General features: G+C 48.5%; 1 protein-coding gene across 5 annotated transcripts; it reads left to right on the forward strand.

The window, feature by feature from the left end:
* Positions 1–14,214: 14,214 nt before the first annotated feature.
* Positions 14,215–60,602, forward strand: LUZP1 (leucine zipper protein 1). Of its 5 annotated transcripts, none has more exons than XM_076357089.1 (4): positions 14,215–14,303; positions 45,729–49,003; positions 53,788–53,952; positions 55,554–60,602. In XM_076357089.1, exons 2-4 carry the CDS (start codon positions 45,845–45,847, stop codon positions 55,590–55,592), a joined length of 3,363 nt encoding a protein of 1,120 aa, XP_076213204.1. In that variant the 5' UTR covers positions 14,215–14,303; positions 45,729–45,844; the 3' UTR covers positions 55,593–60,602. The 5 variants fall into 5 exon arrangements, with proteins under 5 accessions (XP_076213204.1, XP_076213205.1, XP_076213208.1 ...); XM_076357090.1 differs by lacking the exon at positions 14,215–14,303 and adding an exon at positions 15,512–15,577; XM_076357093.1 differs by lacking the exon at positions 14,215–14,303 and adding an exon at positions 19,987–20,009.
* The last annotated feature ends 346 nt before the right edge of the window (positions 60,603–60,948 follow it).

Here is a 60,948-nt window from a genome sequence, read left to right on the forward strand (position 1 = left end):
CCACCACAGCTCTTCAGCCTCTCCTTTGCATTTGCTGCACAGTCTTGCAGCTTCTTCCTGTTGCTGGTGCTTCTGCTGAGGACTGGAGCATAAAGTAATGCCCCAGGACCACCCACATGCTGCAGAATCAGGCAGAGCAGTTGTGTAGGTCACAGAATTGTAGTCCTCCTTCTCACAGTACATACAGAGGGCAATTAAGGCTGCCCTGTTTAGGACACAGCTCCTCTCCCCTCCCAAGAGTGAGCTGATCTAGCTCAGTGCAGCTCAAGAGATTTTGATGGTGGCACTACCTGGCCATGTCCACACAGTCCATTTCCAGAGTGTGTCCAGAGTGCCCACTGGCAGTGGTGGTTTTCTCACCTGTGCTCACTCCTGAACTGTGCTTGTGCATTGTCTGGCGACATGCGAGCTGACACGGGCCACAGCCATATTGGGGAAGGCATGAACCATTAACTAGTGTAGACAACTGAGTTCTCACACCTGAGGCCAGGCCCTGGTACTATTTAATTTGCTGTTACAGACATAACCTGTGTGAAGAGGTAGTGTACAACTTGGAGCTCCAGGCTCCCTTCTGGGCTGCCATCCCTGTGTCCAGGCCACTCCCAGCTTCTACCATTGTGGGACAGATAGTATGGCACCGCCAGTCCAGTGTTGCTCTGGTAGTAGCTGAGGTATGTAGGCATCATAAAAGGTTGGTGTAACCACCTCTGCTAGAATAATGGGATATACAGTCTCATATTGGGCCTGCAGCAGGGGACCTATGTGACTACATGAATTCAAAAAGATACAACTCCAGGATCCTGCAGGGTCTTGTCACTCAAAGAACCATTTGTGGAGACTGGGGGAAGGTCTCCTAGCTTAACATAGGACACTGCATATTCCAGAACATTGGCATCTTCTAAAGGAGACAGACAACCAACCAATTCCTCCCCAGAGGACACAGTCTATGTGATTTTAGAATAATCTTTTTCATCATGGGTCTGGGTGATACAGGTCTTCCTGGACAGTAGTGTCCCACATCAGGGTTTCAGTCAGCCGTTGAGCTCATGTTTAAAGAGCTGATGTTTAAAGATAGGCTTTATGCCCCTGGGTCCACATCACTGGAGCTCTTTGCATCCTCTACCAGCTGTACAAGGATTTGGAGGAGCCCTTCTATTTGACATTGACACAGCAAGGCAAGACTGCTTTTAAAATGAGCCAGCAGCGCTGCCAGCAGTGGCTGACCCCCAGAACAAAGAGCACCCTGGGAAGTTTCCTCTAGCTGTATAGCATAAGCACTAGTATGAGAGTGTCCATGATATGACATCCCCGCGTTCCCTCAGGAATCCTTTCAATTTGACCTGGGACACAGCCACAGCCTGAAGAGTGTGTACTTCCAGAAGCCATGGGATTTCTGCAGACTTTTTTTTCGCACTACAGGCAAAGGTTTGGGTATCTCTGAAGGTTCCCCTCCTTTTCCCCAGATGCCCTTTTGATGCTGTTCATCCTGCCTGCACCCTGTGCTTTCTGGACCCCTTTGTCTACTGTGCTCATCTGGCACAGCCCTGTGACCTGAGGGTCACCCTGAGCCCAGGGTACAGGGAAAGTGTCACACAGCTTTAACTGCACAAACATACCTGTTTTACAGCTTGAAAACAAAAAAAGACCCAATTAGGGCAAGTGGATAAAGGACAAACCAAGTAAACAACAGTCAAGGTCACAGTCGAAACCCAGAATGAAGGTCTGGGTTCCTCAGGGACTTGAATAAAAGAATCAAAGATGGTTTCTCTGCCTCCCCTCCAGCAGCCTGTCCAGCATAGTGCTGGTGCCTCCTGCTTTGTACCAGCCTCTGCTGAGAGCTATAGGCTGGCCTTCCCACCATATGGCTTCATGCTGCCTAAGGCAGGATTTGCCTTCAGCCAGGTCCCTTATGAACTACTGACTCTCTTCCTACCTCATGTTTCAGGACATCATGCTAGCAGTGAGCCCTCGGGTCACAGTGTTCCTGCAAAAACTTGGCAGCAAGGCTATTACTTGGTTGTCCAAATGATGCTGAATTTTGGCCTGCACAGTGTCCTTCAGGTGGCCTCATGCCTGGTTCTAACCTTGAAATCAGAGCCTTGGAGCAGCTGATGCCAACATCTCATTAGAAATATTGATAGAGGCAATGATAGCAAGTGTGTCAGTCCTTGCTCAGATCTGGGGACATGCAATACATAGAATCGGAGTAATTCAAGTTGGAAGGGACCTCTGGAGGTCGCTAGTCCAAAATCCTGCTTAAAGCAGGGCCAGCTGTGACATCAGGGTTTTCTTCAGCCTTCAGCCTTCCAAGGATGAGGATGCACAGCTTCTCTGGGTAACCTGTTCCAGTGCTTGACTGTCCTCATGGTGAAAAAGAGTTTCCTTATATCCAGTTCGAACTTCTCTTTTTCCAACTTATGCCTATTGTCTCTCAGTCTCCCACCAGTCACTTCCTCATAGGTCCTGGGAGAGCTGCTGTCAGGTTCCCTCACAGCATTCTCTTCTCCAGACTGAACAAGCTGGGTTCATTCAGCTTCTCCCTCTGTGTTCCTGGGGCAAGTTCTCCAGTCTCCTGACCATTCTGGCATCCATCCGTCGACCTCACTCTCGTTTAGGTATGTCTTTCTTGTACTAAGAGGCCCAAAACCAGACACAACATTCTAGATGTGGTCTAACAAGGGCTGAGCAGAGCAGGATAATCACTTCCTTTGATTTATTAGCTATGCTTCTGCTAATATGGCCTTCTTTGCTGCCAGGGCATGCTGCTGGCTCCTGTTCAGCTTGCTGTCTACCAAGACCCCCAGGTCCTTTCCAGCAGAGCTGCTACCCAGCCAGTCAGTCCTCAGCCTGTATCATTGCAAGGGGTTCTTCCTTCCCTGGTGCAGGATTTTGCATTTGTCCTTGTTGAATTTCATAAGGTTCCTGTTAGCCCCTTCCTCCAGACTGTCTAGGTCACTCTGAATAGTGGCTCTGCCCCTGAGTATATGCACTGAACTCCCCCAGCTCAGTGTCATCTGCAGACTTGAGTGCACTCTGTCACCTCCTCCAGGCCATCGATAAAGATGTTAAACAGGACAGGTCCTGGGATAGCACCCTCCAGTACTCTGCTTGTTATCAGGCTGTGCACCCATCCAGACCACAACATCCCAAATTGGATACAAGGATATTGTGGGAGTTAGTGTTGAAAGCCTTGCTAAAGTCAAGGTAAATTACACTCCTCTCTGCTCATGCATGAATCCAGTAAATGTATCATACAAGGCAATCAGACTGGTCAGGCATGATTTACCCTTGCAAATCCATGCTCACTGTTCACCTTCTTCACTACGCTCTTGCTCAGATCCAGCCTCCCAAGGCAGTACAACCGAAGGCCGCAACTTTGTCATTCTTTTTCAGACTGTGTTGCAGGATTGCTAAGAGAAAATCTCTGGGCAGGATGGCACAGAAGCAGGAGCCTGAAAGAGGTCAGTCTGAGTGACCTCTGCAGCACCTTGTAGCTTAGACCACAGAGAAAAGTGTCTCAGAGAACAAGAGAAGGAGGGCAACACATGGTTTATGTCTGCTGTCTGAGGAGTTCTAATAAATAATGTTTCCCTGTTGTATCTTTATAGCTGGTTCTAAGTGGTCAGTGGATTGAGATTCCTTCACTATTGCAAACAGTCCTAGAGAAGATGGCTCAAACGGATTAAAGACCAGCGGGCAAATGGAGGCAGGGTATGAGGAGACCCAAGTCTTAGGGAAGTCCTTAAAGAAAAAGGCCTTCTCTTCATCTCATCCCTTTGGATTGAGGGATATTATCTCTGCTTCTATGCCAATGTTCTGAGCCTGCTCTTTGTGAAGGACCTGGCATCCTCTGTTTCTTCCCACTATTCAGATGAGTGTCTGGAACTCACCATCCTTCCCATAACTCCTGGATCATGAGCTGCTTAACTTTCCCCAGCCCTATGATAGTTCCTAGCTAAATAATTTTGCCCTCTCTGTACATATACAAATGAAGCTGGGAAGAGGGAAAGGAGAGCAAGACCTTGACAGTACAGTCTACTAGTTATAACACACATAGGAAGCAGAAGACACAGGGTCAAGTCTGTTCTCTAATAAGTAGTAGATGGTTTATGCACAATAGCAGGTGAAACTGTGAACTTTGTCCTCCAGTATCTGGGGACTGACGTAGTTTAAAAACAGGCTTCCCAGCAGAGTATTTTGGTCATTGACTTAGGAGGTTGGCATTTCCAGGAAAGAGCTGAGTTGGCATCAGTACCCAAAGCCAAGGAAAGTTCCCAGCTGAGAATCCTGGGATAGTAAGTACCTGTGCACAGGGATCTGGAGGCCAAATGTCTCCACAGAACTTCTCCTGATGGTTCACCTGTCCAATGTGAATCATAAAAGCACAGATTATGGTCCTGGAAGGGCCTTTGAGAGGCTGGCTAGTCCATTCCCATTGCTCTATCTGGATCAACTATGCTTTTGTCCTTTTCCTGTCTTGCCTACCTTTGAAGATTTCCAATGATGAACAGAATGGCAAAATACAGCATAGGAAGATGATCCACTACTATTCTTTGGGCTTCTATAAGACACTGTTTAATTCAAGAGCAGACGAACTAGGCCCTTTCTTTGATTAGATTATGGGCTAATTAAAAAAGGCACATGGTCTAATATTACACCATTCTTAATGCTGGTAAATATTTGATATAGTGCTTCAGGAACTCATATTGGAAAAAACAGTGATATGGAACTGGCACAGGAAAACACTAGCTAAGGATCATAAATGAAAGATAAATAACACCCCATAGCCTCTGAGTTGAAAGGAGGAGGCTATCATGTCACAGAGGTCAATGTCCATATTTACCATGTCATTAATGCTCTGTGGATCACAGTCAAGAGTACACAAATGCATTTCACAGAAGGTACATGAGGGCTGCATGATTTCTAAATGCCTCTCCGGCGAAGCTCTTGCAATATTGAGCACCCAGGTAAGTTAAACCACATTTTTTTATTTGTATAGAAGTACATATTGTGGTTGTCCCAGCAGATAGCTATTTCGATGATAATGTGGAATTTATTGAAAACAGAAGAAATAGCTAATTAAAAGCCAAAGCATGTATGTTCACTGCAGCACCCTGCAATTAAATTTCAGTGCAGATTATTCCTACAACTGGGGAAGAGGATGAGTGTCAGCGATGAGGAGTCGCCGTGACTGAAGGCTGGCAAGACAACAAAAGTGGAAGCTGATCAGTCCTCCCAGGACAAGCCTGAATCTTGCAATGTGAAGGGAAGATAGTCATGGAAAGTGTGTGGTTGAAGCAATACTGCCATGCTTACCAATCCAAAGATGGTTCCTTGTGAGTGGGGTGCAGAGGAACAAATGTTGTATGTGTAAGACTCTGCAGTAAACCTTGAGAGCCCTTGAAGGAATGTCAGGAGGGATGGCTGTAGTTATGGTTCCCATGCAATTTCCATTATGACAATCCAGCTACAGGTGCTCAGTAGCTTTTGTCACTCGGAGGTGAGGAATTCCCAACAGCTTCAGCAAAATTCATTTAACTTTTCTGAATTCTGTTTCAATACAGCCAAGATGCTTCTGTTGAAAATGCCAATGACCAGACACATATTCCATACGCTTGTTGTCAATACAGATTTTGCATTTAGATTTCATCACCGGTGAAACAGAAGGAGGAAATGCAGGTTAGTAGGTACTGAAGTTAAGAGCCCTCTCAGCCAGATTTCCTCTAAGCCGCCTTGTTCACACACACACCACCTCCAGCTTCTGGTGGCAACAGTCACATTTTCACAGCAGTTGGGTTGTCAGCATCTGTTACTGAGAGGGAGGCCCTTTTCCCTAGCCTGCCAAGGACCATCTGAGTAGCACCCCTGCCCTACAGCATAGCAACAGTTCTCCCCAATTTGGTATTGTCTGCAAACTTGATGAGAGTGCAAGACAGCTCACTGTCCAGGCCATTAATAAAGACATTAAACACTATCGACCTATCAGTGTGCATCCCTGAAGGATGCCCCTAGTAACTAGTTGCCAGCTGGACTTCATACTGTTGATATGACCCCTTCAGCCCAACTGTCCAGCCAGTTTTTCATTCACTTCACACTCCACTTATCCAGTCCAAATCTCACCAACTTGCCTACAAGTAGACTGTGGGAGACCATGTCAAAGGCCTTGATAAAGTCAATGCTACAATCAATCAATACAACATTCAGTGCCCTCCTGTTGTCCACACAGGCTGTGTCTCATTCTAGAAGGTAATCAGGTTGGTCAGGCACAACTGGTCCTTGGTAAATTGCTGCTGACTGCTTCCAGTCACTTTCTTGACCTTCATGTGCTTGGAAATAGCTTCCAGGAGGATCTGCTGTCCAGTCTTCCCAGGGACTGAGTTGAGGCTGACCAGCTGATAGTTACCAGGATCCTCCTTCTTGCCATTCTTGATGACAGGTATGACATTTGTCTTTTTTCAATCATCAGGAACTTTTCCCAATCACTAGGACCTTTCAAAGTAGATAGAAAACAATCTTGAAATTACATTGGCAAGCATCTTTGGCACCCTCGGATCCATCCCTTCTGGTCCCATGTGTAGGCCTAATTCAGCTGACGTTTTTAAGATGTCTGCTCCAGGAAGGGGTGAAACACCCCCTAAACTCAACTGACTTTAATGACAATATTTCCACTATCTAGAAAGGAAGACTGAAATGAGATTTGTATGGAAGAATCTGTAGTGGAGATGTCTAATGTATTCAGACAAACCCTGCTCTCAGTGTGTGCAAATCTTGTTTATTATTCCCAGAAACTGCCACTCCCCATCCTGGTGTTCTCCAGATATGTCAGGTTCTGGCTCCTTATGAAGCTGGTGACGACAGATATGAAGATCCTTGGTCTGAGCAGGACATGACGTTCTCACTGTAATGCCATAGCATATGCTTTTTGACCAAGAGGAAGATGGCAGCAGTATGAACTGAATAAGACATCGACCTGCTTCTGATGTTGCTGCTTGCTTCTCAGTGCCTTAATTACTGTACCTTGATATGGCTGCAGGCTCCTAGAGGAGGTAATGGTGGTATCTTGCTGATCCTAGGAACAAGAAAGAGTTACACACACACACAAAAACCCAAACCCAACAAAACTTACACTGGTTGCCATACAGAGTGCTGATAATGATGTAAGACTAGCAAGCTATGCAGCACTGCTGCACACACAAGCATGCATCTGTTTCTTTTTTCTTGCTTACTGTGTTTAATAATATTCCTAAACTCTGTGTGGAAGAGCACAGCCAAGGCTCCAGCTCTGTCAGGAGCTTTTAGAAACTAATTCAGTAAATATCAGGATCTTATCATGACTCTGATATTATAAATACTTAAAGCCTGAATACCTGGAATCAGGTAATAACAGGAGAATCTCCACTTCCATTTAAAAAAATTCTAATCTTACTTTGCAGAGAGAAGCAAGAAATTTTTATTTGATGGATACCACTGGCTCAGAAAACAGTGGGCTGATTCAACTCACTAAACTGGCAGAAAAGTATTCATTCTGCGTTAATTTTCTGCCAGTTTAATGAACTGAACAAATGCCAGAACTGGTGCAACAGAAGCAGCACAGATGCACAAGTAGTTTCAGGAGGAGGGAAGCAGAACTGCATGTATCATCAGCAGCAAGTTGTTAGATCAACTTAGACACCTCATTTAAATTCACCATAGAAACAGAGCAAGTACAGAATAGCAAGAATATCTGAAGAGTCAGTTCAGGGACTTCATGAACTGGAAGATGACTCAGATAGACATTTTTAATAGCCACTGAGAAACCTGTTCTCTGTGAGTTTGTCTAATCCCTTTTCAACCTCATGCCTCTGGTGTTCGTGGCATCCTGTGGCCATCCACTTCTCACGTTATCAAGCTGTGCATAAACTGCATGAGCTACTTTTGTTTGTTTAAACTTGCTACACCCATATGGGCCCTCTGTTGTCAGACATGCTGACAGCTTCTGTTGCTTCCCCGTATTATTCATGATTTTATGGGTGTTTGTCATCTCCCCTCCCCGCATCATCTCTGGTGACATCTGCCCATATTACTTACACCCTTGCACCCTTGGAACAAAACAAGCATTCTGCCAAGTACCACAAGAAGAGGAGGCTGCCACTCTGCAGTGATAGTCTTCCAGGTAGGAAAGAGATTGGTGCTTCCCTCCCAGCTTTAATCCACCCTGCTATTCATATCTGCCCACAAGCAGAGCGGTCTTCTCCAGCCCGCCCCAAGCAAGTGCACAACACCAGCAGTGTAACCTCTGGCATACCTCCTTCTCCACTCCCCTGTGCCTCTGCCCCCTCTTCCCATTCCAGCCCCTGTGTAGTTCCCCCCCCCCCCGCCTCCTGGTCCCCTTTGCGCTTCAGGGTGAGTTGGGCTCCCCTACTTTGCTCCTGTCTTCCCTGCCAATTGTATACCTTTTGTTCAGCACGTCCCCAGCCCAGTCAAGAGCTGGGTCTGCCTCCTCACCTTGTCACGTCTCCCATTCCACTTGTCCCTTTCTGTCATTTTGTCTGGTGCTTCCATTGACTGCACTAAGTCCCCGTGAATAAAAAACAAAAAATTTGCTCCTTCCCCTCAGAGCAGCCAGAACTTCCTTACTTCTCCACTTTTCCTCTAGGTCATGTATCACATTTCCTTTCCCAGGACAGAACTTTCTAATTCTCTAACCCCACAACACTAAGCTTTTCTCTGCAAGGTATCTGCCTAGGCAGCTGCAGCCCTGTTGCCACAGCCACTGTGGCTGCAGCCATGCCACTTCCACACCACCCACAGCCGGCGGGGTGTCCCCCACGTGGATCCAGAGGTCTGACATTTGTCATTCCCTGGTTTTCCTCTCACTGTCTCTTCCTCGCACTGGAGTCTCCACCTGGAAGTTGATTCAGATGCCGCCTTGGTGAAGGGCTTCTTTCTCCCCTTTTATTTCCCTTCAGCTCAGTTTGTTCCCCCACACCTCCCTCATCTGCCTCCCATCACTCGTGCTGGGTGGTAAGGACTTTACCCTCTGCCCTGTGCTTTCCTTCCAGCAGCAGTTCATTGTCCAAATGCTGCTGGCATCTTGTGGCACAGGAGGCTGAGGAGCATTTTTCACAGTCCATAGTGAGCATTCCACCCTTGACTGCATTACTGCATGATTAGGACTCGCCAAGGCCTGGGGCATGGTTGCAATGGCTGTCTCTTGGCTTGGAAGGACAGGTGCTGGGTTTCCAAAATCCAAAGCAGGGTGCCAGCACCACTGGTAGAAACCTGTCTTCCCCAGATGTCCCCTCAATGGCTGCTAAGTAGCCCACCTGGGTGCCAGGAAAGATCCTGCACAGACTACTGCAGCCAGCAGACACTGCTAATGACAATGACCAGGTGGGATCCACACAGATAGTATGAAGGATACACCGAGGGCCTGCTTTGGGGAGACACAGTCCCTCTTCTGTCCCTTCTCATCTCATCGTCTCCTGAATGTTGTCCCCTGGAGCCTGAGTCCATCTCAGCGCCCAAACTTCCATCTTCATCATGATGGGGGCTGAACTATGAACAAGGATGGTGAATGCACACTGTGACACCCGTGACTCCCTTCTGCCCTGGGACGAGGCTTCCTCCACAGCATATCAGAGGAGTGAAGCTGTGAGGAGGTCACTGTCCTCGTCCTGCTGGAGGCCATGGTACAGAAGGTCTCAAAATCTTTGGTCAGTGCTGGAACAGGGTTCACCCCTGGGCTCCAAGGAGGACTCCTCTTCAAGAGTTGTGACTTAGCTGCCATTTCCGAAGACCTCTGCCAACCAGGGGAACTTTCAATAGTGCAACCAGGGCCCAAGAGCAGAGCTCTGGGCCTTTAGGGTGTACCTAAATGGTGAAGCCTTTTAGTGAGCATCCAGCACGTATCAGCTGAGTCTGCCAATGGTTAAGGGTGCCAACCAAGCCCTGCTGCTGGTCCCGCTCATTACATACAGCCTTCTATACCTGGAACACATGATGGTGGTGCTGAGCCTGGTGGCAGAGACAGGCCCTTTGCCTAGCCCCTGTCCTAGCCTGGATCCCCCAGGCACCACACCACCAGCAAAGAGCCAACACATGGCACGCTGTCAGGTAGCAGCAGGCACACAGCCTTCACAATGCCTTCCTTGCCCTTGGGAGCAGTTCAGATGGCTGAATGGTTTTCCTGGTCACAAGGGTGCACCATGAAACGTCAAAAACCAGCATCACTAAACACCTCAGGGTCTCAGGCGATTCTTTGTACTAACAAGATACGTCCCATAACTATCATGTTCTCAGCATTGCATTCCTGCAGGACACTAATGTCAGTGCAGCTCCTGAGCCTACGAGCGGGAGGCTAGAGGGTGAGAGAAGCCACTTCCACCAAAATCTCTGTGAGAAAGTGGAGAACGTGTTTTCCTCATACCTAGGGACAAAGGTGTGCTGTTATTTACACACCTACACCTCAATGCTAGGCCCAGGGTACATGCACTTCAGCAGGTGCCCATCTTCCACAGATGTTGGGATCCACATGGAACTTGCACAGGGTTTTATCACGGTGAGTCGACAGGACTGCACTGGGGGAGAAATGCTCAGCCACTGCACACTCAGGATCTCTCATGGGTGACTGCTCTTTGGGGCACGTTGGCCTAACCAGTCTTGAACACCCGTGTTTGGATGGAGAGAAACACATCAATTTTCTACCAACTGAAGTACATTTATATTTTAAGTCTAAACGTCTTGCAAGATGTTTAAACCTCTCTAGTGCAAGGGTGGCTTGTCTCATGGGCCCCACCTGGTGCCCATGAAGGCTGCTGTAAGTTTGGGCCAGGCAGATGCCATCTCTTGGCATTTAAAGCCATTGAAAATCATGGGCTTTGTACGGTGCTCTTTCTATCCAGAAAGAAAATGCTGGATTTTTTCTGACCAGGGCTCACTAAGGCTGTGTTTGCAGTCACCATCAGGTCTACACTTTCAGACACTGCCATAAACATCTATCTATTGCAGACAGCCTGTATGGACCATGCTGGTATATGCCTTTCTTTAACCACATGCCAGAGCCTGGCAGCCGTTTTGCATCCACCTGAAAGACCTGTCCCAAGAATGCATCCTTTCGGACCTCCTCAGAACACTGAAGTACTCTTCAGATCCAGTTTTGCTACAGCCACAAAACGGGATGGAGAGATTTTCCTGAAGAATCCCCATCATAAAATCCTACCTTCATACACAAGTGGTGGTTGTCCCTGGAAGACTGACGCTGGACCTGGCCAGTGTCATCAACATCAGACACTTCCCGAACTACAGTCAGCAAGATCAAGTAGATCCCACTATGCTGACTTTGTATATGGGGTGGTCTACCCACAGCATCTCTCAACTAATTGATCCAGAAGATGAGTGTGTCCCACATCCCCTATTTTGTTCCTACTGTAAGCAGGTTCTGCAGGAGCAATGCCACCCAAGCCACCTTCACCTCTGGCCTCATAACCAGAGGTTTTGGCCTCCAAACATCTCAGTGCTCTAAACTCCTTCATGTTCTCCATATTGAGAACTTGATAGGGAGTTGGATCTTCTCTATTTGGCTGTACCCATCCATATGCAGGCTTTTGATACACTTTCAGCTGTTTTCACTGTGGACACCCATGAGGACAATGGCAAGTAGATTATGCCTGAAGAAGGGTATAAAAATATGCCAAACATATAACAGCACTTTCCCAACATCTCTTCAGGTTCTTCTTTAGTCAGAGGAGGCATCATTGTGATCCCTTGGCAGCCCCTGACAGAATTTTCTTCCCCTCATTTGTTTCATGCTTTTTTGAAAACTTATGAACCTTTGGTGCCAATACCATGCTGCAGCAATGAGTTTCACCATAAACTCTCTACAAAAAAGTACCCAAGCACAGCCCCATTCCTCTCCCAACACAGCAAATCCAAGAAGCGCATAGAAGGCACCCTAGGTTCTAATGTACACAACTCCCAGCAAGCTTGCAGCACATGCAAGAAGGCCAATGGCACCCTGGCCTGTATCAGAAATAGTGTGGCCAGCAGGAGTAGGGAAGTGATCGCCCCCCTGTACTCGGCACTGGTGAGGCCGCACCTTGAATACTGTGTTCAGTTTTGGGCCCCTCACTACAAGAAGGACATCGAGGTGCTGGAGTGTGTCCAGAGAAGGGCAATGAGGCTGGTGAGGGGTCTGGAGAACAAGTCTGATGAGGAGCGGCTGAGGGAACTGGGGTTGTTGAGCCTGGAGAAAAGGAGGCTGAGGGGAGACCTCATCGCTCTCTACAACCACCTGAAAGGGGGTTGTAGCGAGGTGGGGGTCGGTCTCTTCTCCCAAGGAACAAGCGATAGGACAAGAGGAAACGGCCTCAAGTTGCGCCAGGGGAGGTTTAGATTGGACATGAGGAAAGATTTCTTTACTGAAAGAGTGGTTAAACATTGGAACAGGCTGCCCAGGGAAGTGGTTGAGTCCCCATCCCTGGAGGTATTTAAAAGACGCGTAGATGAGGCGCTTAGGGACGTGGTTTAGTGGGCATGGTGGTGTTGGGTTGATGGTTGGACTCGATGATCTTAGAGGTCTTTTCCAACCTTAATGATTCTATGATTCTATTTACCACATGCTGAAATAAAAAAATACCTTTTTTTTCTATTTCATCTCCCAGTTATACCCAGCTATGCTATTGCTAGATGGATTTCAAGATGCATTATATTAGCAAACCTCCTTCATACCAGTTTGGAAATTAGAAGTAGCATCTGTAAAGCAGAGAACCAAAAAACTGCTGAATGTGGTTGCACCGCAGAGCGCATGTTAAATGTGCCTCCGCTGCTGAGTGCTGGTGCGCAGGTGGAGTCTCAGAAATCCAAAGACTTTCCCCAGTTAGAATGACTGTACACAAGACCTCCTCAGTTTGCCTACAAGTAAGGTCTTGTTCATTCTGTATCTTTGTGTGAGCTTGGATTTTAGCTGTAAACCTAGAAAATTCACTTTAAAGTGTTGATACTTCATTCAAAACAAGTGTATTTCAGACTGTGATACGGAAACAGGAACAAGGAGTAATATTTTAACTCAGTATGACAGCATGGACAATACTCTATCAGAGCGTTACAAGCCAAATCACCCAGTGCTCAAAGCATCTTCCTTTGGCATTGTCTGAAATAAAACAGCGTTGGAAATATAATTTTAGCTAATGTACCTACTGGCAAAAGTGCACAATGCATTGTAAGACTGCCACATCCAGCTGCATGGCCGGGAGGCTGGAAGCATTCACCAGCTGCTGACTGGATCCTCTGTTGACTCAGCTGGGCAACTGCAGCCCAGTGCTGTACAAAAGCATTGAGCCATCACTCCTCCCTGTCCGTCCCTGTAACACCCTCCAGGTCAGCGTCACATGAGTCCTGGGGCTTTGCTTACAGCCGAGTAACACTTTGAGCAGCTTTTCCTGGTTAGTGCTGGAAGGTCTCTTGTCTCTGAGCCCATCTAAACATCTTTGGGTTGCACATACCAGAGGTGGAAACAACCGCAGCTGGGTCCCCACTTGATTCAATGCCAAGTCCCAAACTTTCCAAGAGATGACACAGAAGGGGAGATGCAACGAAGGCCCTGGAGGACAAACCTCTCTGTGCCGTCTGGCATACGGCGCTCTGCCCTGTTCTTAGCGAGATGGGTCTCTTGTCAATGCCTCGTGTACCCGGCAGGGAGGGAGCGCCTGCGCAGGCACCGGCAGTGCCCACCCTGCCACCGGCCCCTCCAGAGCCCTGAGGCAGTGGCGGAGGCCGAGCTGGCGGCAGCCCCGGGAGGCACCACGGGAGGGACCGGGTCTGGAGGGCTCTCGTGCACAAACCCACCGTGCAACCCGTCATCAGAGGGCCTCACCTGCACCCTGCGCTCCGTCCTGCCGCCGTCCCACGACACCCACCCCCGGCGAGCTGCTCGCCCCCTCCCCGGCCTCCCCGTTTCCCTCCTGGGGCCCTTCAGCAGGCATCAGCCCCTCGGCGCTAACACAAGGTTAGCCTCCCGCGCCCGCCGAGCGCGGCCCGGCCCGGTCCCCCCCAAAATGGCCGACGCTCCCTCACCGCCCTCTCCCAAAGCCGGGGGAGGGCGCCGCGGAGCTGCACCGCGTCCGGGCCGGGCCCGGCAGCCCCCGCCCCGCTCCCGTTGACGTCAAGCACCGCCCGGTACCGCGTCCCTCCCCTCATTGTCAGCGCCCGCACCCGCCGTCCGAGCCCGGAGCCCCCCGCGGGCTGCGGCTGCCCAAGCCCGGGCTGTCCCGCCGGCCAGAGCGCGCCGCGGGCGGGAGGGAGGCCCGGCCGCTCCCGCTTCCCAGGTAGGCGGAGGTGGGCGACGAGGGTTCGGGCGGGGGGTGCCGCAGTCCCGCCAGACCGGCGGGGCGGGGAGGAATTTGAGGCATCCGCTTTGTTTCCGCGGACGGCAGACCGCCTTCCCTGCCCGGGCGGGCGCCGCAGGGCCGGGTCGCCCGCGGTGTGGCGGCGGCGGGGACCCCGCCGCCGCCACACCGCGGGCGACCCGGCCCTGCGGCGCCCGCCGGGGCCTCGGCTCCCGCTCGGAAATGGAGCCGCCGTCGGGCTCCTTCCGACGTGACCGGAACAGCCGCTTTCCTGACCGGAGAGCGGCCCCGCCAGCGCCCGGTCCCCGCCCGGGAAGGGCACGGTCCCTCAGGGGCTGCTGCGAGCTGCCTTCAGGGAAGGTCTTGAACCCGTCGGTGTGCATCGTTGGGTTTTGGCGTAGTTGAGACTTTGGAGGTGTCCGGGCGCTCAAAGCATAGGATTTCTGTGAATAACCATTTTTTTTTTCCTTGCTGCAGCTACATACTCCCTTTCCTGTTGCTTATTTTTTCTGAATTCCCCCTTCTTTCCTCAGCCCACCACACATTTGTTGTATAATTAATAAAGTTCTCCTTTTTATAGGTGAGCTTCTCCAATGCTCTGCCTTTGTTAATCACTTTACCCTTCTTTGCTCCCCCGTCATGAGGGAATTCATTGATAGAGTGTCGCAAAACCTTTCTTTTTCTCTTCATAAAATTTCTTAAAAGTACCATATTCGGCTTTGCCAGGTGTCCCACGTGCTGGTATGCAAAGCAAGTGGAATAGCAGACGTTTGGTGGTTGTCCTTGATGACCGCGCTTTCATTGCAAATCTGCATTTTTTTTCTTCTAATGCTACATCTGAAACCTTTAAACTAACTAAACACAAGTTAAAATGACCATCCCAACTAATCAGCACATTTGAGTTAGGCGCAGTGGGATTAGATTTTAATTGGTGCATAAATTCTGTTAAAATCTTCCACAAAAGTCATGGGAAAGAGTGCTAGTCATTGCAGCGTGCGTTGGGGTTGTTTCTTATCAAGTCTCTAGCTGAGAGCCGCCTGGGTGGGCGAGCGCCTCTCCGAGCAGTACCACACAGTGATGACAGTGAAAGGGGGAAGTATTTTTACAACTCTGGAGTAGTCGCAGGCATTTAGAGTTTAGGGAAAAAATGCAGTTACTTACCACATGCCTACAGTCTCTTGGCAGAGATACGTGTCTCCTGGCCTGCTGGATAGTGAGGAGGGACAGTGTTCCTCAGTGCTTCTGCTCTCTGTGTGAGTACAAAACCAACAGCTATGTGCTCTGGTCAGTTAATGCAGCCCATGGCCAGCCGTTGCGTTTCGGCAGGGGCAGCGTGCACCGTGGCCGTTTCGAGTCCGTGGCACTCGCAGAAGCATAATTCCCCCATTGTGTCGGCTCTGTGGCAGTTAGGACGGCAGAAAACGGTTGGTGCTGCCTGCCAGACTGACCCCCCCACCCTGGGGCTCTGAGAAGCCTGAGGGAGTGATGGTCGTGCGGGGAGCTGGGGTGCAGGACCCCTCCTGGGCTTGGGGACCTCTCGCCGGGATTGCGCCCTGGCAGTCGGGGCAGCCATCCCTCTGTACCAGGCCAGGCACTGCGGGGAGGAGAAGGACGTGGAGAGCTGGTTGCTGTGTTTCTTTTGGACGTGTGGCTGAAAGTTCCTACGGGCAGGAGTGAATCTGGGGTAAGGGTGTGTGGGAGAACGGAGCAATTCAAGAGCAGGCAGGTCCCCGTTAACTAACCCCTATGCCTCTATTCTGGTCTGAGCAGCCCTTCAGCCTCAGCTTCCCCGTAATCCTATAAATGGTAAAGTTCCTTCACTCCAGTGTAGGGCAATCTGACCAATTTCTACTTTCTAGGAAGTCAAAATAAGTTACGGCAAAGTGGGCTCTTTGCTAGCCCTTTGGCTTTCTCTGTGCTCTGAAAATTTGGCCCAACTGAGAATAAGTTACTGGATTTATTTACTTAACGTGCATTAGGAAGTGTAGACAAAAATAGCTCTTGTTAAAAAAGAGTACTCTCAAATGTGGCTATTACCAGAAATGGTAATGTTTAAAAGCCTGGTATGCCTTACAATTTAGACCACGTTATTTTGTTTGTTAAAATGGGTTGGTGATTACATCTTTGAGCATGACCTTACCATAGTATTGTACACACTCTGAGGTTGTGCTCATCCTCTGCGAAACCTTTCCTTCCCACCGAGGGCTGCGGTCAGTGAGGAACAAGATCATATGTGCCTCCTTCCTCATGGAACCTTTTCAGGAAGTGTGGCTGGTGTGACTGAGCCAAATGACAAAATAGGACAATTTTGATACAATTGTTACACTAAAATGAAGCAAATAATCTTTTTAGGAGGCCATTTGGATTGGAAGATTCACATGATGGTGATGATTAGTAGCAGTAATGTGTTTTGCAATGCAACTAGTGCAATGCAGGCCATAGGAACTCTCAAAACGTATTGGAAGGGAGAGCACTAGTTGTGGTGGTTATGGCTTTGTTAGTTACGTCTTCATAAGTCTAAGGGCTGTTGTACAGCCAACATTAGCCTTGGCTAATGTTTGGATCTGCACATGTGAAGTAGAAAGAGTGTTTTCAAATACTTGGTGACAGCCAATGGGCAAGTGTTGCTTGTCAGCACTTCTGCATCCCTGGTGCTGGTGGTCTGCTTCATCCTTCCATACTGTTAATCCCTCTGCTTTAGGGCAGCTGCATCTTTGGAGGGCTTTGAGTCCTTTAATTTGATCTCCTCTTTCCGTAGTCACCAAAGGTGGGATTCACCTCCCTGTCCAAGCTCAGCTGTTTGCCAGGGTAACAGGGGAAGGCAGACTTCCCCTGGTGGTGACTGCGGCCACCCACTGCAGACACTGTGGACAGTCACATCTCTCTGGATTTGAGGGTTTAGAGCTGGTGACAGAATCAGTTTGGTGGAAAACTCACAAACCATTTGCATTTAATTGTCCAGATTTAGGAGCCTTCATAACCACCCTGACTCTGAGAAGGCACTGCGGGCATGTCGTTCCCACGGAGTCAGTGGGGTTTGAGTTGATTGGGCAGCCTGAAAATCAGAGTGCTTTTTGAGACGATCAAATGTGAAGTGTGGCATTGGATGTCAGCCACCAAAATGTGGCAGTTTAGGCCTTAATCTTTTTGTGTCTCTGGCTTTGTCTTTGTAGGTTTTGGCAGTGATGTTCCCCTTTGGAGACCCTGATCTCTGCAGATAAGGGGCTGTAAGGCACAGTTCAGCCCTGTGTTCTTTAACCCTCGCCAGGGTGGAGTAAGATATGCAGGTGCAACAAGCAGCCTTACCTAAGTGCACCGGCAGTATGCATAGGAGCATAAACACCATGCACAGGCAGTTTCTGTTTCCTTCTCTGTAAAACAGAGCTGAGACTATTTCGGTGCTTTCTTGCAGTGGTTGTGCAGCAAATTTAATGTTTGCATTTCTGAACGTTAGAGATTCTCATAGAAACATAATCCAGAAAGGTGAATGCACTGTTACAGTGAAGGGCTGAAAGGAGAGATGGTGTTTAGAAAATATGAATTTTAATGTTATATTTAGCAATCAGTCTGCTATGCAGCCTTTTGCCATGAGAGCTGGATAAGCTCTGCTGATGGTGGAACCCGTTAGGATCCACACCAATAGCCCCAGGAACGAAATGGATGATTTATTCGCTTAGGAACAAAGTTGCCAAAATACACAGCTATAAAGTGTAAGGAAACATCAGCTGATAAGTTTTTTTCTGTGTGACAGTGGGCAGATGAGAGCTGCTGCTTGCTGCTGCAACTCTGTCAACTTGGAGGAGAGACGGGGATTTTCACATCCTTTCCAGTCACGGTTTTGGGAAAGCACTATGTCAGTACAGGTGGGCACTGTAACTGGGTTTGCCTTTTCCCTCATCCCGGCTGCTTTCTCCTCCAGGTGCCCTTTCTAGCCCTACCCCAGCCGATGCAAACTCTGTGCAGCCATGTGGAGGGAGCTGATCTGGGTGAAAATTAACCATCAGCCTCCCCCCGACCCCCTTTAACCCTGCCTTGATCCCCAGCCTGGCTGCAGGGTTGCTTTTTTCTGGCCACGAGAGGGGAGCACGGGGCTACAAGTGGGCAGGCAGGTGCAGTGCAGGGCCACCTAAAAATGACTGTAAAACTTCAGTCTGAGGATCTGGTCCAAAGTCTGTGAGGTCACTTGTGCAGTGATAGCATCCCCTGAACATATTAAGCATCACCGCCTGTGTTTTGTATCTCTGCCACCACCTTGCTTTTGTGGTGACTTTGGACATGCTGCCTTTGCAAAGTTCCTGCTTGCACAAAGCGCTGCCCAGGTTTGGGCAGGAGGAGTACAGACGCCATGTTTAGAGGACTTCAGTGGAAAAGTTCCTGTATTTATTAAGTCCCAACAATTTTGGCCCTGTTTGTCAGAGCTTCACTGGATTGGGCAAACCTCAAATATCTTCTTCTCAAAGTAACTTCTGAGCCATATCATCTGGGGTCTGATCAGCTGTATTGAACTTGGGCCACCAAAATGCACTGGTCTTGCGTGTGTAAATACTTTGTGTGAGCTGGAAACTTCTGTATTGCTGCTCCTTGGCCTGCTGCAGCGTAACACCAGCCATCCTGAACTGCCTCATCCCCTGTGCTGCCCTGGCTCTTGGGGAACTGGTTGTTCACAACCCAGCCATGCTCGGTGCCAGCTATCATCCTCCCTTGGCGGCAGGCGCAGGTGGGCTGGCCCAGCTCCGTAGGCAGATCCCACTTCTCACAGGTGGGCTTCTGGGTGCTCCAGGATGAAGCAGGGGGGGACTTGCACTGCCAAGTGCGGGTGCTTCCTCATCACCCCCTCGCCATCTTCCCTGGTTTGGGAGGAATGTGTGGTGGTTTTGCCCCTTCCAGTCACGAAGGGGAAAGTGTAGGCTTTAACTATTTTAATCAGTACTGCGCGGACTAGCCCCTGCATGTAAACATTTATAGTTCTGAAATTACTTAGCTAATTGGTTTTTAAGTCATAGATTAAGTCATAGTTTGACCTACTGTACAGCCCAGGCCATAGTATCAAACCTCACTTAGTATCAAATTAACTCATTAACTTAGCCATTTTTGAGGTTTGCGATTTCAAATTGCAAACTTTATGGTTGGGGGGGCATTGGTGAATATAAATAAGATTTTTTGCCATGAAAACCCATGTTCCTTGTTTGGATTTGTGATCGTTTGGCTCAGAAGTAGCAGGACAGATTTCATTCAGACACCCTGCAAACAACGTTGTGGCCAAGACCAGACATGCATCCTTGAGTGTGCACTGCATGCCTCTGAAAAAGCAGAACAGCAGGAGGAGATGAGAACTGTGGCTTTCTTAGCCCTGGTAGGAATCGGCTTTCGTGGTTAATATTACAAAACCCCTGAAGCTTGGGGCTCATGTGTCAGGCTGCACAGTAGGAGAGAAAAGCATCTGCTTCTGTAGGCAGGTGATGTGAGAGGGCTGCCTGACTGCATCACGGCATAGCAGCCCTGCTGGGCAGCTGAGGAATGTGCTTTCTGGTGGCACGCTACCTTTGCTGCAGGACAGCACCTCTCCCACTCTGGGAGCCAGCGGGCAACATGTAGCAGGGTCATCCCATCAGCTGCTCGCACCTACTCCAAAGGTGCAGAAGCTGGCGACAGCAAGAACAGTGCATCGGAATTGCAAGTGCCACGGTAGGAAAAGATGGAGTAGGGGCAAAAGAGCGAGCACGTTGTTGTGTGACGTGGTCAGACCTGTGTCCGTACTTCTCATATATGTGTTGCAGTGTTCTAATTGACCTCTAAAGTGGTAGCTTCATCCTAAGCTGAAAATGTGCCTTTCTACATGACTGATTATGATGAACATAAGCTCAGGCAACTCTTTAATTAGCTCAAGCATGTTTCTCTTTACCTTGAATGTTTACTTTTCACATTTTCCTCTGTTGTCGCATGCAATCCAGACGCTTGCAGAAAGGTAAAACAGCTCAAGGCTGTGCAGTGTGGGCTCCTGACAGCGTAGCTCTCTGCTTCCTGGTGTCGTCAGCTTTGCCACACCGTGCTGCATGCAGCACGGCGTCGTACAGCTGGGAGTGACAGATTTTGCTGCAGTGCTGCACCCTCGTTACGTGTTGCAGCAGAATCTGTCAGACTTTGTTTTCACGTTCATTCTCAAAATTGCTTTTATATAAGTTGCTTTTATGTGCATTATTAGGGTTTTAAGCTACAGCACTGGCTTGTGGCTTCCCCATTGGGTTGGTTTGAAAATCGCAGGATGTGTTTCCAAAGCTGAAAGGAGGCTGCAGAGGCTCCAAGCTTGCGCTGATCATCTGATTCCACTGCAGCACTTTCAGCTGCTTGTGCCTTTGAGGTGCCTGTGCCTCACGTGGGAGTGCAGTGGGTTACCTTAAAGGGAAAATCTGATGAAACTGCTTCAAGAACTTGTTGTTACATGTGATATCTTAGTGGAATTTACCAGAATAGAAAGGAGATTCCTGACCTAGGATCTGGAACAGAGCTGAAAAAACATTAATTCCTCAGGTAGTGTGAATCATTTGGAAATATGTCTGTTTTTACTGGAGAACAATAATTCCTGTGTGATAATAAATAACTGTTAGTACTGCATTGTGGTGAGAATTTGAACTTGGAGCAGTCGAGAAATCCTAATGAAGCTTCTCACTCCATTGTTTGTATACCATTCTGTATAGCTACTGTTTAGGATTGTTTTTAGTGTTGTTGAGTGTGATTAATGTCTTAGCATAAAGGTATCCTCTGTGACATGTGGGTGTTGATGTTTCTGTGTGAGATTTGGCTGTAGTATATTATAAACTGCCTGCATATGCTCTTAAATTCTTTGGATGTTCCCTTCAGGTAACTTTTTGCATTGGGCAGAGTGTAGCAACAAGAAGCACAGTTTGGAATAGGGCATTTCTTTTTGTCTGAAACAAACTGTCACAGAGGTACTGTGAAGGGGAGAGCGAGTATCATCAGTGTTTTAGGAAAGCTATGAAACTGTGTGTTTGAAGGTGAATGTGGGAGCAATGCTATAACCTGCTGTGGAGGCAGGGGGACCGTTTTCCTGTGGTGATTGGAAGATGGGGGGTGCCTTTTGGGTGCTTAGTCTCTGCAGAGCGTAGACAGCAAATGAGCTCCTGATAGCAGAGTGTTAAATAGTTACAGATATGAGGCTGGCTTTAGGCACAGGCAGAGTAAACCAGCAAATGCTGAGTGCAGAAAAACAGTTGTGCTCTGTTGACTGCCTTGATTGCTGTGTGCCACCTTGATTGCCATGCAACACTCCTTGAGCCTGGGTCACCTTCCCTGCATCTCCCCCAAGCAGCAGTAGTGGCAAGACCCATTCTCTAGCTTTCTTTCCCTTACTGTCTTATAACAGAAACGTGCTCCCAAGCCCTTACCCACAGATCATCTCCATTCACTTTTTCCTCTGCTGCCTACATTTTGAGCTGATTTGCAGATCAGGGCTCTTTCCCCTCCCCCACCCTCTTTTTTTCTTCCTTTCTTCTTTTTTTAGAGATCTCTGCCCTGTGTGCCTCCAGTGACTGCTGTGACTGCCGGAGCATATGTCTGGGAGTATCAGCAGAGTCCTTGCCTTGGAGCCCAGCTGTGCTGTGTGTGAGCTGGTGGGGTACACAGAGCACCTCTCCTCTCCAAAAGCAGGTCTGACAGCAACAAGCTGGACAGGGTCAGCAAAGCATCGGCAGCATGACGGTGACTGCATGTGGGGCTGCAGGTCAAGGGAGAAGGTTGTTCTCTTTTGCTTAGTACTGAAGTGTCATGAGAGTCGGGTGGATCTTTCATCACTAGATCAGGTTGCTCAAAGCCCTGTCCAGCCTGACCTTGAACACTTCCAATGATGGGGCATCCACAACTTCTCTGGGCAACCTGTTCCAGTGTCTCACCACCCTCATCGTAAAAAAAATTCTTCCTTATGTCTAACCTAAACCTACCCTCTTTCGGTTTGAAACCATTGCCCCTTGTCCTGTCACTACAGGCCATGGTAAAAAGTGTCTCTCTGTCTTTCTTATAAACCCCCTTTATATATTGAAAGGCTATGACAAGGTCTCCCCAGAGTCTTCTCTTCTCCAGGCTGAACAACCCCAACTCTCACAGCCTTTCTTCACAAGAGAGGTGTTCCAGCCCTCGGATCATTTTTGTGACCTCCTATGGACCTGCTCTAGTCGTTCTGGGGACTCCAGAGCTGGATGCAGTGCTCCAGGTGGGGTCTCACCAGAGCGGAGTAGAGGGGCAGAATCACCTCCCTCCACCTGCTGGCCACGCTTCTTGTGATGCAGCCCAGGATACGGTTGGCTTTCTGGGCTGCAAGCGCACGTTGCTGGCTCATGTCCAATTTTTTGTCCACCAGTACCCCCAAGTCCTTCTCTGCAGGGCTGCTTTCAATCTATTCATCCTCCTGTCTGTACTGATGCTGGGGATTGCCCTGACCCAGGTGCAGGAAGTTGCAACATGGTAAATTCTGACTGGACGTAAAGGAAAATAATTTTCACCACGAGATTGGTCTGACACGGCAACAGGGACCCAGGGGTTGTGGCATCTCTGATCTTGGAGTTTTTCACAACTTGATGCAGTCCTGAGCAACCTGCTCCAGCTTTTGACACTAACCCTGTTTGGAGTAGGAGCTGGACTACGTTCTGTGACACTTGGGGTTAACTTCATCCCCTTACTGGCAACCAAGATGAGACAGAGAATGTGGATTTCCCACTTGTTCCCTCTTCTGTAGAAAGGAACAGCCTGATGGGGGAAGCGGTGTGGTCCCGTCTTGGTACAGCCAAGCCAGTCCTTCCTTCCTGTGAAACATCCTTCCTTCCTTCAGTCCAAGGAGTACAAGGGGAAAAAGGACACATAAATAACAATGCAAGGGAGCGAGGTTAGTCAGCCATGCCCTTGAAAAGTGCTGGAAGGAGACCCTCTGCTGCCATTTGTGACTTACGCCCAATTTTTCACTCTGCACTTCTTAAATGTGCTGTAAGAAAAGCATATGCCCTCTTGGCTCTGATCTTCATTTAGGATGGGATTCAGATAAATTAATGCTTGGCATTAAGCCTGCAGATTTCCTCATTAGCATCTTGTGTAATGCTTGCAGGAATAAGTGTGCTTCAAGAGCAATAGAATTTGTCTGTCTTCTGTCCAGAGTACCTATTGTCCATTAGATACCAGCGGACTTAAAAGCAAATGCAGGCTGCCCAGTAAACTGCCTCTTTCTTGTTAATACAGGGTATTTCAAGGTTGTTGGTTTTCTAGCAGCATGAAACTGAGAATTTGGAACAAAGTTTTCCCATGATAGTCATGAGTTAGTTGGCATCTTTAACCCTTTAGTGCCCTATGGACAAGAGGCTGGTAGGAGCTGGATGAACTTTGAAGTTGGTGATGAATTCAGCCCTGTCTGTAGGAGAAGTACTGCTCAGCACCTTTCTACTGGAAATCCTGTCCCACACCTCTGACCCCAAGCAGCTTCTCAGCTGTATACTGAAGGAGGCAGCTGGATACTCTGGATGATCTTCTCCCTGGGAAGTTATGGCTATTCTTCTGCTGTGTCAGTGCTCACCCTAGTCAAAGGAGTCACTTTATGCAGGTGAATGGGGAATAACTCCGGCCCGTTTCTGGGAAGAGGGAGCAGAGGCCAGGTATCCCTCTGCCATCTCTTTCTGCATTAAGGAGAATCCCAACAGTGGCTGCTGAATCTCCCGGCCAGTCACCAGACCTTGGACCTCCGACTTGTGGAGAGCATCAAGTCTTCCCTTGCAGCTCTTAGCCCAGAGCAGGGTCTGTGGCGCAGTGCACATGGCTGGTCTCTACCTGCCAGTGCAGTGAGACACGCTCACCTTTTTGGGCCATTTGCCCAGCTTCTGGTGCAATGCTGTATGTCCCGTGTGTGAAACGCCCATTGTCCTTTTGAGACACTCAGCCTGCAGGTGAAAATATTCTGTCCATAAATTCATCAAGGGTTTTGGGTGGGCTGTTTTCAATAGCACGACTGCACGGTGTTGTAACACCATCCTGGCAGCTTGCCTCAGAGCCTCCCCATTGTCCATGGAGCATTAATTTTGAGGTTAATGTGTTTAAGTCCCCACAGCTGCAAGTGTGCTCTCACAAAGGCAATGTATTCTTTAAAAGATCCAGGCTGTGGTCTATTTGTAAAAGTTATTTTATTTACTTTTTTGTTACCTGAGGGTATTTTCAGCAATAAATTGAACACAAAAGACTCCTGTTAGAGTCTTCCAATCCACCCAGCTGTCTTCATTGAATAAAACACATTTAAGAGAGTGACATAAGCTCCTGAATACCTCCTTTCATTTGACTTTGCACTTGCCAGTGAACAAAAAAAGATATATTCTGAAGCTGCAGAGTAGGAGCTTGCAGGGGAAAAAAAATGCCTGTCATTATAAGGGAGTCCAAGATCACAATTAATATTTGTGGTACAGCCAAGGGACAGAGTTCCTGAGAGTTTGTGTTGGGAGGCTGTGAAGGATTTAGAGATTACTCGCAGTTCGTTAGCCAGCCAGCCAGCCTTCATTTACCTGCGCAAGTCACTGTGAAATGCTGTACCTGAGGTCCCCCTCGTTCAAATGACTTCGGGGAGAAATCACATAGGCTTTGGCTGCGTTGCTGCCTGTCTGTGAGTCAGTGCGTGCGGTGGGTGGGGTATCCGCCGTGGCAGGGCTTCCTGCTGGTGCATCGTGCCTTGTCTTGCCTGCCCACTGTCCTGCTGGATCCAGCCCGTGAGGGGCTTGTTCGGCTCAGCTGGCTGCTCCCCACAGAGCACCCTGAGCACCTCTGGAAGAGACCCTGAGTTGGCGATGGAGCCTCTGTTTAGTAACAGCACCCAAGGTCTTGCTTTAAAGCAGAGTGTGGATTTCATGGATTGCAAAAGGAGCAGGTAGGAGACAGTCTCCTCCCTCTGCTGAAAAGTTCACTTGAGCCGGCAACGATACTGCGGTGCAGGGGAGTCCTACAGGTGGGCTGCATGGTGTAACCCAAGCCGGCCAGCCTTCATGCCAGAGGCATTTCAAATGGCTGACCGCTTCCTCCTGGGCTCCACGCCAGTGGTGTTAACCCGTGCTGTTCCCCAGCCAGCTGAGCTGAGGAATGCTGCTAGTCTCTCCCCTCTCTTAACACATGCTTGTCCAAAAGCTGCAGTCTCACACAGCATTTCTGGTGCTGCTGGGCTCCAGCACGCATGTGAGCTGCTGCAGTCCTGCCACTGCCAGCATGCATGCACGCAGTGCACTGCAGGCTCCCGTAAAGACACAGCCCTGCCACTAGAAGCTTACAGTTCAAATCTAAACCCTGGTTTGCTCCGGGAGCAACGGCAGTGGCACCTGATTAATCTTCCCTGGCTTCCTCGGGGGCTCTTCCACAAGTCTGAATTGCTACTAATTGCAGCCTTCGTTCAGCCCCGTGTGTTTTGGCTGTAAGCGCAGGGCAGGGCAGGCTGCTGATCATGCCTGCAGAAGCACTGCTGTCCATACATCCCAGTGTAGTGTCCTAAAATGGTGCAGCAATTTCATCTTCTGCATCTGCACTAAGCAGGGCAAGTGTTGAATTTGCGTCAGGGAAGCTGTGTCAGATGTCAGCTAGGCCAGGGCAAGCTTCTCGCAGACGAGCCAAGGGAAACAGCAGTGTACCCTGAAGAGGGATCCCCCCCAGCAAGAGCAACTTTCTGGAGACTTGGGGTAACACTTTTACTGATTTTGGGGATTTTGATGATCATGTTTTTTTCTAGCGGAGGGGCTGTTCTGTTCAGTGGGTAGATGGCAGTGCTGATGGTTTATAAAGTGGACCTGCAAGAGCGCAGTTAAAACTGGATTTATGCTTGAATATTGAATTTTATCAGAGTAATTAGTCCTAGATGTCTGCTGAGGGTTATTGAGTTAAAGGACTATTAGTAAAGATTAATGAAAAATTAAAATTTAGACATTTATTTAAATCTGAATGATCATTTTTAATTCAGGTCACGTTTTACTTCCTTATTCTGCCATGCCGTCAGTCTGAGGGTCTGTGTGGTGCCTGACGGGCCTGCTCAGAATGAGTTCCTCTGTGTGTGGAGTGGAAGAAAGTGCAGGGCAAGGTGTGCAGAGAGGACAGGGTGCCTCTCCCGAAATGTAACTAAAAGTTGGCCATTTGTCCAAGCTGTTCCCAAAAGGTTTTCCCTACTAGTCTTAAGGGGTGCTAGAGGACAATCCTGAGCCATGGATCACCGTCATCAGTGCTGCTTTATGTTTGTACCGTTCTTGGCATGGCTTGGCCTGGACCTTCCCAGACAGCTCCTGGGGATGGCTCAGGAGTTAGCACAGGCAAGGGCTCTCCCATTTGGAGACAAAGCGGGTTTAATAGGGCAGGGGGGCTCATTCCATACTAGTTGGCCTTTGGGCAGAGGACAGACCTAAGCAAGGTTCACATACTGATATAGGTGTGCCCGTAAGTGCTCTCTTTGGTCAGCAGGATTACAGTGCAGGCTCCCAAGGGGCCATTCATCCACCCAGCCTTAAGCAGCAAACTGGGATCAGGTGAACAATTATCTGACAGTGCTGCCCACTTTCTTTTTTTTATCTGTGGAGGGTGTCTGGACTCTTTTAAATCGAATGCACAGCTTTAGAAGGCTAAATTTTGGGACACGGGTACTGTCCAAGGAGGTGGACCGTTTAAGCAGAGAGATAAGCCAGGTTCTTTCCTCAAACTGTACAAAGATAGGGCTGGGCAGGACCTTGAGGTCAGGCAGTTGGATTTCCCAGAGCTGGGAGGGATGCCAAAGGGCTGCCCTGCTCACCTTTGATTTTCAGCGGCCACTTGACTACCCGTGATGGTGTGGCACTGCAGCCGAGCCGGGCACTCGATGCTGAGGTTGTGCTCCCTGCCGTGCATGGCTGAGCCCTGCATACAGGTGGGCTGTGAGAGGGACATGGGAGTGAGCTAACGAGGAGCAGCACAGGTGGCTTGTGAGGAGAGCTGTGCCTCTGAGCCCCGTGCGGCACTGCAGTTGCATCTTCAGTGCAGCATGGAGCTGCCTGCTGTCATCAGGTGACATGGTGATGCCTTGGTGATGCCTTCATGTGGCCTTGTGCTCCAGAGTGTGGCCCTGTATCTGAGTCCTGAAGACAGTATTGTGTCTCAAGCCGCAAAGTCCTCAGAAAAGCAGAAAAGTTACTTCACCTGCTGTGTGTACAGCTCTTCTCTTAATGTGTCTGGAGCATGACTTGCCTTTTTCACAAAAGGTGACCTTGTAGGTAGGTGGAAGGTTTGTGGAAGCTCGCTCTTACCTCTGTATTTGCTTTCTGCTGTGAGTCCACCCATTCTCTGTTTAGGTGGTTCACTTGCCTGCGGTGCAGGACTTGGCCTGGGGTGAGTTTCGGTTTGGGTTCTGTACTATTTTTCCTGTGTGTCGGAATTATTCTCTGTTCTGGGCTCACCGTTGCTCTCAGCTTGGTGGCATCTCTACGTTGTCTCAGTCTCCTTTCCACTCCATTACCCACGCTGCTAATGAGACTGCTCAACAGACCCAATGGAGGGGTTGTGCTAGGAAAACATAAGAGAGGAAAGATCACTGTTTGTCATATTTATTATATTCTTCCCCCAACAACCATTGCTGGCTATGTTCAGAGACAGATTGTGGGCTACACAGACCCTTGTCTGACCTCCCATAGGAGTTCTTACCATCTCTATTTTTTATTATTGAAAAGGCTTCTCATTTTCACACTGAATCAGGGGACAGTTTCAGAGAGTCCTGGGCTTTCTGGCTCCTTGTGGTTTCATCTAGACGTGTGTTTCCCTACTCTGCTTATGGGAATCCACGTGGGAGACAGTGTCAAAAGCCTTAGTAAAGTCAGGATACCTTACATCTACTGCTTCTTCAGCTATTCAGTGTGACTCTTACCCAGTTTAACAGGGGTTAAAGTAATTACCAGCACAGCTCTGAATTTGAATGTCCCAGTTCTTTCTCCATTTTCACAAACTTATGTTCTTCATACTTCAGTCTCTGCCTTCAGCTTGGTTTTAGAAATGAGAACCTCCCTAACCTAGGATTGGTCTCCTTTATCAGGGATCTGATTGGTAGAGTACCATGAGATAAAGCCCTGGAGGGAAGAGGGGCCCAAGAAAGCTGGGTAATATTCACCTCCTTCAAGCTCAGGAGTGATGTGTCCCAACAAAGAGAAAATCGGGCAAAAACGCCAGGAGGCCTGCGGATCAGAGGATTTACCAGCAGACCTGGATGCTGGGTTTGCTTTGGCTTCACCTTGTAGCTCTGCCAGCTTCCAGGAGTGTGCTGAAGGCCGATGTGTGGATGAGATGAACTCATTCTTCACCCTTACTGTTAAGCCACACTGTTTTGCAATGTGGGATCCAAGGTTTTTATATCTGGTCAAAGTCATAAAGCAAAGCATAACTGCTGCTTTGCCTAGCCTGCCAGAGAGGGCAGAGACCTGTCAATGAAGAGCCACTATCCATGGTTTCCATCTCTGCCATAATCCTTGTTTCACCCAGCTCCTGATGCAAATCTAGCAGGACAGACCTTTTCCTTCTTTTGTGATTATAAGCTGGGCTCGACTTTCCTACCCAAGGCCATTACATTTGTCCTGGATCAGACCACAAGTATATCTAGCCCAGTATTTTTGCAGTGGCTAAGAACAGGGCCCTAGGGAAGAGAGTAGAAACGGGGAAAACCTGCGGTAAGTAGTTCCTGCGTGCTCTCCCAGCCTCTGGCCCCTTGTGGCACAGGCACTTACAGACCTGGATGTGGCTTCTGTGGATTTACTAACCCTCAGAAGACATCTGTGGTGTTACTTTATCTGTTTGCCCCAAACCCATGGAAACTTTTAGCATCCACAGCATCCTATGGCAGAGTCCAACAGCTTATCTGCATGTCATGAAGAGCAGCATCTCTCCTTGTTTGTTTTGACTGCAGAGACAGAGAACATTTGATCATATCCCTCTTCTCCAAATTATTCATAATTTTATAGATCTGTCATATTCCTCCTGAGTCATTTCATTTTCCAGGTTAAATAGTCCTCGTTTGTCAGTGATTTCCTCTGCAGAAATCATACTTTGGACCATCTTTGTTGCATATCTTTTCTAGTTGGCAGCAGAGGCTGAGATGGAACCAGAATTGCAAACAGCTTTGGAGATGCTGGTACACCGTGGGTTGACACAGTGGCGAATTGTTTTCTTTTGTTTGTGCTGTACTTATTTCCTAGTAACTCATAGTATTAGACTTGATTTTTGACCACTGTGGAACAATGAGCTGGTATTAAATATATAAACTAGAGATGCCGGGGGAGGGGAACCTCAATCTATCCCACTCCTACCAGTTTGATGCCAGGGCCAGCAATAGATGCCCAGAGCCTGGAGAAGGAACACAGGTCAGCAGGAGAGCGCCTGAAGAGCAGCACAAAGGAACTCCAGCCAGTAAGACAGCTTCATCGGGGGCCCAACCTAAATGCCTCTCTGCAAACGCACGTAGCATGGGGAATAAACAAGAGGAGTTAGAGACGTGCACACGCCTGCAGGGCTACGACCTTATTGGCATCACGGAGACGTGGTGGGATGGCTCCTATGACTGGAGTGTTGGGATGGAGGGATACAGGCTCTTTAGGAAGGACAGGCAGGGGAGATGAGGAGGGGGCATCGCCCTCTATGTCAGTGACCAGCTGGAGTGCCTGGAGCTCTGCCTGGGGATGGATGAGGAGCCGACCGAGAGCTTGTGGGTCAGGATTAAAGGGAGGGCAGGGACAGGTGCCATTACGGTGGGTGTCTGCTACAGGCCACTCGACCAGGAAGACAGAGCAGATGAGACCCTCTATAGACAGATAGGAGCAGCCTCACACTCACAAGCCCTGGTCCTCATGGGGGACTTCAGGCACCCCGACATCTGTTGGAGGGACAACACGGCAGGGCATAAGCAATCCAGGAGGTTCCTGGAATGCATCGATGATAACTTCCTTCTCCAAGTGGTAGAGGAGCCAACGAGGAGAGGTGCTCCGCTGGACCTTGTTCTCACCAACAAGGAGGGGCTGGTGGGGAATGTGAAGCTCAAGGGCAGCCTGGGCTGCAGTGACCATGAAGTGTTGGAGTTCAAGATCCTGAGGGCACTGAGGAGGGCACACAGCAAGCTCACTACCCTGGACTTGAGGAGAGCAGACTTTGGCCTCTTCAGGGATCTGCTTGGTAGAGTGCCATGGGAGAAAGCCTTGGAGGGAAGAGGGGCCCAAGAAAGCTGGGTAATAGTCACCTCCTGCAAGCTCAGGAGCGATGCATCCCAACAAAGAGGAAGTCTGGCAAAAACGCCAGGAGGCCTGCATGGATGAACAAGGAGCTCCTGGACAAGGTCAAACACAAAAAGGAAGCCTACAGAGGGTGGAAGCAAGGACAGGTAGCCTGGGAGGAATACAGAGAAATTGTCCGAGCAGCCGGGGATCAGGTTAGGAAAGCTGAAGCCCTGATGGAATTAAATCTGGCCAGGGATGTCAAGGGCAACAAGAAAAGCTTCTATAGGTTTAGAATGGGGATTTATCCTATGGGGATAAAAGGAAGACAAGGGAAAATGTGGGCCCTCTCCGGAAGGAAATGGGAGACATTGTTACCCAGGATACGGAGAAGGCAGAGGTACTCAATGACTTTTTTGCCTCGGTCTTCACTGACAAGTGCTCGAGCCTCACCGCCCAAGCCACAGAAGGCAAAGGCGGGGACTGGGAGAATGAAGAGCCGCCCACTGTGGAAGAACATCAGTTTTGAGACCATCTAAGGCACCTGGAGGTACACAAGTCCATGGGACCCGATGAGATCCATCTGTGGGTCCTGAAGGAGCTGGCGGATGAAGTTGTTAAGCCACTATCCATTGTATTTGAGAAGTCGTGGCAGTCCGGTGAAGTTCCCAGTGACTGGAAAAGGGGAAACATAACCCCCATTTTTAAAAAGGGAAAAAGGGAAGACCCGGGGAACTACAGGCCAGTCAGTCTCACCTCTGTGCTCGGCAAGATCATGGAGCAGACCCTCCTGGAAGCTATGCTAAGGCACATGGAGGACAGGGAGGTGATTCGAGACAGCCAGCATGGCTTCACCGAGGGCAAGTCCTGCCTGACTGACCTAGCGGCCTTCTATGATGGAGTGACTACATCAGTGGACACGGGAAGGGCTACAGATGTCGTCTATCTGGACCTCTGTAAGGCCTTTGACATGGTCCCCCACAACATCCTTCTCTCTAAACTGGAGAGGTATGGATTTGTCCGGTGGGTGAGGAGTTGGTTAGGTGGTCACATCCAGAGGGTAGTGGTCAATGGCTCAATGTCCAGATGGAGATTGGTGACAAGTGGCGTCCTGGAGGGGTCCGTATTGGGACCGGTACTGTTTAATATCTTCATCAACGATGTAGACAGTGGGATCGAGTGCACCCTCAGCAAGTTGGCAGATGACACCAAGCTGAGTGGTGCGGTCAACACGCCAGAGGGACAGGATGCTGTCCAGAGGGACCTGGACAAGCTGAAGAAGTGGGCCCATGTGAACCTCATGAGGTTTAACAAGGCCAAGTGCAAGGTCCTGCACCTGGGTCAGGGCAATCCCCCATATCAATACAGGCTGGGAGATTGAGAGCAGCCCTGCCCAGAAGGACTTGGGGGTACTGGTGGATGAAAAGCTGGACATGAGCCAGCAATGTGCGCTGTGCGCTTGCAGCCCAGAAGGCCAATCGTATCCTGGGCTGCATCCAAAGCAGCGTGGCCAGCAGGTCGAGGGAGGGGATTCTGCCCCTCTGCTCTGCTCTGGTGAGACCCCACCTGGAGCACTGCCTCCAGCTCTGGAGCCCTCAGCATAAGAAAGACACGGACCTGTTGGAGCAAGTCCAGAGGGGAGTCACAAAAATGATCGGGGGGATGGAACACCTCTCCTATGAGGAAAGGCTGAGAGAGTTGGGGTTGTTCAGCCTGGAGAAGAGAAGGCTTCAGGGAGACCTTATTGCAGCCTGTTAGTACTTAAAGGGGGCTTATAAAAAAGATGGTGGCAAACTTTTTAGCAGGGCCTGTTGCGACAGGACAAGGGGGAATGGCTGTAAACTAAAGGGGGGTAGATTTAGACTAGATATAAGGACGAAATTTTTTACATGGTGGTGAAACCCTGGCCCAGGTTGCCCAGAGAGGTGGTGGATGCCCCATCCCTGGAAACATTCCAGGTCAGGCTGGACAGGGCTCTGAACAATCTGATCTAGTTGAAGATGTCCCTGCCCATGGCAGGGGGATTGGACTAGATGACCTTTAGAGGTCCCTTCCAACCCAAACTATTCTATGTTTCTGTGATTTTCCTGAATGGTTGCAGTAAGCTGAAAGCTTGTTATTTTACATGTAAATTTAGAATGTTTTTTTCCATGTCTGTAACTTAATGCTGATCTACACTGAATGTCATCTGTCATTTCCCTGATCAGATTTGGAAGGTCCTTCCATAGATCTTCAGAGTAAGCCTTTGCCTCTGTGACCCTGAGCTCAGAGTTTCTTCAGCTGTTTTTAGTAACGCGGTGGCGGTATGCGTTGATGTAGCATGGCAGCGAGGGCAGGTCCTGCGTTGCCGGTGTCACGTGGGGGCACTAGCTTCTCCAGGAAGGTGCGAGTTCAAAGTTGAAGTGCAGATCCAGGAAGCTTTCTGGAGGTAAACCCATTTCTGCTGAAGTGCTTATGTAGGTGGGAGCTAATAAGAGTTCTGTCACCATTTTCCTTAAGAAATGTTCCTGGCAGCTGTGGGCAGTTGGAAGTCTCACTGATGGAGAAACGGTGCCTTCCTCTGCCTCTTCCTTCCTTGCTCCTGCGCTGCTCACTTTCACCCTTGTTCATACCTTGTATGCCTTTGTGCTGGGACAAACATTTTTCTGTCCACTATTTCTTACCTTAATGAGGTTAGTTTTAGCCCAGATAAGTCCTGCATGAATGCTTGGGATAGGAGAGTGGGAGTGTGCGTAGCAGGGGGAATATGCAGCTGGGAGTGAGAAGGCACCAGATCCAACTCAGCCAGCATGCATCGCTCCAGGAGCTGCAGTGTTAGGACAGTTTGGGACATCCCTGAGCAAGAGGCAACAGACCCAGTACTTGTTTAAATGGCTGAAGCAGAGCAAAGTGTAGGAATCCAAATTGCAACACAAGCAAGGATGTGTTTTCATCATAGCATGGACCTCAGGAAAGACAACTTTTAAACCTTGTGACAAATGGGCAGCAGAAGAAAGAGGACCTGGAGGAATCCTTGAACAAATACTATCAAAGGGTACCTCCTTGGGTAGACTAGCTCAAAAAACCTGGAAAGTGCCAGCTTCCTTCTGGAGCATTATTGTATGGTCTGAGGGCCAGAGAGACGTTGCTGTAGCAACAGATTTTTCAAATGCTGCTTTATTTCTGTGGGATGTCCAAAACAATGTTGAAAATAGGCCACGGGACTAGCTGTGCAGCAGTGCATCAAAAGACCAGTCAGGGCTGCTGGGGAAGCCCAGTAGCAGTGGGTTGGGGTTCAGTGTGATGCCCTACAGCCTTTTTTGGGTGAATCAAACATACCACTGTGGCTTTTGGAGTTGCTCCCTGGCAGCAGCAGGTAGCCTGGGACCCTGCACTTCAGGATGATTAGCAGAGCTGTTCCTTTCTTCTGAAATACACTTCAAACTATGAGGACAGCAGCCCTGCTGGTCCTAGAGAAAAAAAATCAGGGCATGCATTAGAAAGCTAGGAGCTTTCTGTCACGTTGAATACTGTGATATTAGCTGGGACTAATAGCTGGGACTGCATGGGTGGGGATGAGAGGTGCATCCCATTGTTCTCTAATTGCACTGTTGAAGAGCATACTGGGAGATGTTACGTGGTTGTTTTCTTCTCAGTCTCCCCACACGGCTTTGCCCTGCAGCCATTGCTGTCTTGGCCTCCAGGCTGGTGCAGGTGTGAAGTGTAGCTTCTTTTGGGCCTGTACGCTTCCTTTTTCCGAAACTCTGCTCTGTCCCAGCTTTTGAGATCTGCTGGGAGTTTGCTGAATTGCATTTCTGTGCCAAGGCTGGGCAGGCACCCACACACAGGCTGGTTGCCTGCCTGTCCTTTCATTTCTGTCCAAGGCAGAAAACGGACGGTTCAGTAGTTGCAGTAGTTCAGGGCAGTCAGTAGCTATGGCAACTCCCCAAGCTGTTCTTGTGGCGGGTGTAAGGGAGCTAAAAAGCTTTCGTTTTAGTACTTACAAACTTCATTGACTGAGTTCTTCCAGGAAGAAAGTCGCAAGAATAACGAGTTTTCTGTGCTACTGGGTCCATGAGTTCATTTTTTTGGGAGGGCTTTTGGAGCAATCCCCATTTTCTGCAGGGTTTGTAGGGATCCGTGTGGAAATATCTGAATGGCTGAGCCAGGCTTTTGGCCAGGAAAGCTCACAGCAATCAAAGGAGTGTTCCTGCAAAGGAGATGGCTCAGATGTCCTTCCACCACTCTGTTAGGAGAGTGGAGTATAGCCTATATCAGACGGGGTGCAGAGAAACATACAATACCCTATAATTTTCATGCCAACAGGGATATATCGTGCCCATGTGGCTCTCAGGTATAATGCTAGGAAGAATGTGAAGGTTAAAGCTGCCTACACCTAATGAGCAAAATGATTCAGAGATGGTTATGAGGACCTGAAGCTGATCTTATTAGGTGTATCATACCAGGGGTGCCTTTCCCAGCTCTGTATATGTTGCTGGACGATAAATTGTGTGGGTTTATGCTTTTGGGTACTTAGCCCATTTGCAGTGTGGCACTTGTCAGATGTGCAGTTAGTCCTGTATGAGCTGGATAGGTGTTTGGGATGGGACGAGACAAGAACCCAAGAAGATGGTAAGAGCTCTGCTGGATGAGAGCAAAGATTTACCTACCCCATATCCCATCTCCAACAATGGCTAGAAATGGACTCCCACGAAGGAGGATAGGGACAGGGGAAGCGTGCAACGATGCAGGCCAGAGGATTCTTCCAACCTCCAAGTTTTGGCTCAGAGACTTGCTGAGCTAGGAGTGGGTCCCTGTCCCTGTATGTATGACCTTGAGGGATTTTTCTTGCATAAATTTGTCTAGTTGCTGCTTTATGAACCCATGAGGACTTGTAGCTTCCACAACGTCCTGCAGCAAGGAGTTCCCCAGAATAACACCATGTACAAGCAGGAGAGCGCTGAACAGAGTGAGCCCAACCAGAGACGAGCATAAGGCAACAGGATGGGAAGAGGGAGTGAAAACGCCAGCAGGAACTGGAGCCAATATTACTGTCCCAGCCCTCAGCACAAGCATGACAGAAGAGGGTGAAGGGAATAGAGCTGTGCTTGAAGAGTAAGATTTGTGGTGGCCAGATGAAGAGGTTAGAAGAGCAAGTATAGGAGACAAGCTTGTTAAAGTGACAATGTGGAAGATAGGTCTGAGAAGAGCTTTTACCATATGCTAAATATCTAGGGAAAATGGAAGTTTGAGAAGCGGAGAAAGGTAGACTGAAGTGATGGGGGAGAGAAGAAAAGGAACAGAGGAGAGAGCACTGTAGGTCAGACCAAGGTGCCTGTCTCCTCAGCATCCTAGCTGCACCAGTGGCCGAAAGCAGATGTTGGGGAGGAGCATACCTAATATGTATGATTTCCCCCCCTACCCACTTCCGGGGACTTCCTTAGTCATAGGACTGTGTGTTCTTTGCATTCAATAATCTTTGAAATTTTCTTCCATGAATTTTTCTAATAAATTTCTGGATCTGTATAAACTTTTGGCATCCATAATATCCTGCAAGTGGTGATTTCCGTGGTTTCGCTGCTTGCTCTGAACCTCCCCGCAGTCATTCCAGCTGATGCCCATCAGTTTCTGTTTTATGGATGGCAGCAAACATCAACTTCCTCTACTCCTCTCCTGATATTTATGGCTCTGTATTAGTACCTCCTCCCCCCATCAGCTGTCTCTGTTTCAGGCTGGAGAGGCTGATCCTGGGCAGTCTCCTTACATGCAGCCTTTCTGAGATGGACGAGCCAGAAGCCCGCAGCACTCTATACTGAGCAACAGTTTTCCCTCCTGATTTACATTCCTCCTCTAATACTCTGTTTGGTTTTTGTACTGCTATTAACATTGAACCAATGTCTCCATACATACTGCATATCCCTGAGAAGTCCAAGGCCCCTTTCCTCAAAAGGGGCAATGCTGGAGAATTACAGGTGAAAACCAATGACAACTGGGTACAAAGTAGACAACAGTAACAGACAAAATGCTAGCCTCGTGACAGGACAGTTGGGAAACTTCTGAAGCTGAGAGTCTGAAGCTCTCCTAAAGTTTAGATCCTGTGGCTTTCAGCCAGCCTGTGGGTGGTTCAGCTCCAGGTGGCACCTTGATGCTAGCACATGTTATGGGGGTGAAGAGAAGTGATGGTGACAGCCATGGTCCCTGAAGCCCTTGCAATGCTGAGCCTGACAGAGGTGGGAGGGCGGGATGGAAGGATGAAGGAGGTGGAAGACCTCCATGTCCAATATTACAAAGGCACCACTGGGCTGGGGCTGCTTTTCCCATGCCATCCGCAAGATGCTGCCAAGTTTGTGACTCACTGGAGAGATGCCTGCATAGTGTTTGTGAAATCAAATGTGACAGTAAAATCTGTTTCTGAGGATAGTACAAGTGGCAGCATGGGACAGTGAATCAGAGAAGAAAAACATCTTCCTCAGCTTTGATTCCGGTGCAGGATGGGGCATTTTTCTTGCAACAGCATGAAGAAGGCAGGAAGGTAATTCTTGAGATCCGTGATGTGATGAGGTCCCCAGCTGTCCCACCAACTCTTCTGCTTGCCTACAATACATAAAAATGTGTTACTGAATTCAAATATAAGGCAAATGTAGAGCTTGTCAAAATAGGTAACTTGTCTGCTGCATGTACAAGGCATTTTTTGATACCTGCCAGATAGGAGCAGCATGCTGAGTGGCTTTGAAAGTATTGATCCATTTCTTATCAAGAGCTCCAGGTAACATCCTCCTTGCCTTGGGGTTCCCAGGGCAAGGATGCCACCAGCTGCAGGGCTCTGTTTGGCACTTGTGCAGGTTAACACTATCGTGTATTGCTGAAAGGAAGATGCTGCACCTAGTCACCGAATGCTCAGACCTGGTCTCAGTGAGCCTTTACTTGCGAGTCTTCCCAGTGCGAGGCAGGCAGTGATTTCGAAGGGGAGCCAGAGGAGAGCAGTATCAGCTTTGCAGAGAAAAGCAAAATCTCTGTGGTGCACAGTAAAGCAACAGTGACTGTCTGCTCAAACCCTAGTGCTTCTCAAAGTGTCTGCTGTGAGCAACTGGGGGTGGCTTTATGCTCTGCTTCTTTCACATTGGCCCTGCCAGCTCTGCGTAGAGAAATTCCTGGGATCTGCTGGGAGCAGAGCAGCACTGAGGAGTTCGGTGGGTGATCGGCATGTTGGCATAGCGTCGGTGTGACTCAGTGACATGCCAGATCCTCTCTGGCATTTGCAGAGCCTGCTGCAGTCTCCCACACTTGCTGTAGATGCTATTTGGTGTCTTTGTTTTAGTCTCCTTGAACGTTGTGGTCGCTGTGGTTATTTTTGGCTGCTGTCTCGTTATTTCATGTCTCTAGTCTAGCATTGTATTAGTCAATATTCAAACCACTTCCAGATTGTTTAGCTTGTTCTGACTTTGAGAATTTCCTCTCTCACTAGATGCAGACATTTCTGAGACAGTTCATCCCCCAAAATACAGACATCCCCAAAAGTCTCTTGGCATTTTGCCTTTGTGTTCAGTGGGGCCAGGGTGCCCCTTTCCCCATCCTGTGTAAGCAAACACATCGTTTGCCTCTCTTCAGCTGCCCCAGGAGGTTGTTAGGTACCTGCAGGTGGCATGTGGGGTTGATGACACGTAGTGGTCTCTGGCTCTTACTTAGTCTGAATATCTTGTTTTATACCCTTTTTTTCTGGAGTTTTTTTCTCCTGTTCCCACGACTATGTGTCATTGTGTGTAGTCGAGAACCAGGTGCTGGAAGGAGCTGATAAAAGGCAAAATCAAATTAAGAAAAACTTTCCATCCTTCTCTCTTTAACTGACTGAAGGCTCTGGCCACAGTATCCTCACCTGCTGCAATTTGTGACACCCATGTCCTTTTTCTATATAAATGGCAGAGAAATTTTGCTTTACAAATGAAGAATGACATGCTGGACTCCTCCCAGCCCATTCCACCCTGGGGCAGGGAAGTAAAATCCCGCTGATGCTCTCACCATGTTGAGCTGTGATACAAGTATGAACCGTCAGCAGCATTACCGCATTTGAGCATGACATGTTCACACTCCCTTGCATATGTATGCAACACCAGAAACCCTTTAATTAAAACTGTAGATGTGTACGCATATGGGGCAGAATCCAACAAACACACCTAACCTATACTTCAGGTGGAAGAATATGCATTAGAACCAGAGCATAGTCTAGGTCAACTCCCCCCTGACCTGCTTGGCCATCTGGGATTGCTAAGAGGAGCCCCCTTGCTACCCCAGGTTTTGCTGACGTACGTCTCCAGAGCTGTCCTTATGCCTGAAGTGACTGTCAGCTTCCTAATGCAATTTGAATACGTAGTCTGGAGACCTTCCTTGCCTAAGGCTCCCTTTCCCCAGGTGTGTGCAAACACTCCCAGCATTGTGCTCAGTGCAAAAATACAGTTCCCACGGGTATTCTGAGTAATAATTTAGCAGAAAACAGGACAGGGAGAATCTAAGCTCACCCCAGCATTTGGGGAGGTGGAGGGAGTAGTACCAGGTGTACGCCCCATCCACAAGAACATGGACAATAGCCCGACTCTGCTCCTCCCCTGAAACTAGACCACCTGTCAGCTGAGGAATGCAAAACTCAGCCTGTGTAGATTTGATAGTGCGGAGGACCCCAAGGGCTCCAGCTACAATGGGGCAAATTGCTATTCTTATCTCTGATTATAGCTGTGTTTGAATCTATTGATTTTCTATTGCCTGCGATGAGTGCTGCTCTCCAGGGTCTACTGGAAACCCCTACAGCTTCAAGAGCAAAAGAAGAAATGAATAAAAAGTGGCTGTAGGCCAAGGCATTAATAATTCTCATTCATCTTTAGGATTGGGTAAGGCTGAAACTTAACATATATGATGTGACGTTACCCTTTTGATGATGGGTACTGTGGAAGACCAGCAGTGCTGTCACTGGGGGCCTGGGCTCCCCCAACCACAGTGAAGGATGTTGCATTATCAGTATAAAAGTGCAAGCAAAAAGATAAAAATCCAAAGATTAAGTGCAAAATGTGCTCGTGAGAGATAGCAGAGTCCTCTAGCACTTGACAGACATGCATGGCAGCTGGCAGCATTTTTATCTTGGCATAGCAGAGAGCACAGTAGGAGTAGGTGCCAACACTTATTCCCACATGGGCGTGTTGGGGACATCCTGAAACCCGGAGCAGTGGGTGCTTGTGGGACTCTTACCAACAACCAAATCAGAGCAAGGACATGTAGGGTAAGATGCTTCTGTGCGTCCGGAGATGCGCTTAGGATCAGCATCACAGTCCTAAGGACTTCTGGCAGAGATTATCTGTGTAGGTCTCAAGTAGTAGTCATTTAATTGCTGTTCCTGAAATAAAAGATGGTTATCTCCCAATTCATAAAGTGTTTCAGCTAGCACAAATGTTTCTAGCTGGAGGTTTTTTGCATCCATGCACAGCTGTGAACTGACTGTGTGTGTTTTGTGCAGACAAGATAATATAGTCCCAGTGGAAGGTTATATCCAATGCTGCTGCTAAAGAAATGTTTTCATAAAACTGTAGATAACAATGAGCAAAACTGAGTGTGCAGAAAAAAATAGATTTAAGAACATGAAGGGTAGTTGAGAGTTATGAAAGTACTCTAGTAAATGTCCTGAATACTGAATTCTCACAGATGTTTAACAGGATGCCATGGCCAAAACCACGCAGTCAGAAGAGCCCTGAAAGCCAATCTGTACTAAATGGGGAGAATGCAATCGATAACGATAAATATAAATAAAGTTAGGAGATACACGCGCTTGTTGAGGAAGACCAGAAAACCCAATGACAAATCCATGGAGAAAAGTAGAATCAGAATGAGTCATTCAAATAGTGAATCCTGGTAAATTCACTGCAGTGTTTGTTAGTAAGTTACTACTTTGAATCGGTTAAATTGTATGCCACGTTTCTCTTGTGAAATTGGGTTTTGGCTTAATGTGCTATAATAAAGAACCTTTTAGATCAGACAAAATCTTTTCTCCCTGTAGGTGTCTACCAGCCACGCATTTTGCCTTGATATTTGCTTTGAATAACAGATAGTTTGAGATTCCCCAGGCTTCCTATGTGTCTCATCGGAAGGGCATTTTTTCAAGAACTCCAATCCAAATGGATGTTATTGTGGCTTGGCTTAATGCAGGATTGCCCTTGTTGTTCAGGTGAAATCAGTGATTTCTTAGAGTTTTTAAGGGTAAAAAAAGCACTCATGACTACTTTTCTGAGCTTTCCCAAAACTTTCCTCAGCTTTTCCCAAACTTTCAGCTTCTGTTTTTGATGCATGGCCCCTGGAGAGGGGCATCATTCCCAGGGGAGACGACTGCCATCCAGATATCTGTGCCTGAGCCCATGTCTAGGTTCCCTTCATCGTCAGTGGGCAGAGTACAAGCCCTTAAAGGGTGATTCCTTTCCTCCTATGGAAAGTCCTGTCTCCCTGGGAAGGTCAGATGAAGACACTTGAGCATCTTTTTCTCTTTGAATCTCGAAGACTCAAGAGCAATTTGTAGGTGTCTCTCTTGCTCTGTGTCACTACTTAAGCAAGGTGAGATGCGTCACTCGGGTGTGTAAATACACATTCCAGTACTGTATACAAAATAATGTCATTTCTACTGTCATACTTCTACTCAGTATTTCCTGCTGATACAGTCAAGAGGGTCTGCCTCTGAGCTGCAGCAGTACATCAGCTGCATCTGCACAGATTTCTGCTGTGACCATTTAAGCCTTTTCAGTGTTTCCAGGATACAGCCCTTCAGAGTCTTTGATCTCACTTTATCAGTGACTCAGATGGCTCTGTTTAACTGAAGTGTCCTTATATCTGCCACTGCCACAGTGTTTTTGCTATTTGTGAAAATTATCATCCTCTTTTCTTGTTTTTTTTGCTAAAAAAGTAAAATAGAGCTAGGATGAGAACTGCTCACTTTCCAAAGAGAGAGAGAGAAATCTGAAGTCCATACATCCATGTCAGATTGTTCAGTACCTTTACAAGCTGAGGAAGTTATTGCCGTATCAGACTTATTTAACAAGTCCTGTTTAAACATCTCCCAACAATATTAATTAGCATTAATAATAGTCCCAATGTTTGAATCCTGCACCATTCTTTCTGATATTTTGATATCAGTGACAGGCTGGAGAAGAACAGTCATGAACAGCCAGAGTAATTTAGGTTGGAAGTACCCCTGGAGTTCTCTGGTCCAAGCCCTCACTCAAAGCATGACCAGCTTAAAGCAGCCACTTCATCTAAGATAATATTTTATATTGGCTGATTCCCCTCAATCTTATAAATGTGCACTTTATTTGTAATGCTAATTTGTTTAGGTTCTGGGGGTTAGTTCTGGCTATGCCAAGAAGTTAAAGGGCCTTCTCCTAGAAGACTTCACGTGGAGACTTTCTCTCCACATATTTGTTTGTAGAAGATGTTGCTTTACATCTCCTTATTAAGCTAAGTAGATTGAGCCTCTTTTATGTCTTGCAGTAACTCATGTCAGCTGGGGAGGTATTCAGGAGTTCCAGGGCCACCCCTGGTAGAGCTCTGAGTACCTCCACGGATGGAGGTCCCACAGCCTCTCTGGGAGGGACGCTGTGCCAGTGTTTGACCACTCTCATGGTAGGGGGTGGGGGGCGGGAAGTCCTAGTAGGTACTTGGCATTTTTCTTCTTGCAGCTTGTATCTTTTGCTTCTTTCACTGTGTGCCTCAGAGGAGAGCCTGACTCTCTTCTCTACACCCTCCCATTCAGTAGCTGCAGGCAGCAAAAGGTCTTTGCCTTCTCTTCTTCAGGGTTAGTAAACCCAGTTCCTTCAGTGTCTCCTTGTATGTCCACTGCTCCAGTCCCTGGCCATCTTGGTGGCCTCTGCTGGACTCAGCCCAGTACATCTGTGTCTTTCTTGTACCGGGCAGTCCCAAACTAGACACTCCACCTTAGATGTGGCCTCACAAGAGCCAAACAGAGAGGAAGGATCACCTCCCTCAACCTGCTGGCTGCACACTTGCTGACATAGCCCAGTCTATGGTTGGCCTTCTTAGCCAGAAGGACACACTGCTGACCTCTGTTCAACTTTTCATCCTCCAGGACTCCCCACATCCTTTTCTGTGAAGCTGCTTTCTAGCCATCATCCCTAGCCTGTCCTGGTGCTACAGGAGCAGGACTCAGACTTCTTTTTGCTGAGGCTGCTGTCCACCCCTTTCTCCAGCCTGTCAAGGTCCCTCTGAATAGCAGCCCTGCCCTCCAGTGTATCAGCCATGCTTCCCCCCACCTCCCAGTCTAGTATCATCCACGAACTTGCTGAGAGCGTGCTCCATCCCATGTCATCTGTGTCATTAATAAAGACATTAAACATCATCATCCCCTGAGGGACACCACTAGTAATTAATTCATGCAATTAATTGCTGAGTTCAATTTTCTGCTTCATTCGAAGATTTGAGAGTTTCCTCCTAAATCAGGTTTTCCTCTGGGCCTCTGAGCAGGCTCTGACATCCACAGGGTAGATCCACGGTGACTCAGTCCCAACATCCCTCTCCTGCTCTTTATGACCCGTGAGCTGTGACAATGTAGCCAGAGGGTCTAAATCCTGACTCATGGCTCACACCAAGCTCTTCACCCAGCATTATCCTGTGCAGAGGCAAAGACATATTATTAGCCATGGTCCTGACTCTGTAGGAACCAGCTTTAGGAGCGTGGTTTGGTGGAGCAACAAGATGGGTGGTTCACCAGCAATACTGGGTCCCTTCCCAGGGATCTGTGCCTATAACCCCCTTCCTTCCTGGTGGAGGCTGCATTGGACCACCCCAGGTCACCTCCTGGGGCGATTGTTTCTTCTGTCTGCAGAAGCCCGTTGTCTTCAGGGCAAGGTCACGTCTCAGCACCCGGTTGCTCACTGAGCAACCTCTACTGGCCTCCATGATGGGGCTTCCCCAGGGCGCCAAGTGTGTGTGTGTGGGGGGGGGTCCTACTCCATCTAGGTGGCAACTGATGCTGCAGGAATATTTGGGATACAGAAGAAGAGGGAGGAAAGGGAAGAATGGCCCCTCTGCCTCACCCGTCTGCCTCACCCCTCTGCCCACCCAACTGTGGAGGTAGCTCTTCATTTCCCACCCCTTCCCACAAAGGGGGCATTGGGACTGGTCCCACTGGCAGAGCTTGCTGAGCCATCATGTTCCCTCTGTGGTGAGGAGCCTGTCACTTGGGAGCCAGAGCCACCCCCCCTGGCTGGTGCGATTCTCGCGGGCCACACACAGCCCTCTCCCCTGAGCTCTGCAGAAGCAACCTGCAGGAGCTGCGGCCTGAAAAGCAGTGCTGCACACCAGCCCTGCTGCGTCTGCCTGTGTCACGCTCTGCCAGCTGTGTCCTGGGGACGAGGCTGCTCTCACTTCCCAGCCGGTGGCCGATGCCGGGTTAACCATTAACTCCCTGCTCCGAGGCTCGCTGGGGACAGGGCTTTGTTTTCAAGGGCACTGCGAAGCTGCTCGCTTTGGCCTTTCCCGCGACGCTCCAGTGACGTTTCTTGATGGGATCCTGCTGGGGTCTGAACAGCCTTTCCTGTCTGCAGATAGCCATGCAGCGGGGCCGCGGCCCACGGGGCCTGTAAGGTCTGTGGGCAGCGTGAGGGAGGGTGGCCCAGAAGCAGGATGTGATCATGGTGGTGAGGGAGGTGACAGGCGTGTGGCCAAGGCCAGGCATGCCACTGCGCACAGCGCTGAGGTTCCTCTCCAGGTGCTCTTTGTGGTGCTCCTTTCAGCTGCCTGAGGTGCATGAGACCAAGAAAATAGGTTGGTAACCTCCCCCAGAGTGAGGGAGGTCCCTCAGGAGAGCGGTCACAGGGTGCCTCGTGTGCACCAGGAGTGCCCAGTGTGCGCAGCAGGTGCCTCTTGGCAGCCCAGGCCCCCCTGCCTGGCAGGAAATGAATCGTCTTCAGTCGAAGGCTTCACATCAGGGCACTGCAGTCTCCCTTACTGGCGCTGTCTCCTCCCCACATCCTGCTCTTCGCTTCTTGGCGCTGTGAAATAGGAAACTCCTGAGTGTTTCCTCTGCAGGGAGCTCCACAAAAATGCTGGAGGCTCAGGCAGACAGCCTGAGCAAGGGTGCAGGTCAAAGAGCTGCAGTCACCCCCCTCCCCTCAAGTGTACAGTAGCCCTCGCACACGTTGGGGACGTGCCTCAGGCCCAGGACAGGGCGATGCTAATACTGAGCACCAAAAAGGGACTTCAGATCCTCCCAGCAGCTATTCTGGCCTGCTCAGGTCCCCCTCCCTGCTACTCCCTGCCAAGCAGAGAGGGGCTGTTTAAAAAAAGCCCTGCCACCTCTGAGCTGAGCTGGGAAGAGATCTACATTTAGTGCGTCAGAGCATGCCGGTGTGTTATAATCACTGCTCATTGTCAGCGGCAGCAAGGAGGAGAGGCGTAAGCATTCGCAACTGCTCATCTCCTGGGTGGGCGAGTGGGTGGCAGCTGAGGGCAATGACAGCTTTTGAAATAGGAGGGAGAAACTTGAAACTCCACTGGCATGGTGTCCTCAGATGTGACTACAACCCAGGTGAAGATTTCTGCTGAGCAGCCTGGGCTGCAGGAGGAATACTGGCAGTGATGCGCCATGCCGACTGGCAGCAGCTCTCACACCCTCCATCTGCAAGCCGGGTGTGGGGGGGCTCGCCCCTTCCTCAGTGGCCACCAAATGGCTGGGGGTTGCATTTTCTAGTTTCCAAATCTTGTTTATGGTTCCTGAATCTCCATCTCTAAGGCATCTTCAGGGCACTGGTGCAGTGCTGAAAAGAAAGGTATCTGCTGTGTGGGCATGTCTGTGTACAGGGACCCGAGTCCTGCATGTGCATGAACCTCCGCAGCCCAAGAGCTTGCACGTGGTCAGCTTGTACTGACTGTTGAGCACTGGCGTGGAGGTCCGCTGGTGGTGCACACACCGCCTGTGCAGACCAGCAGAGGAGGGCACTTCCTTCCTTCAGCTATTGGGAATAGGCTATTTTTGGAAACACTGTATAACCAAAGTAAATGGACTTTAGCTCTTCTCCACAGTTTCATTTCTCCTAATTTAGCATGCAGAAATGTGTTTAATTAAAAAGTTATTTATATAAACATTTATAGCCTAACTTATACAGTGAGAATATTTATATGCTGAGCTCTCATACTGATTTTTAAGCATTTTTTCTTTCAGGGTGAGATTGCCTCTGTTCAAAGAAACAGTAACGTACCAGGAATACACAAGGTTTAAAGACCACACCATTCACCCAGACTAAGCAAAGCTTCACCTAAAAGGAATAAAAAATAAACATGGCAGAATTTACAGGTTACAAGGAAACCTCAAATTGGCACCTACGACTCAAATTGCAGAGTCTTAGTCGCCGCCTTGATGAACTGGAGGAAGCAACTAAAAATCTGCAGAAAGCAGAGGATGAGCTGCTTGACCTCCAGGACAAAGTTATCCAGGCAGAAGGCAGCAACTCCAGCATGCTGGCTGATGTTGAAGCCCTGCGGAAAAGAGTGCTGAAGATCGAAGGCAAGGATGAAGAAATTAGGAAGGCTGAAGAGCTTTGCCGGTTAATGAAAGAAAAACTTGAAGAGGAAGAGAGCCTCACCCGAGAGCTGAAGTCAGAAATCGAACACCTTCAGAGGAGAATGGCAGAGCTGGAGAAGCTGGAGGAGGCCTTCAGCAGGAGCAAGAATGACTGTACGCAGCTGTGTCTTAGCCTCAATGAAGAAAAGAACTTGACCAAAAAGATATCTACAGAACTAGAAATACTTAGAGTGAAAGTGAAGGAACTGGAAGCATCTGAGGACAGGCTGGATAAAACCGAGCAGAGCTTAACGGGCGAGTTAGAAAAACTGAAATCCTTGGCACTGAGCTTTATCACTGAAAGAAAACATTTTAATGAAAAAGAAAAGCAGAATGAAAAAATAATCCAGGAGCTAACACAGAAACTAGAACAAAACAATAAACTAAATAGAGCAGATCAAACTAGAAATGCATCCAACTTGCTAGAAAGGTCATCAAATAATCTCCTGGACAGAAATGATTTGAGAATTGAAGATGACTTGACTTCTGCATTGCCCTCTAAGGAGACCAGGAGGAAGGGAAGTGTGGATTACCTGAAACATGTAGAAAATGAAACCAGGAATAAATCAGAAAACCAAAAGAATAAAAATCAGGAAGACAACAAAGTGAAAGATCTCACCCAAGAAATCGAGAAACTTAAAACTCAGATCAAACGTTTTGAATCTTTAGAAGAAGAACTTAAAAAAATGAGAGCCAAAAACAATGACCTGCAAGACAGTTACTTGAGTGAACAGAATAAAAACAAACTTTTAACAGGTCAGCTAGAAGAAATAAAAATGCAAATAAAGAAACAGAAAGATCTAGAGAATGGAGAGGTCGAAAATGAAGATACAAGCTTTTCTAGCAGGGGAAAACATGACAGACCTAAATACAGAGGTGTCACAGCTGATTTGACAGCTGCCAAGCACAAGCCAAGGGAGCTCTCACCGCAGCAGCGCCGGGAAAGAGCAAGGAACAGAGATTTCTCTGTCAGTAATGACAGCTACAGCCATGGTGGTAAGCAGGTGCCCAGTCCAAGCCTAATGAACAGAAAAGCAGGAAAAACATCTGGTGCATCTGCCCTTTCAGACACTGCTGTGACAGATACAAAAAGACTGGAAGAGAAATCTTTAGTTTCCACTTTTTCTTCTGGTCAGAAGGAAGGCTGCGTCACGCAGAATGAGGGGAAGAGATCCAAAGAGCAGCCGTCTGTCCTCAGCCGATATCCTCCTGCTGCACAGGAGCAGAAATCTTGGAAAGCACCTTCCAAACCTGTTGGTGACACAAGCCTGAGATCCAAGGCTGAGAAGCCATCTCAGGTGCTCCGCAGCAACTGCCAAACCGGTGCTGATGCACGGGATGAAAAGTCAAGCAAAGGAGAATCAGTGGCTTCTTTGGCTGGGAAGCTGAAAACAAGTCAGGCAGAAGTCAGTGACTGCTTGGGGGAGACGCTGCTCACCAGGGGTAATCACGCCTCTTCCAACGGCACAGCTTCGGCGTACAGGTACCACCTCTCCTCCCATGTGTTGGCGTCGGACTCCACTGGCTCTAAAGCAGAAGCAGTGAACACTTTTGCTGCATCACACAGACAGCCCTTGGAGGGGAGGGCTAAAAGAGCAATAATCTCCCAGGAAGAAGAATTCGCGGACATATCACTTGAAAGTGCGAAGCCTTCAACACTAACAAAGCGTTCCCATTGCTCCAGGAGTCAGGAAGACATTCTGCAGATTCTCACAGGTCTTGATAAAGAAGACACGGAGCAGTCTTCAACTTCAGCAACAGATCATGTAAATGCTGGCTTAAAAACGGACTCCAAAACCATCCAGAGTAACCAGGAAAAACTTAATTCAGATGAAGAATTGGGAAAAAGCAAAAAAACAACCATTCAGTCAGATTTTGAGACAAGAAAGAAAGTCAGTTCCAAGCAGTTCTCCAATTCCAGGGGAGTTTTTAGAGCATCGCTTTTTGAAAATGACAAAAACACTGTAAATGATGAAGACTCCACCAAGTGTATAAAACCATCAGATGCCAGCACTGGAGGATTTAAATCCAGAAGATCGTTCAGCCCAAGAGAAGCTCTGAGATCAAAAGCTGTCATTAAACCTGCGATTGTTGAAAAGGATATGAAGGCAGTTATGGGAGGGACTGTTTCTGAGGCAGAGTCAGAAAAACAGAAGTCTGTTTTTAAAATGGTAACAAATAAAATGACAAGCAGCATCACAATCTTCCCTTCTGAGCCAACAGCTCCAAGGACCAGTGCAGATATAGCAGCAAAGGAAAGGCATGTTACCACCAGCAACATCAGAGTTGCTCCAAATGAGCCTTCACCAATAACAAACAATCTCCCTACACCCTTCGAGATATCAATTAATAAAAGTGCTCTGAAATTATCTGAGACGGACAGAATTGGAGAGGCAGCACCGAGAAGTAAAGCAGAAACAGTGGTCTCCAGAAGCAGCATTATGATAAAGACTTCTGAACTCATGGAGAGGAACAGTGAGCCGCCTTCGGAGACAATCAGCTGGAAGAGCCATGGCTCTTCAGATGCAGCTTTATCCGAAACAAAACATGTCACTGTGAGAAGTTCCTGGAGAACAAGACAAGGCTTACATTCCCTGGAGGACTCTCAAACCAAAGTGGAAAAAAATGCAGCTTCCAGTACTACAAACATGTGTAGGTCCTCAGTGGACCTCTCAGGAATGGAAGGGAACAGCGCAAGAACAAACTCCCTGGAGCAGACCTCAGCAAGGACCAGTGCCACGGCTAATTCCTGGAGTGCCCCTGAACTGGGGTCCCGAAGGACCAAAAGTAACTTAGGTGTGTCTGAACTGCTAACACGCAGGAGCTATGCAAGTGATCCTACAGCAGCTTCTGCTTGGCACCAGACCATGCTACCTGTAAGTATCCTATGTTGAACACTCTTGTCTTTCAGTTGATGAGGTTTTCCAAGTTGCCTGTTAGTTGTAGGGTGCCTGATTTGAAATTCTTACAGCTTATTTCCTGAAGTGCTGCCCTCTCCCAGTTCCTTCTGTCTTCAGTGGAGCATCTCATATGTGAAGTACCCGATTTAGACTTCTTGAAATTAGATCCATCTGCTTGGGTCTTGTAATGCCATATAAATAACTATATAGTAGCATTTGGTCTTGCCAAGATCAGAGAAGACATAGTCACAGCTTATGTAGGACATGGTATGCTTTTCAGAGTGGCTTTGCATGGCACTGTCAACTTGGAGTAGTAATGAAAAAATGATGGAAATGAGCAGATTTTAATAGGGTTGTGCCTCAGGCAGAGCTGTAGCTCTAATGGCAGCTGTAGAGATATAGCTCCTTTTGGTAAGAGCTGCACCATTTCCCCATGTGAAACCAGACTCTGGTCTGGAAATGCTTCACGGGCGTCTCCTAAACAGATGCGTGGTGGCAGGTTACACAAGGCTGCTCCCTCCTTGGTCTGTGTCAGTATGCCACCTGAAAAGAAGCAAGAGCCACGGGATGGCTGTGTTCTTTTCCTGTTCCTTTGGCTGGTACCAGCGAGGGGGAGTCCCTCAAAGCAGGGCTGACACACGCAGGCAGTTGGTCTGGTGAGCTATATTTGCCACTGGAGCTGCAGGCTCCAGCGTATTTCAAGCGAGCTCACTGGCATCAAGTGCCCCTCCAGTCCATTAAACCACATGCCGGTTCCTGCTGCAGCTCCTGCCTCTGCTCTTTACTTAGAGCTGTACTAAGCAGCTGCTGCCATTGCCAGTCTCCAGGAGGAGCCCAGCTGAGTAATCTGACAGGGCTGGTGGCAGAGGGGACAGATTCATAACCGAATGACTCTGGCATTGACAAAGATGAGGTGGTGAAGATGTGAAAGGAGTTCTACATTTGCAAAACTTCTCTTCCACTTCTCTGGCAATGAGAAGCACATGAAGAATAAAGAATTTGCACCGTTGCTTTGCTTTGCAGAGTCTGTTGCCTGGTGTTACGAAGTGCAGGTTGGCCTTCCAAGCTACATTTGGACACTGAGAATACATCGTCTCCCTGGCCAGGGTCACTTGTGGGTCACAGGCAGTCTGTACTTCTCTTTCATGAATCCAGGCAGAACTGGCATGACTGAGGTTGTCCTTTTGCATAACAGCAGCCTATGTGCTTGGGAAACAGGAGGTCCATCCCTGGGCCTCCCTTTATCCCAGGAGTTTGAATTCACAGCAGCCACAACCTTGAGTCTCACAGCTTAAGTGGTCTCCACTTATCATGGAGCCCTTAAGAGTGGGCACTTGCATACTTCTTTCCCATCTTCCCCCTAGCAGCCCACCCAGGGCTGAGTGTAGCCCTGCAGTATGTTCTGCGGGTGGTCTCAAGGCCACTGTCAGATCAAATTTGCTAGCTATGCGGTGTGTACCTGACAGAGCAACCTGACCTCTGTGTGGTCATCCTGGGTATCCCTGATGAATTAGCTGGCTTCCAGCCTTGCCTGTGTCTGCAGTGATAAGCAGTCAGGAAAGAGACCACATGGTTAGTTCACACAGGGCTGTGGAGTATTGAGTTAGGTATCTGTCCGCATCATACTTTGAAATAAAATCACCCTGACACCACATAGTCACAAATCTGAATTCTTGGTCATAAATTAAGTATATTTTTAGCTTGTAAATGAGGAGCATGAGGTTACCCTGAAAGACTGCGGATACACAGATACACCAAATATACCAAATTTTATGTATTTGGGCAGCTCAAATTATTGCATATGCCTTTGGAAAAAAACCAAAGTATCTGCCTTTGAGCGGTATCTTCAGGCTTATAATATGCCTCATATCACAAGCAGTCTGTTTCTGCTGGGATTTGTGTTTCAGTTAAAGATGTAGCTATTTCTTTGGCAGAAGGCTTGACACTGATCTATGCTAACTTTGCACATTCAGCTTTCCTGTGAAGGCATCACTGTCACCTCTTCCCAGCTCCACCATCCAAAGTCGAAGATTACCTTAAGAATCCTATTTTGGAAACACAGGGTCTGTGCTGGTTTTGCCAAAAATACATCTCTCTCTCCGCCATTAAATATTCATGATGTCTGACCATTTGCTGCAGCACAGCAGGGGGCTAAAGCAAGCTGGAGGCTCGGCCCCTGCCTCAGCCTGTCCCTCAGGTTAGACCCAAACTGAGCACCTGAAAATAATTCTTGCAAGGAGATGCCAAGGCACAAGGTGTAATTTCAGCCTTCTGGTTTTGTACTGCTGATGTAGGCAAATGTCCCTAATGAAGCTACAGGAGGTATTGGCAGCTCTTAGCAATACTTGTGCTACAGAAGCAACAGCTCTTTGGAGCGCTGCTTTGGGAGATCCAGAAAGCAGTAGGTGCTCTAGATGGATGCTGCAGCCTGAGGACCAGCTCCCTCTAGTGCTTGCAGCCAGCCTTTCTCAGGCTCCCATAAAAGACCTGAGGAGGTGCAAGACCTCAAGCAGTCATTCTGTTGGGCTTCGTGTTTCAGATGATGAAGTCGGTATTTCTCTGGTGTGATGTTTGACTGCTGAAAATTTGCAATGCCCGAATTAGTCCAAAGGCACTGGCAGGCAGCGAGCAGATGAGCAGGCAGTAATGCAAGACAAATGCACTTAATTCATTTTTCTTGTGGCTGTGACATTAATACGGCTGGAGCTAGCTGTGTGCCACATAAATTAGGTAAAGGTAGGCTTTTCTTCAAGTGGAGCTATGTGTACCTTCTTATGGTGGGTGGGTCTCATGGAAAAGTCTCCCTGACGGTATCCAGGGATGTGCTGCCTCTCGCCCCTTCTCTCCTCTGCTTTAGGGACTAATAGAAAGTGCATCCATCACCATTTCACCCTTGCTGACTCCACATAAGCGTCTACTTAAGCAGCCAGCCACGTCACATCACTGTGTTTTCATCTGTCCTTGGACCTCAGTAACTTTGTCCAAGGGTTGTGTTCCGTTTTGTGCAAATCCTGGGGGTCACAGCCTGTTCAGAGCAGCTTCCCAGGTGCTTGTCAGTGACCAGCTGATTGTCCTTTGGGGTGCCATGGAGCATGCTGAGCTTCACACTGACCCGGCTCTGGTGTAGTACCAGGAGGGCATCACTGACACTTGGGGAGTGGCCAGGCTGATGGCCCTGGCTCAGCTCTTTACCTATGAAACTCTTTGAGACCAGTGTATCTGGGTTGATGGTCATAAATTTATGCTGCCTGACAGCAGAGATGGACTGACACGGTCAGATGCCCAAGGGGATGGAGCTCCTATATGCTCACCCAGTGGCCTCATCTCTAAAGACAACTACTGTATCAGAAATACAGAGGTGCCTAGCCCTTGCTAAGCTGTCCCAGGTCCATCAAGATGACTGCCATTCATTAAATTAAAATTATCACCTCACTTTTATGAGCAGCCTGGCCCACCATGGTTATCTCTGGCCCATGGTTGGTTGGAGGTCCCTGTGGGACCTTGTCCCTGTGTTGTGTCTATGCACTGAGGTGCTGCTGCTGCAGCTCACATCTCACTTCTGTTGTAGGGCTTGGATCACAAGGGGGGAGGTCGGGTCCAGTGTTTGCTGGATGTCATCCACAGCGGGGCCAGCTCAGGGCAGATGTTTGCCCATCCAGACCCACCGGATGTCACCTTCTTTCTGAGAGCCCATCAAAGCTTGGTGTCCATCTCAGAGATGCTTTTCTGCCAGGCATAGGGGCTGCTGCCTCTCCCTTCCCTGCTCTCCCTTTTGCCACAGGGCAGGGGCCAAATCTGTTCCACCAGTGCCCGCAGCCCCTTCACAGGGCCGTGCACTGCGTGTTTCAGCAAACACGATTCCATCCCCAAAGCAAGCAGAGCTGATAAAGCCTTCAGTAATGCAGTGCAGTCGTCGTGCTTTGCCCAGTAGCTGATTATGTTATTGCAATTGTAAAAGTTCAACATTGTAATGATTTGTTTTGTTTCTGGTGTTGACATGATGGTGCCTTACAGAGGGCTGGAACTTGTGGGTAAGGAGGTTTTCCAACCAGCAACAGCAACAGCAAAAGCACTGCCATCTTCCCGGGGAGCTGGAGGGTGACAGGGACTCCTCACCTCCTGCGACTCACAGCAGGGTGCAGCCTCAGTAAAAGACATGGATGCCACAACCAGCCTTAAGGCAGACCGTAGATGTCTGAATCCCAGGGTACGATGTCATAAATGTCTCTGCAGACATTTAAGAAAACATTAGTGAGTTTAAAAGTGCCATTTAGATGCCTGTAGCAGGAAGACAGTGTAGGATGCTCCCACATCACATCCTCATTATCAAGAAAATGGGAGATTCAGGTTGCTGGCCACCCCCCACCCATGGTAGTTAAAACTCAGAGTTAATACTTTTAAGAAACTGCTTCAGTCACTCAACCGTGGGATTTTCTGCTGATGGTCCCTCATGGGTACAAGTACTCTGGGCCCAGTGAGCCATGCCGGCTGAGCACAGATTTGTGCACGGGTCACTCAGCTGAACAGAAGACTCCACACCCATAACTTGGGTTAAAATTACTGGATGGTTTTTAAAAAAAATCTTTATGAAATAGCACATAAGTGAGGACATGCCAGAGCTGGCCTGGTGGCCCGAGTCCCTCCTTGCCAAGGGACTCAAGCAGCACCTCGCACTGCAAACCCAGGACCAGGAACCCAGTGCTATTCCAGACCCCTTCATAGTCCCCAAGTCCCAACCCTCTTTATTTTCCTTTGCACAGGATGAAAGCAAAGATTTTGTGCCCAGTTCCAGAAGAAAACAATATGGCTCTTCTGAGTACCTCTCACAGGTTGACACACCAGGGAAAAGGCTGGCCACCAAGATGGAGCTGCAGGACCCCGAATCCAACCCCCATGCACCACTGGGTCTCCAAGTGGAGGAGCAGGTAAGTGATTTCAAGGACCATCCAGAAAAGAGAGTTACAAGGCAAGAAGCCAATATCTGAACTGACCTCCCAGTAATGTAACAAGAGAACTTGTCCAAAATGAATGTAAACCTTTTAGGAGAAATCCAGTCTTAAATTAGCACTGCCCAGAGGTGGAGTGTCTACTGTATTGCCTCGGTAAATTATTCTACTAATTTCCTATACCAGTAAAAAAGTACTACCTTATTTTTCTGTTCTAAACTTGTTTCACCTAACTTTATGGCTAAAAACATTCTCCAGGGAATAAGAGGCACTGCATCTAGTCATCCTCTGGCACGTAATGCACAATCAGGGATGGAAAAAAAACATTTAGAGAGAAAAATCAGAGCCCCTGACTTACCTGCTTCAGCTGGCTGCTGTACTGCTAGGGTGCTTGTCTGCTGCTACGTACCTGCTGCTCTGCCTCCTAAAACACATCGTTCTGGACACACAAAGAAGTGGAAAATGGCCCACATTATAGTGACTATGACTTATTGTCTGAACTATGAAAAAAACCCCTGTATTCCCGCCTCTTCACAGGGGGCTTCCTTCAGAGGAGATAGGGATCTGGGCAGACTTTCCTAGGTGCACAGCCATACTTATGTCTGTACAAAAGACTTTCTTTCCCTCCTGGCATTCCTTCTTTGCCTGTGCGCTGCCCAGAGCAAAGTGCATCTTTCCATTTATGGATCACCCACAGCAGGAAATATCTTAAGACCTCAAACCTATCGTCAGTGTATCTTACTGGATGCACAGGAGTACTGGATGCTGAGTCTTGATGTGAGAGCAGCAGGACTGCAGTGAGGCAGCTGAGAGCCCTATGTAGTCATACCTCTTGGTGAAGTTGCACAAAATTAAGAGCCCAGAGGGACATGGTCCCAGCTGAGTTTTGCAGACTGGTATTTAGAGATAAAAGTAATGTTTGCAGTAGAGGGTAGTGAACTGACACTGTCCCTGTTGGTAGCTGAGGAAAGGGACACCACAGCACTGCTCTGTGTGGTCACCAAGAGGTGTTACACACAGTGACATTCATCTGGCCAGATGCAGACTCCTGTACCTGAGGCTGTGCTGTGCTTCCTTTGCCTGCACAGACTGGGTCAACAGCAAATAAAAGCTTGGTTAAAGTCAGGTCCTCATAACATACACACCATCATTTAGATCTTCTGTCTTGCCCAGACCTCCACCGACTGTAACAGGAGCCTGAACACCTTGCACATGGAGATGTGCTCTGACATTAGATCAGCTCCATCTCCTCTGTGTTGTCAGTTGTTGTGCATCTTACTTGCCAGATCCACGTGCCAGGTGTGGAAGTGGGTGCAGGGTACGCTACAGCATAAAAAAAGATAATAGGCCCTGCCTGTGTGGGGCAGGGCCAGGTCACTCTGCTTTGGGCTTACTCCACTGTAAATGCTGACAGAGCCTGTATCTTCCAAACTGATCCTGCCACTGCCCTCCCCTGCCCCACCATCAGGCTAGGATCCTGCCTAAGGGCAATCACGATACTCTTCCCCAGAGCAAAAAGGCCGCCAGAGGCAGCTGTGGGTCCTGGCCAGCGTGTGATGCTGTGGGGTTGTCTCTTACAGGGTGCTTCCCGTGCCTGCCGGACAACATCTCGGAGATGAGTTGTATTCCCTTCCACTCAATGAACACGCTGCATAGTGGAGCAAGAGGTGGGATAGTACCAAGCTTACGGGCGTCACACCTATTTGTAACCTCTCCAGAGGCTTCAGCTAGCCTGAAACCAGTTTTCTAATGCGATTTGCAAGGTACAGGAGCTTTACCAGTGACTTCTTTTTCTTCATTGCTGAAGAGGCAGCTGCAGAGACTTTGCTCAGGGGACTCCCACTTCTCATCTCTGTACCTGCAATCTTAATTTCCTCCATAGGATGATAGGTCTGTCTCCATATGGAAACCTTGACTGCATAGCCACTCTGAACGATGGTACTCCCTGGACAAGACAGAACTTCTTGTTAATCACTTGCATTTAGACAAGATCCCAGAAGTATCCCTGTGACTACAGTCCACCAGTCCCTGACAGCTGTCCTACATGGCTCCACAACTGAAAGCTTTCCATTCCTAGTGAGAGTTTGCATTCCCCTAATACACCCTTGTTGTCTTGGGTTGTGGTCACCTCACTACCTGTGTTCCCAGCACCCTCTGTCTCTAGGCAGGAGGAAACCATTCCACACTGGTTACTTTACACATTAAGAGGGAAGGAGAGCAGAAAATGTTGTTCAGAAGCAGTTTCTTCCCTATTGCTGTCAGTCTCTGCAACAAGCTTTGCATGACCTGCTCATCACCAGCTGAGATATTGCACCAAGAAGTCATCTGCTGAGCCAAACCAACAGCAGTTCACGCAGCAGTGAAACTTCCTCCTGACTTGGACTGGGGTGCTTTTTTACCTGAAGCTTTATGTTCATCATGCTCTGCAGGCAACAACTCTGCTGCTCCTTCTCAGCAGTTGAGCTCTAAGGGAAAAAGAAGCAAGTGCTTTTCCTCACAGACAAGCAGAATGTCCTTGCTCCTTCCAAAAACAGGGTGGAGACAGCAGGATTGGACCCTAAGCTGAGCTCCGGTATGGCTACCTAGGCAGCCTCGATCTGTGCCCCTCTTCAGGACCACCCCATCCGCCATGTCTGGGACCCAGGTATGGTCAGAGACTGCTTCAAATACAGAGGTACGTTACCCTGTCAGTGCCCACAGGCCACCGAGTGCAGATGGCATCACTGTCGGGGGAGACGCCGCCCCCACAGCTCCAAGAGGTGCTCAGGTGTTGGAGCAGCATCTGCCCTGAGCAAGGTGATTGCATCTGGCTCACACAGCTGGAGCTCCGCCAGTCCTTCCTTTACATCCCACCACCCAGCTGCAGGGCTGGCCCACGGTTTTCCTGTCCTGTACACAAACACCACTGACCTCCCCCAGTGCTTTCTTCTGCCTGTTGGAAACAGACACCCCTCTCTGCGGAGGGACAAGGACAATGCTACAGAAGGGAAAAGGTCCCTTATCTGTTTTGGAGGTGCTGCGGAAACAGCTGCGACCCAGCAGCTCCCATGTCTGAGTTGCACCTCACACTCGTTCCCACATCTCACCTTCCAGATGAGCAGCTACCACAGCAGTGCGTGTGTGACTATCCATACATGCACATCCATATGCCCTATCTCTTCCCTGTCACTTGGAATTATATGCCTCAATTCTGAGAGGCAAATGAATCAAAAAACCAGAGCTGGATGGAAAATATCTATGAAAACATTTATATAAAAAGGAAAGTGTTTCAGTGACATGATTTTTTTTTTTAATATTGTTTGGAGGAAGGGAAAATTTATTTTTGAAAATAAGTGTTTCCTTTTGCAATTTTTAGATGGTTTCCCAAATTTATATTTTTAACCCTTCATTTTATTCTTTTATATTTCATGACATGTATAAGTGTCAAGTTGCATAACAAGACAAAAAGATAATGCTTTTAAATTAGTACTAAGTGGCAGCTCTAATAATCTTAAAATTAAATTATATTACAATAAATTATATCAACTGCTATCTCCTACCATTTCATGACATGGCAGTGCTAGTAGAGAATGGGATAAATATATCATCAGGTATAATGGGAAAAAAATTTTTAAACTCAAAATTGAAACTAAAAGTGAAAAACTGAAATTCTGAAGTTAAATTCATATTTGACATGCCTCCCCCTGCTCCATGTTTATCAGGAAGTATTGAAAATTAGCGCATATTCTGCAATCTGAAACCACAATGGATTTTTTTTTTTTTAAACGAGCCTGTGAAATTGCAATATCCACCCTGAGCACCCTGCTTTGCTCAGAGGTTAACTGTATGGCAGGATCACCACCACCACCACCACCACACAAGAGACATTACTGAGATCGATTGCTTGAATGGCATCAGCTTCCCTTGCCTCGTCGTGCAATCCTGCAGGCTTTCCACGGCTGATAAACAGAATTGCAGCCTGACCAGAAGTGCCACATCTCAACAGTGCTCTCACGGGGCTGGCTTGCTCGCTAGCCTCTGCCAGCCTCAGGATGCTATGTTCTGACTCTTTGCCCCTTATTTTCATGTTAAAGAAAATATTTCCCTTCAAAACTAAACGTGCTGCCTCAGGTCCTCTTCCATCCGTTGCATGGGAGATGCTGCTGCAAAAACCCCTCCGAGCCAGTGCAGCTGCTCTGCAGTGAGTGCCCCAAATGCCTCCTGCAGTACCTGCTTGCTGAACCTGGGAGTTCGCATCTCGGAGGCATCTTGGCATGTACCTGCCTCTTCAGACATCACAGTAATTATTTACCTCCGTTTACATTCCCAATCCTGCTGCTAAGCAGCTCTCCAGTCGTATAATACATACCCAGTTACAGTCACCATGAAGAACCGCTGCTGACAACCTGCTTGGCATTGCAGTTCAGTCTCACAGAGAAGCAGCATATTTAGGAGGGCCTCCACCCTGCCCCATGTCACTGCTGCCCAGGACTTGCAGCTTAGTTTTATAAACAGCCAGACAGCACATACGCGCTGAGGAGGATGAGGATCACTTTGAGCAGCGACTGTATGGCTTTCCTCCCAGTGATGAGCCCCGTCCTGCTGCAGGACAGTGGTCCACATCCCACAGGACACTTGGGTGCCCATACACATCCACCAGCCCTCTCCTCCTCACGTTCTTGGCATGGATCCAGCTTAGCATGGTGCTTCCTAAGCTCCTTCCAAGGGAACCGGTTTCAGTCCTGGCCAGGGAAGCTCTGCATCCCTACAACGTGTCGATGTGCTGGGTTAACACAGGCTTCCCTGTACCTACCCACAAAACTCTGGCTTACCCATCGGCTTTTCAACCCCACAGCTCACCCCAATAACGCAACCCCATGTCTGAAGCGCAAGGGAAAAACCACCAGCAGCAATAGCTGTTGGTTTTCCCCTTCTGTCAGCCAGGACCAGGCTTTTCCATAGCCATGGGCAACCGGAGGGCTTCACCCTGCTGTTTGGCTGGCTCACAGCACACAGCAGGAGCCCCAGCTACTGACACAGCAATGCAGCTCTTCTGGCACTGTCTGCTCTTCTCAGGTGCTTCTCACAGGTGACGTCTCTCCTTTCTCCAGCTGCCTCAGTCGTTTGTTCAATATTTTACAGCACATACCTTGAACTCTTGCTCTAGACTCCGTCTCATTGCTTGTAAATAATGAACACAGATGTCACTCAGTAACTGTACACTGGGTTGTTTTTACCAGAACCGAGATTAAATCTGAGAAAGAAAACCTTCCTTAAAATTGAAAGGGGCCATGCCCTCTAATCATGAGTGCAATAGGAGCTGATTGTATTATTAAACTTATAGCAATGACTTCAGGAAACACAATGTGTTTTACTCAAATTGCACACTTTTTTTGAACAGCTGTAAAATAGAGTATATGTGTAAATATTGCCATCACTGAAGAAGTATTTGTAATTTTAGCATATAAATATAACAGGCTTTTCAGTGGGCTTGATGATGCCATGAGGCTGCGCATCAAGCACTCGGGTAATTCCAAAGTTGTAAATGTATTTGCTGTACAGAGGAAGTGTGTCAGTGCTCGCTTCTCCCAAGGAAACAGAGACGCTGGTCCCTTTAGGAGAGCCAGCGGCTTTCCCCAGAATGGCTGGCACCAGCCTGAGGGGCCAGCAGCTTGCTGCTTCATGGAGCAGCTTCCTTTGTGTCCAGAAACATCTGCAGCATGCAGAGCAACACCTCTCCCAGCTGCTTGGGTAGCATGGAGGGGTGACAGCTTCGCAGTGCAACCACCAGTGCCATGCATTGTCAAACAGCAGCTCACTGGACACAGACGAGGGGAGACCCGCAGTCCTCCTGCAGACGGTACCTCCAGTAAAGGAAAAGGGCAGGAAGCACAGGGCAGGGTGGTGCACCTTGGTGCTTCAGGAGACACTTGACATGAGCAATTTCCTAGCTACAGATTGAAGCAATAGTCACATTGGTGTCATCTCTAATATAGTAGACCTCATCTCTGCCACCCTTGCACATCACTGGAGTGGTCAAAGCACTGCTCCAAGGCCAGCCTCCACTGAACTGCTCTGTATGTGATGAAACATGAAGCCATTGTTTGCAGATGCCTCTGATGGTCAGTAACCTAAGGACCCAAAGGATCATCTTCCTAGGCTGCCCAGCATGCAGTGCAGGCTCCTGCCTTGGGGAAGCAGCACTCCAGGCTGCATGGAATGTATTTTTAAGAGAATAAATCTATTTTTTTGTATTTGCAGATATATATTTGGGCTGGGGCAGCTTAGTTAGAAGACAAATAATGCAAGAAATCTTTTCGTAATCACAGACTCATCCAAGTTAAGCAAATTTTCCAGGGTTACAGTATTGCCTATTTCCCTAAAACAAACTTTGTGTCCAATAGAGCTATCAGCACTGTTTAATCCTCTCAAAACTCTCCCTGTCTCAGCATGCTCAATAGAGGGAAGCCAGCTCTTTCCTCCCCAGGCTGCCCATGCAGTGGATACACATGGTGCTCACCTCCTTCCAGTTATACAGTGCTCTTAGTCTGCATGCCAAATGTAAACACACACTTTATCTGCATGCCTCTCCTGACTCAAACACTGTCAGCTCTGCAGTATATAACCAATAAAAACTCTTTTTACATGTTTGTGATGTGGTATTTATAGCTCCGGCTGAATCCCTGCACAATGTCCACCTGCACAGTGTCCATTACTCAGAGGTACTGATGCCCCCTGGTGAAGTGCCAAGGCAGCTCCAGTCTCCAGCACTGTGTGTTAGTGCTGAGTCTGACTACCTTGTTCTTAGTTTTTTGCCTGTATCCAGGCAGATCTCGTACATCCATTCCTAGGCTGCATTTAAGGCATGGACAGTGCATACACACATGGCAAATCAAGTTGAACACAGCCACTCTCCACTTAGACTGGATGACCTGGACTTGTCATTGCTGAGAGCGGGTTGGAGGAAGGGTGTTCCTACAGAGGGAAACGAGCCAC

This window comes from Aptenodytes patagonicus, chromosome 21, assembly GCF_965638725.1.
Source record: "Aptenodytes patagonicus chromosome 21, bAptPat1.pri.cur, whole genome shotgun sequence".
Lineage (NCBI taxonomy): Eukaryota > Metazoa > Chordata > Aves > Sphenisciformes > Spheniscidae > Aptenodytes > Aptenodytes patagonicus.

What these genes read in the sequence shown, in the direction of transcription:
- LUZP1 (XM_076357089.1), top strand. Translation starts at nt 45,845, where the DNA reads ATGGCAGAATTTACAGGTTACAAGGAAACCTCAAATTGGCACCTACGA. An exon ending in GGCACCAGACCATGCTACCT is followed by an intron (nt 49,004 to 53,787) that starts GTAAGTATCCTA and finishes TCCTTTGCACAG; the next exon opens with GATGAAAGCAAAGATTTTGT. An exon ending in GTCTCCAAGTGGAGGAGCAG is followed by an intron (nt 53,953 to 55,553) that starts GTAAGTGATTTC and finishes TGTCTCTTACAG; the next exon opens with GGTGCTTCCCGTGCCTGCCG.